The sequence below is a fragment of the Lactuca serriola genome, chromosome 6 (genome assembly GCF_051521515.1).
Source record: "Lactuca serriola cultivar US96UC23 chromosome 6, Lser_US96UC23_V15, whole genome shotgun sequence".
Lineage (NCBI taxonomy): Eukaryota > Viridiplantae > Streptophyta > Magnoliopsida > Asterales > Asteraceae > Lactuca > Lactuca serriola.
Window position 1 is genome coordinate 35,174,240 of NC_136413.1, and position 72,089 is coordinate 35,246,328.

Here is a 72,089-nt window from a genome sequence, read left to right on the forward strand (position 1 = left end):
TATACCAACAGTCTCCCACTTGGATAAGTCTAGTAACTATACAAGTACAATTCGGTTTGCAATCGTAGCTCTCAAAGACGCTGTCAACTCTGATCTAATCAATCTTGTCCTTTAGATAAGGGAACGTACAGTCCTCTGTTAGATATCATGCTGACAATCCTATGGAATGGTTAGTCAAGCATTTAGGTTTCTCGATCTCTGATTTATTTGACATAGAACTTAATCGAACACATCAATTGAGTTCTGACCGGGCCCGGCACATAAGTCAAATCAAATCATCGAGCGGCCGAGATATCGCTTTTACCTTCTTAGATAAAAGTTACAGATAAACTTCGACTTATATGCATTTACTTATTCATTAACCAACTATACACAACAATACGTTTTATAACACCAAGTTACTGATGCGTTTTCGTATTATCAATGTACAATCAATTAACAAATAATAAACCATATATCTAGGTTTTAAGACTATATGATATTATCGTTTTGCGATCACCTTTTATATCGTATTCCATAAGGTGATTCCAGCAAGCGCGGGTTTATTCCAATGCTCAAAACTAGTTCATAAGCACTCATGAACGTTGTAGCAATCCTTTGCTATGTCTAACACCATTTAGACATTCTACACACCAATTCATGACAACCTTCATTCATATCTACTCCCAACATATGAACGATTGTGGACCATTTGAATAATTCGATTATTCCTAATTAACTAAATTATTCTGGAAGTCAAAACATGCAAAGTGAAACAATAGCTAAACAATTAACATAAGATAGTAACATTACTCATAAATAAAACTCCTTTATTTAATCATCAAATGTCAATTACATTTATCTATTACACGTTTCTAATACTATTTAATCTATACTAATATCATCCTTCAGCCCAATACTCCTAGCATGCTGTAAGTGCTTAACCCTACTCATTCCCTTCGTAAGCGGATCTGCTGGGTTATCTTCTGATGATATCCTCTTCACTACGAGTTGTCCTTCTTTTACACGATGTCTGATGAAGTGATATTTTCTGTCGATATGTCTTGATCTACCATGATCCCTTGGTTCCTTGGTCAAGGCAACCGCTCCTTCGTTATCACAGAAAATTTCCATGGGCTCCTTTATGGCAGGTACGACTCCAAGATCACCGATGAAGTTCTTTAGCCAAATTGCCTCCTTCGACGCTTCGCTCGCTGCAATGTACTCTGATTCGCACGTTGAATCAGCTACGGTTTCCTGCTTGGAACTTTTCCATGTCAATGCTCCTCCATTTAGGGTAAAGACCCAGCCCGACTGCGAACGGTAGTTGTCCCTGTCGGTCTGAAAACTGGCGTCACTATACCCTCGCACCTTCAAGTCATCACTCCCTCCGAGGACTAAGAACCATTCCTTCGTCCTCCGAAGGTACTTAAGGATATTCTTCACCGCAATCCAATGGGCTTTGCCAGGATTCCCTTGATATCTGCTAACCATGCTCAAAGAGAAGGCTACATCAGGGCGAGTACAAGTCATAGCGTACATGATTGAGCCAACTGCGGAAGCGTATGGTACTCGGCTCATTTCTGCTATCTCAGCTTCGGTACTCGGACTTTGAGTCTTACTCAATTTGGCATTACTTTGTATCGGTAGTTCTCCCTTCTTTGAGTTTTCCATACTAAAACGTTTTAGTACCTTTTCTAAGTAAGTATTCTGACTAAGTCCAATTAGTCTCTTACTTCTTTCTCTTACTATCCTTATTCCCAAAATGTAAGAAGCCTCTCCGAGGTCCTTCATAGCGAAGCACTCCCCGAGCCAGGATTTTACCTCCTGCAGAGTCGGGATGTCGTTTCCTATGAGTAATATGTCATCGACATATAGAACGAGGAAGCTTACTATACTCCCACTGGCTTTGACATATACACAAGATTCGTCTTCGCTTCGTACAAAACCAAACTCTTTGACTTTCTCATCGAAACAAAGATTCCATCTGCGAGATGCTTGCTTAAGTCCATAAATGGACCTCTCAAGCTTACACACTCTATTCGGATGCTTCGGATCCACAAACCCCTCTGGCTGAGCCATGTAAACATCCTCAGCCAACTTTCCGTTAAGGAAAGCGGTCTTGACATCCATTTGCCAAATCTCATAATCATGAAATGCGGCAATTGCTAACATCACTCTAATAGATTTAATCTTCGCAACTGGTGAGAAGGTCTCATCATAGTCAACTCCGGGAGTTTGAGTAAAGCCCTTCGTGACCAATCACGCTTTATATGTGTGTACGTTCCCATCCACGTCGGTCTTCTTCTTGAAGATCCATTTGCACCCAACGGTCTTACGTCCGGGCACGTAATCAACCAAATTCCAAACTTGGTTATCATACATGGATTGGATCTCGCTATCTATTGCCTCTTTCCATTTTACAGACTCCGGGCCTGCCATGGCTTCCTTATAGCTATTAGGTTCATCAAGATTTACTAGTGTACCATCACTAATATACGTGTCCCCTTCGGTAGTAATATGAAGGCCATAAAACTGGGGATGAACTCTAACTCTATCGGAACGTCTAAGAGGTAAGGATTCGTCAATTGGTTCAACCGGAGTTTCCTCCTCGGGTTGAGTGCCAGCGGTAGAGGTTCCTTCATCTATCGATTCTTGTATCTCTTCAAGTTCGATTTGCCTCCCACTGTCTCCTTGGCTTATGAGTTCTCGCTCTCGGAAAACTCCTCTCCTTGCAACGAAGACAACATTGTCCTTCGGTCTATAGAAGAGATATCCAAAGGATGTCTGCGGGTAGCCGATGAAAATACATCGCTCACTTCGAGGTTCAAGCTTGTCGTGAGTATCTCGTCTTACGAAAGCCTCGCAACCCCAAACCTTGATATGTGCCAACGAGGGAGCTTTCCCTGTCCACATCTCGTGAGGTGTTTTGGCAACCTTCTTAGTAGGGACTCGGTTAAGGATATGGGCGGCAGTCTCTAAGGCATACCCCCAAAAAGAGATTGGTAGTGAAGCACGACTCATCATAGAGCGAACCATATCCAATAAGGTTCGATTACGCCTTTCTGCCACACCATTCAACTGCGGTGTCCTAGGAGGCGTCAATTGCGAAACTATTCCACACTCCTTGAGATAATCGTGGAATTCAAGACTTAGGTACTCTCCTCCTCGATCGGATCGAAGCATCTTGATTTTCCTGCCCAATTGATTCTCCACTTCATTCTTGAACTCTTTGAACTTTTCAAAGGTGTCTGACTTTTGCTTGATTAAGTAGATATACCCATATCTACTATAGTCATCGGTAAAAGTCACATAGAAGCGGTTCCCATCCTTCGTGGTTGATCTAAACGGTCCACATACATCGGTATGTATTAGGTCCAACAGACCCTCGCCCCTTTCACAAGTGCTCGTGAAGGGCGACTTAGTCATCTTTCCAAGCAAACAAGACTCGCATGTGTCATCTTCCCTAAGGTCGAATGACTCCAACACTCCATCCTTTTGGAGTTGGGCTATGCGTTTCTTGTTGACATGTCCAAGACGACAATGCCACAAGGATGCTTTATCCATACTAGTGGAAGAATCAATATTTAAAACATCATTTCCTAAGTTATCAACAATCATAACGGTTTCATATATTCCATTACATGGTATAGCTTCAAAGTAAAAGACACCATTTAGATGAGCCAAAATAGAACCATTCTCATTATTAAAAGAAAATCTAAATCCTTGTCTATATAAACCATGAAATGAAATGATGTTTCTTGCCATTTCTGGCGAATAGCAACAATTGTTCAAATCTAAAACTAAACTATTCCTAAGCACTAAGGAATACACTCCAATCTTGGTCACATGCGACGATCTTCTGTTCCCCATGATTAGATTGATCCTTCCTTGCTCCACATCCCTACTTCTTCTTAGTCCCTGCACATTAGAACAAATGTGATAACCACAACCGGTATCAAGAACCCAAGAAATAGCATGATTAGAATCGTTAGATTTGATTGTATATATACCTGCGAAAGATGGCTTGATCTTTCCTTCTTTGATTGCTTGCAGGTAATCCGGGCAGCTTCTCTTCCAATGTCCTATCTTGTGGCAGTGGTGGCACTCTGCCTCCTTTGGGTTGGAGCAGGGCTTAGCAGGATCAACTTTGGTCCCACTAGAAGAGGCACCATCTCGGGCTTTCACCTTGCGATAGTTCTTCGATGAAGCTTTCCTCTTCTTTCCTTTCCTTTGTCCAATAGCCAAGACAGGAGCAGCGGGCGGATTGGGAGTTGGTGCAACAGACTTGTCCTTGAAGTTGCTCTCAGCAACCCTCAAGAGACGTTGGAGCTTGCTTAGGGTGACCTCTTCTTTGTTCATGTGGTAGGTCATCCTAAATTGGTTGTACATCGGAGGTAAAGAGTGAAGCACCATGTCGATCGCCAAGTCCTCACCGAAGTCAACATTTAACTTGCGAAGGCGGTCGACATACCTTTGCATCTTTTGCAAGTGCACGGTAAGAGATTCTCCATGACCCATCTTCGCGGAAATCATGTTAGTGAAAATCTCGTACCTCTCTTGTCTCGCGTTTTGGTGGTACCTCTCCAATAAGTCTTGGTGCATCTCGTACGGGTACATGTCCTCGTAGGACTTTTGGAATTCGGAGTTCATGGTGGCGATCATGATGCAATGTACCTTTGTTGCATCTCGCTCATGAGTTTCAAAGGCGGTGATTTCGGCCGGAGTAGCGATTTCGGTGTTGATTTTCTCGAGCTTCTCATCAAGGACATACTCTTTGTCCTCATAGCGAGCAATGGTGCGAATGTATCTTATCCATTCGCTAAAGTTCGTTCCATCGAAGGTGACCTTTTGGCAAAGGCTCATCAATGTGAAAGAACTAGCAGCAGCGTTGTTTGCGTTCGACATCTACAATTAGAAAAGGACAAAGATAGATTAGAATAAGAATCCCTAATTATCACCCAATAAGAAAATTAGGGCTAGGATCCAACAATAACATTTACATACTAGAAAAGGGATGCCGTAATCTAACATGCAAATAAATTGAAGGTAAGTGAATGACGATTCACTAATTCTCCATCACGAAACTTAAACTATTAGTCCTAAGTGTTTTTGAGAATTCCTAGGTTCGGATGAGATTCATTGAAACTATTCAATGGCATGTTTAAATCTCGATATGCCCCTCTTGTTTGTGACTGGGATGCCGAGGATCACAAAGCGGGTGTGAATTACCATGCAAATTCACATGACACCTTCATTGTAACAATCACCTATTCAATGTGCCGGTAAACCACACACGCTCCATCGAACTATGATAAACAACGAATCACCCTTTGCCACCTTCGCTTAGAACCAATTAGCGTGCCGGTAAACCACACGCGCTCCACTAACATCTTAGCAAGGTGCAAAGTGTAATTTCATGGGATTGCATCAATTCACTTTTCCTAAAGTAACTAGGATTGGGATTTTTTTTTTTTTAAATGTGTAGTTACTTTATATTTCCTATTATACTTTTAATGAGAGGATGAGGTTGCCCTATCCTACCCGTTCGGCTAACGACCCTCCACCAATCAAGCAAGCGGTAGGTGAGAGTGTACACCCATTAAGCGCCATTTTATAGGCCGCAACCTTATACCCACCTTATAGATCGACTTCGTGAATGAGGCCTACTAACGGTAAGACTAGCATTTAGTTATATATATATTATTCTAGTAATATCATATTAGTATAGGGTTGTATTTTAAACTTTTAAAATCTAGGGTTTTGAAATTTAAGTTGTCTAAATTAAAACTTTTAATCACAAAAGTAAATTTCAAAACAAGAGGGTAGGTTTTAAACATTTAAAACATGCAGGATCAAATAACAAATAATTCCAATTAACAATTAATATCCTAATTATCTATATTTGATTTATTCAAGATTTATTTTTACGATAATTACCAAAATAATCAAAATAATTAATTAATTATCATATAAGGAAATCAAATATTTAATTAGTTGATAATTACCTTTAACTAGATCAAGATAATAGTTATATTTATCAGAAAAACGAATTAATATTGATCTAATTAGTTTATGGTAAGTTAAGATAAGATAAACACAAAGAAATCCCGAATCTGGCCATTCCTGACGCCTGGACTCGCCGAGTGCACAAAGGGACTCGCCGAGTCAGGCCTACTCGCCGAGTCCACTTTGAGACTCGCTGAGTCCATGACTCAGAAACCAAAAATCGAATTTTGCAGGTTTGATTTAGTTAATCAAGCAACAATTTACAGAAAACCAAGCTAGGCTCTGATACCACTGATGGGTTTTAGCCATAAGAACTTTCCTATGTGCGCATGCAAAACCCTAATGCTTGGATCTAGGCTTTCTAATAAACATGCTTTGAATCCAAGACTTCTAATTACTAATTAGGTTAAATAAGAACATTGAAACAGATCTAGAATCATACCTTTGAGTTCCTTGTTGATCTTGAGGTCTTGGAGCTTCTAGAGTCACAAATGTCACTCCTCTAATGGCTTACAAACACCAAAGCAAAGAGGATGATTTGGGAGAGAGGAGAGGGGAGGAATTTCGACCAGAGGTTCCTTACTTTAGGTCAAGTGTCGAATTCCATCAGCCATAGGGTCTATTTATACTTGTAGACTCCTTAAGGGTTACAACCTAAACCCTAATTGGATAATCTTCTCTCAAGGCTATCCAAATCCATCCCTAGATAAGCATATGGACGATTTTAGCTATCCTAAACCTCTTAGAATTCGTCCATACCATATCCAAATGGATTTACAGTCTAAAGCTTAACTATCAAACAATTGACCGTTTATACCCCTTTATTTAATCAATCTCTTTAAGTCACCAAATTAATTCTAATTAATTCTATGACTTATATTAATCAAATAACAAATATATTATTCATTATATTATTCTCATAATATATTAATAATATTTATTCTCTCTTAATAAATCATCCTATCAAGTTGCTATGGTGAAGGCAACCCAAAAGGACCATGCACAACCGGATATAGTTACAGCCTTAGACACTATACCAACATATTTCTCCTTCCCAGGCTTCTTAGATTCTTTGAGACTTTCCCCAATTCGAGTATGGATCCTGTACTTTCAGTAGTATAGGCCCAATACTACCTTCCACACCTATCCATACTTTCCTTTAGAATCATCCTGAATCCTCTAAGTCACCTACTCCCCTGATGTACTAAATGTATGCTAAACATCAACACAATATCCACCAATGCACCTCCTAGGTCCCCCCTAGGTTCCCAACCCTCCCAGTCCTCAGCTGCTGAAAGATTCCCAGTAATGTCAACTAACTACCTTATGAATATAGTGTTGGATTAGTGTCAAAGTCCATAACTATTTTGGTATGTACTTGACCCGATTATGAACATGGTCACTTTGGGTTGCCTTCACCATAGCAATATGTCGGATGAATTAAGGAGAGAAAGGTTTAATTATGATTTATTAATATATTATAAGAATAACATATTAAAGGAGAAATCATATTGTTTAATTAATATTAGTCAAGAATTAATTTTGTGGCTAAAAGAGATTAATTAAACTTAAGGGACTTATTGTGTAATTATAAAATAATTACATAGATGGGCTTATGGACTCCATAGAAGGAGGAGTGGACGAATTCTATGGGGAAACCCATTAGAAATTGTCAAAGGCTTCTAAAGAAGGAGTCCATGGGCTGCTTAGGGTTTAAGCAGTCAAATTAGGGTTTCCTAGCTTGATAACCCTAATAGCCTAAGTATATAAGGAGCCCTTAGGCACCAAAAATGGGGCTAACACTTCTTGTAGGGTTTCCAACTGTTTTTTGGTGCCTCCCTTGTCTTCCCTCTTCATCCAAGTTGCTTAGTGGTGTTTGTGACTCCATTAGAGGTGCAACACTTGAGGCACTAAGCTTTCTGAAGCCAAGGATTGATTGTCATTGCTATATAACAATCAAAGTTTAGATCTAAACCCTATTTTATGTTAATATGATTAATTGTATGCTAGATCTAGGGTTTATAGCTTTGGATATTAAATTGCATGTTCATTAGACAAACTAGATCCAAAAGCTATTAGGGTTTGCATGTACACCATATGAATGATGTATTGCTCGAAACCCATCAGTGGTATCAGAGCCTAGGGTTGTTTGTTAGTGAATTTGATGCTCATTTGAATGAAAAATCGAAATTATTGACTTTTTGGGGTTGGACTCGCCGAGTCCACTGGGTACTTGACGAGTCCAGTGCTGACTCGATGAGTCAGCGAGTCAGACAACTATATTTTGCGATTTTCTTGCCTTTTTGCTGTGGGATAGTTACCAAAACGTTTTTGATTCATAAAAATCAGATTTTTATGATATTGGGTGATTATCCTTGCCAAAATAAAAGATATCTTCATATTAGTTGAATAATTACTTCCTTATATGATTAAATTTAAATATTTGAATTATTTGGTGAATTATCTTGCAAGAAATTGGACTAGGTCAAAATTAGATAACCACCAATTAATTGTTAATTGTCTTATTTGAATTTTTGATCTAGAATGTTCTTAATAAAGTTTGAAAAAGTTTCAAATTACTCCCTTTAGGTTTTATAGTTTAAATTTGAACTTAAAAGTTTTATTTTTGAAATTTAAATAAGTTAAACCCTAATGTTTTGAAAAGTTTCAAAACTTGCCCTCAAGTTTTGGATTTTAATATTTAATTAAAAGTCTTAATTTGAAAATTTTAAATTCTAAAACCCAAGTATTTTGAAAAGTTCAAATTACACCCTTATGGTTTTATTAATTAATTAAGGTGTATAATTAAAAGAGATTTAATAAACCCATAAAGTGTTGGTTTACATTTAATTAAATTAAAAGTATAATTTATTAAATTTGACCACCTAGTATTTTAAAAAGTGTAAAAATGCACCATATACTATATATAACATTAAAAGTCTAATATTATATATATATATATATATATATATATATATATATATATATATATATATATATATACTATATATAACATTAAAATATATATATATATATATATATATATATATATATATATGTATGTATGTATGAGTAAAAAAGTCAGTCTTACCATTAGTAGGCCTTATTCACGAAGCTAGTTGTAAGTCCCTTATATACAAGGGGAACATGGGTCGGAGAACATGGGCTGTAAATGGGTTTACGGTCGTAAACCTGTTTACGGCCGTAAACACAGCCGTAAACACGTATATGGTCGTAAACACCAAGTTGTTTATGGTCCAAAACACAAAAATACATTTTTCTTGAAAAGTAAAGTATAAACCATATTTTTGAACCAACACTGGTCTATAAGGGGTGTTTAAGGAAATTGCCTATAAAATGGCGATTGAATGGGTATCCACTCTTACCCACCGCACTCTTGACTAGTGGATGGTCGTTAGCCGAACGGGTAGGATAGGACGAAACCTTCCATTATAAGTATAATGAAGTACAAAGTAACTAAATGTTTTTCAAATTCCCAAATCATAGTTACTTTAGGAAAAATGTGAAATTGTATGCTAATCCATGGAATGACACTTTGCACCCTTGCCGAGACGTTAGTGGAGCGTGTGTGGTTAACCGGCGCACTAATTTGGGTTTGGCAATGGTAGCGAAGGGTGAATCAATGTTTGTCATAGATCAATGGAGCGTGTGTGGCTAACCGACACATTGATTAAGTGATAGTAACATTGAGTGCACCACGTAGATTCGTATGGTTATTCACACCTTATTTGTAATCCTCGGCATCCCAGTCACAAATAGAAGGGCATAATCGAGATTAAACATGCCATTGAAAAGTTCAATGGATCTCAAAAGATCTAGGAGTTTCAATTCATTTAAAACTTAAACTTCATTTTCGTTTTTCATGGTGGAAATTGGTAAATCATCATTTACCTACCTTCAAATATTATGCAACTAGATTACAACATCCCTCTTCTAGGTTGTAGAGTATTGTGATGGATCCTAGCCTTGATGTTTCATTTTGGGTGTTACATCAAGGATTCTTATCAACTGACTTGAATTTTCTCCTGTTTTGTAGATGTCTGAATCTTACAATGGTCTTCCCAAATCCTTTGGAACAAGCTTTCCAAATGAAGATGACGTTCCGAGATACGATCAAGGAAATGAGAGGCATGCTTCACTTCCTCCACCTCCTCCAATTGTTCTCCCTGACCCACAAGTTCAAAGTCTTGAAAAGTTCAAGATCACTCAAGCCCTTTTGGCAAGTAAACACGAAGATGGGAAACCTGTGTGTGCACACGTCTTAGAGATGAAGTCACACATTTATAGGTTAAGGATGTTGGGTGTCGATATCTCAGAGATGTTGGTTGTTGACTGGGTTCTTCAGTCACTTCCTGATTCGTATAGTGAGTTCATAAGAGAGTACTATATGATGGTTCACGGCGTGACCCTCATTGATTTGACCTATTTGCTTATTGTTGCTGAATCAACGATGATTTGGCTCAATGGTCAAGCAAACTTGATTGGTCGATCAAACTCTCATACTTCATTGGACACTGGCAACATTGAAAGTCCAAAAAGGACTGAGTTCCCGTTTGTTTACCTCTTAATTGCAAAATTAAGAGGTAATGTCTTAAAATTTCAGATTCAGAGTGTTTGTTTGAGTATTATTTTTTACCTCTTAAACTAAAAGATGCCTCTTATTTTTTCAGATATTAAATGAAGTCTGAAAAATATAAAAAAAAGGGACGCGTCCTAATTTACCCTAAACACATCGACTCATCGACCGTCTATTCTTCTTTCTTCACTTCGAATATGCGCCTCCCTCCATTCTTCCCATCTGTTTCGAAGAATCGTTGACACATACTCCCTCTAACGCAATCGTCGACGATTGCCCAGCGTCGCTACTCCCGGCGGTGGTTATCTCTTCCGTCTCCATTGACTCATCGACCGCAACAGGTATGTTTACCTCCTCTTCTTTCTGTTATATGCTCAATTTTGTTGGCTGAGAACTCGATTAGGGTTTATGGAATGGGTGTTCTTCCTCTTCTCTATGATCGGTGGCTTTGAATTTGATTATGGTTTTTGGAATAATGCTCTCTTTGTTCATCGTGAATTTATAAGATGGTTCTGAAAATGGTTTTTGATTCAAGGAATTCTTGGTGTGCCTTTGAATGTTAAGTTTTGGAACTGAATATATATATGATGAATCATATCTAAATAATTTTTTTATACGATATAGAGAAGTGTTGAAGCACTTCTTGGTGGGTTGAATGTGTTTAAATAAATCCTAATTATGGGACAAAACAATCCAAATTCACATATAAGAAGGTATTTTCATTGGTGGCAGTTTGAGTGATTCAACAACAACCGGTTTTATATACCAATTTCTAAACTGTTTTTATAGTTGAGTATTATGTGTTAACAAACTTTTTTTCAAAAATAATTGCACCAAAGGTGTAAACCTATAGAATACGTTTTTAACGAATTATTGAAACAAAAATAGATTGATGTGAATTTTAATGTTGGTTTTAGTATAAACATATCAAAGCAAAGTGCATGAACCATGCATTTATAACTTCTATCATAAGACTCGATCATGCCCCACGCCATATGATACCTAATCCCTATAATTATTAACAATTTGGACTCTTATATATGCTTTCTTATTTGAGTATTATGTTGAAATGTTGTAGTTGTTGAAAATATGCATTATTTTTGTTGTTGTTATCAGGAAATATTTATATTTATGTTTGATGTTATAGTTGTTTATACTCTTGTTTATATCATGAAATATCCATTAGTTTTATTGAATTGTACACTTGTTTTGTTGAAATATTTGTTGACAATGTGCATTAGTTTTGTTGCTGTTATAAAGAAATATCCATATTTGTGTTTGATGTTATAGCGAAATCATATATATTCTTGCTTATATCATGACATTATACACTTGTTTTGTTGAAATAGTTGTTGATAAGGTGCCTTTATGTTGATTAATTTATTGTTGAAAATGTGTTTTTAAAATGCTTAACTTGTTATTAAAACATGTATTTTTTTGTTGAATTGATCAAAGAAATGGGAGAAAAGAAGGATAGGATTAGTTGGAAGGTTGAAGGAGTAGAAAAAACGTTTCTAGAAGCTTGTTTACGTGAAGTTACGGTGAATGGGCGGGAAGGGAGTAGTTTGAAAGCATTATCTTGGAGGAATGTAGCTGAAACATTAAAAATTGAACACAACTTTATTGCGGAACAAAAACAAATGAAGAACCGCTATGACTACCTAAAGTCAAAGTTTGGTGCTTTTTTGAAGTTAAAAAACAAAACCGGCAACGTGTACAATTCAACAACCAATACCTTCAACCTTTCCAAAGAAGAATGGGAATTAGAATCAAAGGTATTTTGTTTAGTTATAAAAAACATATTATCATGTTTAAGTAATAAAATATTTTTTTCAAACAGTTAAACAAACATGTGGATTCTTTGAGACGTACGCCATTACCCTACCCCGACCTTTGCACACAGTTGTTTGAAGGCGCAATTGCGACAGACATAAATAGTTGGGGACCAACTTCTACCCTTCCCCGTCCTACTCAAGAGTCAAGCCACTATAGTTTGCATGACTTTGATGACATCGATTGCACTCAACAAGAAACTGTAGGTCTCAGTGACGAGTCATCCGCTCAATCAAAAAAACAAAAGACTAGAGATACGGCAAAGAGTCAAAATAAAAGTAAAGACAAGGGTAAAGATAAGGGTAAAGATGCATCCAACTCAAGATTGCTTGAAATCGGTGAAGATATTGCCACAGTTGCTAAAATATTTGTGGAAAAGCATTCTTCTTCAAATTTGGATGCGTGTATGGAAAAATTGGAGAAGTTAGGATGGGGAATATTTGATCCAAGATACACTACTACTGTTGCTCTTTTTGGTGAAAGTGCGGATAAGAGGCACGTGTGGTTAACCATTGATCCAGCTATTTGTGAGAATTGGGTCAAGACTGTTGGAGCACATTATTGAATGTTTCGCTAAGTAGATTTTTTTGAATGTTTTGATGGTTTTTTTTGGATAACTAGATGTTTGGTCTGAACTAGATGGTTTTTTTTGGATTACCTGATGTTTGGTTTGAACTAGATGGTTTTTTTTGGATTACTTAACATTAATGACTTGATGTTTTGGATTACTTGATGTTTTGGATTATTTGATATTAATGACTTGATGAATTTTTATGTTATATGTTGTTAATATAATTGTCATGTATTTTCAAAATAACAGATTGCTTATGGATTCGGATGAAGAAATTGCATTTTTCATGTTACTATGTTGCTATTGGTTGAATCTAGCATTCAACAGAATTGGAAGGGCAATTGATAATGATTCGGAAATGAGTGGTCATACACATACACAAGAATTATTACATGGAACTTCTACACAATGTCATGACTTGATGCGTCTTTCACGTGAAGCATATGTATTTTTATGCAATCATTTTAGATGAAACAATTGGTTGCAAAGTAGTAGGCATATAAGCGTTGAAGAAAAGATGGCTATGTTCTTGACAACTATAGCACATAATAAACGGTTCAGCATTATCAAACGAAGGTTTCAACACTCCACAGAAACAGTTCATAGATGCTTTCATGAGGTGCTAAATGCAATGATGATTTTTGCAAAAGAAGTTATAGTGCCAACAAATTCTAATGCAACCGTGAATTCCTCAGAGAAGCATCGTAAGCTAAAAGAAATCTTTCCTGGAGCAATAGGTGCGCTAGATGGAACTCTTGTACATGCAGTCGTGCCTGCTGATCAACAAACTCGCTATAGGGGAAGAGGAAAAGGTGAATGCTTTCAAAATGTTTTAGGAATTTGTGATTTTGATATGATGTTCACATTCGTATGGGCCGGTTGGGAGGGTATAACACATGATTCGAGAGTTTTGAAAGAAGTTGCATGTAACCCGACTTCAGGCTTTCCGTTCCCTCCTCCAGGTTTTTAATTCTTTTTAAATTTATTCTAAAATACAATATTAAATTTCTATATATAATACTTCCTTCACTCATGTGTATAGATAAATATTACCTTTGCGATGCTGCATACACCAACACTCGTGGATTTATGACTCCTTACCGCAAGACGAGGTATTGGTTAGCCGACTATCGACGGCGACGCCCATTAACCAAGGAAGAAAAATTCAATCATGCACATGCGCAACTCAGAAATGTTATTGAACGTGCTTACGGTGTTTTGAAGGCGAGATTCCCAATCCTAAAGTGAATGGCTCCTTTTCCTTTTTCAGTGCAAAGAGATATAGTCGTTGCTTGTTTTGCAGTCCACAATTTCATAAGGAAATGTGATATTCATGATGAGTTATTTATGGCGTTCGAGGAGAACAATGCTCAAGCACAAGGGGGGCAAAATGATGGCGAAAACATACACGATATGGAATGAGGTTCACAAGGAAATGAATACATGGATAATTTACGTGACCAGATTGCGAATCAATTGGGGTGAATTTAAATTTGTAGGATTTTATTTGGATTTTAGTATGTTTTTGTGGATTTAAAAATATTTATGTTTGATTTGGATTTGTGTTTAATTTTGATTTATGCTAAATTTGGATTTTATATGGTGTTTATATATTTTTTAATACATAATTAAAAAATTTTATTAGGTTATTTTCTAAATAAACAGTTGAATTTAATAAAAAATAAAATAGAAGAGTAAAATGGTCATTTTAATAATTCAACAGAACAATTCAGAGGTCCCAACCAAACAGCATGTTAAACATTCAGCTCTTAAAATTTCAGACCCTCTTAGAAATTCAGACCTCTTAAAAATTCAGATCTTAAAAATTTAGATCCTGCTAAACAGCCCCTGAGCATGAGATTATCCCATGTAATGTGCCAAGGGAGTCCATTTGCTTTTATTTCCAAGAGAAGGGACATTGGAGATGAAGCTGCCTTGTTTACCTGAGAGATCTAAGAGATGAGAGAGTCAAGACGTATGGCTCTACTTCAGGTAAAATCCATTAACTAACTCTATAAGTTCCTATTTTTGATTCTTAATACATGATGTGATAAGATTACATTTTGATGTTTTTCAGGATCAAAGAAAAGAAAGGAAGCTTAAGGAAGAAGCGTGCTGAATCTGATCACGAAGAAATGGATTTCGATCGCATGGATTCAAAGATCGGATTTTTGAGCTGCTACTTTAGAGTTAGGGTAGATTGCTAAGAAATATGTAATAGCATAGTTTTTCAGTTGAATTGCATTGTAAGGACAAGTTTTTCCGCAATAAAATAAATTTTGATTTTATCTTATTTATTTATCCTTGCAATGGCATGTATGAAAAATTGATGTTTGAAGGTTTCTATTATTAGCAATAATGGATTTGATTCTTAATTATGTTATTAGTGGAAATGTCGAGAATTTGCCAAATAGGGAGAGTTTCTCATTGCCTAAGTTTCAATTGGATAGAAACTTGGAATCATACAACTTGGTTGTGTGATGAGCGAGAAACTTTATAATTGGAAATAAAAGACTCATTCATTGACAAATAGTCAAGTGAAGGACTAGGAGATCGAGTTCACAATGTTGTTCATCAATCAAGTCCACCACAAGAGTGATAAAGATATTCATCATGATTTACTAAAGTTTAGTGAATATTATTATACTTATAAGATTAAGTGTAACTCTGAGTTAATTGAAAAGGTTTCAATGAATGGCAGAACGAATAAGAAGAATCAAGAAGGCAAAAAGATAAAATTTTCTCTGTTTTAAGAAGAAGGGAGAGCACCTTTTATTGTGTTTTATGATAAAGTCTTAATGATTAAGAATCATATCTCAATTGGTCCTCTAAGTGAGTCTTAGTACATTTGTATGTCTAAGAAGAGGAATCAGGAATTGTGGAAATGGTTAAATCAAGAAGTCAATCATACTTCGTTCCAATATCGAATCTTAGAGTCATACTCCAAGATTGCAAATTGAGTGACACGTCTTTAGTAGGTTTATAACACTCAACAAATGTGGAATTTGGAAAAGTTTTCTTATTCTTGCACATTTGAAATTGGTAATCTGTGCTGACTTGGATAAGACAAAGACCAACTAGGACCAATTATGTGAAGTGTTTTGTCTTGATAAGAACTACACTAACTCTTGAATATTTGTTTTGTCTAGGAAAGTTTCTTGACAAGAGAATCATATATGTCAAGAGGTCAGTGGGAGTTTTAATGATCTTGAAAAAGGTTTCAAGAACAAATCAAGAATAAACATTATCGATCATCACTAGCACACGACTTGAGGTTTACAACCTATCGTGTTGACATTATTTTGTTTCTGTGCCATTCCAATTGAGTTAATTATGTATGTGAGTTCTATGAGTTCTCATTTGAATGCATAAAGACAAAGGGCCTTAATCGATGGAAAGTACATTGATATGTAAGGATAAGTTGCTAAACTACTTGGAAGACATAGTGGGCACTCGTGTTACCATAAGGCTAGAAATCAAGAAAGTTCAATCCATATGAGTTTGGATTTGTCGCAAACTTGGTTTTGGCAAATTCACATGGACAGGAACTCATACACCATAAAATCTAAGTTTCATAAGATTCCCTCCTTCATGAAAATGACTGTGAGGAAATGCTTTCACTAAGAGAGATTTTAAGAAGATAGCAATTATGAAAATTATATTCTCAAATTCGATTATGGTTACGACATCCCTTTCCATAGTTCGAATTGTGAGATTTGGAAATTAGTCTAACATTTGGGACTTATTGATATAAGTTCTAAATTGTTTAGACACACATATGAGCTATCTAAGGCTAAGGTGTATAAGTTTAAGAAGCTTAGATAAAGGCTTATCGAAGCATCTGGTATTAGAAATGTGAACTTTAGAAATTCAATAGGCATTGTTTTCTGGAAGTTCAGATGTTTTCTGAATACATGTCAATGCTAGTGGGAGCATAAGTGTTATGCTTATATGATAATAATCATCATGATAGTGAGAGCATAAGTGTTATGTTTGTATGATTATTATGGAAAATATTTCAAGTTAGCAATATTAATTATAGAAAAACAAAGATTCAATTTGCAAAGTTGCATGGGTTGAAAAGTTGTTTTTACTATAATTAAGGGAGAGACTATTATACTTCGTTTCAATATCTAAAGCTTAGATTGAGAAATTTTAATAAATTTAGTCAAAGGATAAATAGCGTGTTCTTAAATTTCGTTTATGATTACGGTATCCCTCTTCATAGTTCGAATTGTGAGGACGTGGCACATAAAATATTATGGCAGAAGATTGATAAAGTATCATATCTTTATGTAAGACATTATGCATCGTGTCCCATACGCTTCGGGTATAGGATCGTTTGCAAATGCTATAATATTTGACCATTCTAAAATTTTCCAGATGTCTGGCGCATTAAGAGGGAAAAATGACTAGAATCAGTTTTGACTAAAGTAATTAAACAACTATCAAAGGACGATCCAAAGTTTGCTGAGGATTGGTCGCTTGTGAGTAGTTGGAAGTATGGTATTGGATGGACCATATCGACATTATTATGAATAGATAAGATTCTATCAAGAATGAGTTGTCATATGGAAAATATGGAAATGTTTCCATATTGGGAGTTGGATATTGAAAGTCTATGTCTAGATTAGAATATTTTATGCAAGAAGGATGTTCAAAGGAATGTAGTTTGAATGTGAGACTTCACGTCTATGGAATTGTCTTGTAACAATTTCCGATAGAGTACTTTGTAATTTCATTGGCCAAGTCTTGGTGACTTTTGTGCTATGATTTTGCGAAAGGATTGTTGCATGAAATGTTAGAATCTAGCATATTCTAGTAGTGGCAAGAACCTTGTGTTTTAACACTAATGATAATGATTGGGAATTGTGAAATGAGCATCATTGGAAAAGTTTTTCAATTGATCTATTTCACAAAGTAAGGACCATAGGAAACATAGTGTGCATGCTTTGTGCATGAGATAGCTATTGTTGTAATTTGAGTAATAAGTTGATTTTCTGAAACAGTAAACGATGAATAATGAGTAATCAATATGGTGTTTAAACAAAAGTGTTTTATTTACTCCCACAAGTTTGGGGCCATATAGGATTAAGTATTATTGTTGTGTTTCAATTTGCATGTTTTAACTTCCAGAATAACTGGTTTATTCGAACCTCCACAGTCAGTCATACGTTGGAAGTAGGTATGAAGGAAGACTATCATGAAGAGTCCGTAGATTGTCTAAAGAGTTTAGACATAGCACAAGTTTGTTGCAGAGTTCATGAGTGCTTTAAAAAGATTAGAGTACTGGATTAAACCCACGCTCACAAGAATCACTTCATGAATTTCACCAAGAGTGATTGTGATTCGATAATATTGTATATTCTTGAAACCAAGACATGTGAGTTGTTATTTGCTGGTCGGTTGCACATTGATGATAAGTAAACGCACCAGTAACTTGGTGTTATAAAACTTATTGTTGTGTGTGATTCGATGAGTGAGTACAAGCGAGCATTTGAGTCAAAGTTTATCCATTCCTTTTACCCAAAGTAGGATAAAAGCGATATATGTGGGCCCCTAGATGATTTAGTGATGACACCTAAGCGCTTGTCCAAGCCGGGACTAAGTTGATGTGTTCAATTGTGGTCTGTTGTCAGTCGTCATAAATCGGAAGTCGGGAAACAGTATAGAGAGAATGATCGATATTCATGTCTTGTGTCTGTACGATATTTTGAGAATGGAGGAATATATGATCCCTTATCTAAAGGACACACGTATCTGATAAGATCAGAGTTGACAGCGGCTTATGAAAGCTATGATTGTTGATCAGGTTCTGAAGTCATATGGAAAATAGCTATTAGACTTATCCAAGTGGGAAACTATTGGATTAGTGTCTAAGTCCATAACTATTTTGGTATATACTTGACCCGATTATGAGCATGGTCCTTTTGGGTTGCCTTCACCATAGTAATATGTAGGATGAATTAAGGAGAGAAAGGTTTAATTATGATTTATTAATATATTATAAGAATAATATATTAAAGGAGAAATCATATTGTTTAATTAATATTAGTCAAGAATTAATTTTGTGGCTAAAGGAGATTAATTAAACTTAAGGGATTTATTGTGTAATTATTAGATAATTACATAGATGGGCTCATGGACTCCATAGAAGGAGGAGTAGACGAATTCTATGGGGAAACCCATTAGAAATCGTCCAAGGCTTCTAAAGAAGGAGTCCATGGGCTGCTTAGGGTTTAAGCTGTCAAATTAGAGTTTCCTAGCTTGATAACCCTAATAGCCTAAGTATATAAGGAGCCCTTAGGCACCAAAAACGGGGCTAACACTTCCTTTAGGGTTTCCAGCCATTTTTTGGTGCCTCCCTTCTCTTCCCTCTTCATCCAAGTTGCTTAGTGGTGTTTGTGACTCCATTATAGGTGCAACACTTGAGGCACTAAGCTTTCTGAAGCCAAGGATTGATTGTCATTGCTATATAACAATCAAAGGTTAGATCTAAACCCTATTTTATGTTAATATGATTAATTGTATGCTAGATCTAGGGTTTATAGCTTTGGATATTTAATTGCATGTTCATTAGACAAACTAGATCCAAAAGCTATTAGGGTTTGCATGTACACCATAGGAATGATGTATTCCTCGAAACCCATTATATAGCCACATGCAACAGAGATCAGATAATCCTTCGAGTAACAGACTCAATCCTAGAACGGTTAGATTCAAACAAGAGCTGCGTAATAGGGCCAAACCCATCACTCTGGGACTATCCAGCCTGTGCCACATATGACCTAGCATATTTACTTAGTAGCTAGCCCACATTGCTAAAAGTCCCACAAAGCACAAAGCAATCAACATTCGGACAACGGCAAAACTAACCAACATATTCCAATCAAACAATTCTAGCTACACATATAATTCACAATTAGGTGACTCCTGTCACTAATCTTATCCTAGGCTCACCTTAGGGTAATCTCCGACCCACAAGCTATCATAGAACATCTGGCCCACATACCACAACCCATGTTGTTGGCTGCCTTATGCATGCAAATTGTACAAAGAACAGGAAACGAGCCAAACCAATTATTCTAAGGCCATGAGATCCTAACCGTATATAATTTTAAAAACATACACGTAGCAGTTACCAATACCAATAACCATTCACATTCTAGCATGGCATACCACGTAAGGCCAACCTATTAATGACTACTTAGCACTAGCATGCAAGTCTAAAAGCTCATATAGCATACAAAGGCATCTCTCCTAGCCCTAACTAGCATGCGATATTTAGATTCATAATCAAATCATAATAGATAACAATTGTGGGTATCCTAGGGAAACTTAATTGACTCGGCTGATTGCATGCACCACACCCTTTCTTGTCTTATAAGTTCTTTCCTTAAAACATTTTCCTTTTTGAAAACTTAACAGATCCTCAGTTTGAGTTTGGACACACCCGAAAGTATGTCTGAATCCCTCAAACCAAGGCTCTGATACCAACTTGTAACGACCCAAAAAAATCAAGGGTAAAAATTTCATTTTTAATATAACCCAAACATAGATATCATTTATTCCAATCATTCCAAAACATTATTAATTAAAAACGTTTATCAAAGTTCATCCCAAAATCATTCTTTATGGAAAACATGGGTGTGTGTGTGTGCTGCGATCAAGCTGAGCCCTTCCTTTCCAAAACAGAGATACCTGAAACCATAAATAAAACTGTAAGCACGAAGCTTAGCGAGTTCCCCAGAGGATACCCCGCATAATCCACATAATCACATAATCCATATCAGCTGTAACAACTATATAAACCTTATCAATCACACAAGCCATGCATACAAAAATATAAGGATGTCCTGGAAACCCTCCAGGGTCTTACATCGGGTGCCATGGGAACCCCCACATGGTCTTAGCCCACTTTCATACCAACCATACATATAAGGACGCCCTGGAAACCTTCCAGGGTCTTACTCTGGGTGCCATGGGAACCCCCACATGGTCGTGACTAAGGATGCCATGGAAACCCTCCAAGGTCTTACACCCTAGTGCCTCGGGAACCCCTCGAGGTCTTCCATGTAAGTATCACAAAGACAACTAGCATATCACATAACATATAATCAACTAGCATACCACATAACACGAAATCAACTAGCATATCACATAATGCATAATGGGCCGGCCTTGGTGCCTTAGACCCATTGGTATGGTGAGGAGACTCACCTCGAATGCAGAAGCTTCCCAAAAGAACTCTTTAGTTGCTGCCCTGCCAGCTTCCCAAGCTGTCACTACCAATCAATATACCTAATTAGCAGTTGGGTCCATAGAATAATCCTTAATCCATGCATGGGGGTAAAATGACCATTCTACCACTGGCCTTGTATGATTCAAACTAAGGCCCAAAACCCATACCAAAAGCCCAACACTATAATGTCCATAAATCCATCAATGGCCCAATTTTCCAAATTAGGCACAAGACCATAGTGGGCCTCCACAAATAAAATATCAACCCAAAATTTGATGGCCCAATAGCACCCAGAACAACAAAGACAAGAAGATGGCCCAAACTGAAGCCCAAAAACCAAAATCCCATTATGCTGAGTACGCGGGGCGTACTCAGCTTATACGTTAAGCGTACTAGCTTAAGGGCTTATACGCTCTGCATACAGGCTTGTACGCTCAGCATACTCCTCCTGTTGACCAACTCTCAATCCTAGCTCTTAATCCATTAAGCCAAGACGTCCAGAACCTCAAAATGGCTAAATATAAGTTACTTGATCCATAAAGTCGAATGCTTTAAGCCTTTGCATGGCTTAATGAATCCCAAACACCAAAGATGAATTCCAAAAGGTCAAAATCACTCCCAAAATGTCTTAAAACTTCTTAATACCTTAAGACCTCAGTCCAAACTTTCAGATCTGATTTCAAGGGACTTCTTAAGTCATAAAGTTTCCAACTTGATGACTTAGCATAACTCAATGGGGTCTAAATCTAAACCTTAAGTGCCAAACTTCCATCAAATAACTAGCAAATCATGCATGGAAGGTTTACACTCCTCAAGATCCAAACTTTATGACTCCATAACCTCGGTAAGGACCAAATAAGAGGCTCAAAGGTTCTAGAGTAACTTCTACTCATAAGAACCACCTCAAAGGGACCAAAATCATAACAATGTACCACTTATGTAACGACCCAATTTTCACGACCAAAAATTTTGTTTTAAAAACATTACTTTAGCAAATATTAATAACTAAAAAAACATTGTCTGATCAAATCATAACACAAAGTGAACCATGTCTAGAAGCCAATTCATACATTCAATCAAAATATCAGAGTACAAATCCCAGTGAAGCTCGTAAATGCGGAAACCGGAGAGTGTGTGTGTGACATGCTGCTACCGCGCCGGCTCCTTTCCCCTAGCTGAGGAGGTACCTGAAACCAAAACTGAAAAGTGTAAGCACAAAGCTTAGTGAGTTCCCCCATCGTACCACATACCATACAAACACGTAACATACATACTGCCAGGCTATTCTGGGGTGCCTGACTACCCGGTACGGCCGTTCTGGGGTGCCGTCCTACCCGTGTCAAGCCATTCTGGGGTGCTGACTACCCATGTCAAGCCATTCTGGGGTGCTGACTACCCATGTCAAGCCATTCTGGGGTGCTGACTACCCGTCGGTCCTAACAACCGACCACAGGGACTGGTCCCCTCATACTACCTCTATCGCATATAACATAACAAGCCAGCATGCAAACATATCATCATGTACTGTCAGACGTATCTGGGGTGTCTGACTACCCTTCGGTCCTAACAACCGAACTCGACTACTATCACATACAACATATCATGCTAGCATATAACATATCAGGTAGTAGTAAATCTAGATGATATCACAAAGACAATCATCTATCATACGTCTCCTACTGGTGGGTCGGCGTTGTGGCCTTAGACCCACCGCTACTGGAAGGTAACTCACCTCGAAGTAGCTGCTGATCTGATCGGGAACTCACTGCCTACTGCTACTGCTGCTGCTGCTCCGGAAATCCTCCGGCTGCAATTCCCACAACATACTCAATCAAACACTGTTCACTGACCTTTGGGTAAAATGACCATTTTACCCCTGACCATGCCCTAAGCCAAAGTCAGAGTCAACTTTCAGTTGACCCGACTCGCCAAGTTGGCTTTCCAACTCGCCGAGTCCCTACCCAAACGACTGCCCTGAATCCCGATCCTACCCGTCGAGTTAGGCGACGACTCGACGGGTTCACCTTCTTAACCAATATTCAAGTCCTTCATCCTACTCGCCGAGTTGTATGAACAACTCGTCGAGTTCACCTTCATCCGATGAACACTTATGCTAAGACTCGCCGAGTTGCATGAACAACTCGTCGAGTCCAACTTCATCCGAAGAACACTTATGCTGCGACTCGCCGAGTTGTATGAACAACTCGCCGAGTCTGTTCTTGATCTAAGGAGATTGCCCTGAACTCACCGAGTCAGGGCATTGACTCGCCGAGTACCTCCATAGATGAGTTAAGCTTCCGACTCACTGAGTCACACCCCGTGACTCACTGCTCACTCGACACTACGGAAAGGGGACAAACTCGGAGACTCGCGAACAGACTCACCGAGTCATATGAACGACTCGCCGAGTCGTTGCCATGCACCCACTAAATACACAGATTTGCTCGATTCCAGTCCATGCCATTCACAGATCTGGACTTCTAGGACACGAATCACACGTAAAGTTTCCAACTTTACGCGTGGATATTCACCAATATGGATTTTAGGGTTCAAAATGTCTCAAAAGGGTAGATCTAGGGTGAACAAGCAACATGGGGCCATAAAGCTAACAGATCTGAGCTCCTGGAGCTCAATCTTGCCTAGATCTAAGGGCCAATCAGCCTATTACGAAATAATTTGCACATACAAACTTGGGGTTTGGCTCAAGAATGACTTACATGGAGTAATAAGCATAGAAACAAGGGAAAAACGGATTATACCTCAAAGGAACTGCTGAAAGAGTGCAAAGATGCCTGGATTCCTTTCCTTCCTCTTGATCTACTTCCCCTTTTTCCTCAAAACCTTCAAGAACACACACAGTAGCCTCAAACTCTCAAGGAACAAGCTTAGGACGTGGGTTGGGAGCTCTGGGGAGAGAATGGGGGCTGGCCTGGGCGGATAAGTCCTTTAAATAGGGTGCAAACCCCTGAAACTTAGGGTTTCATCCAACAGCTGTGACTCGCCGAGTCCAGGATATGGACTCGCCGAGTCGCCAACTTAAACGTGTCCCGGGTCCCGCATCCACTCGGCGAGTCGGACCTATGACTCGCCGAGTCCAAGGCTAAAAGAAAGGAAATACTCAAATAACATTTACGTACCAGGAACCGGGTGCTACAACTTAGCTAGATCTATATGAAAGAGTTGTAAATGTTGAGACTTTATACCTCCAGAAGATAGATCTAGGTGTACAAAGCTTGGATCCAAAAGCTCCAAGTCAAACAATGACTTTTCAAGAAGCTCCCTCTTCCTCTTCTAGCACTAAAACACACCAAAAATCACTTTGAAGCTTTATAATCACTCAAATGGGGGCTAAGGGTCGATTTCTAGGGTTTGGAGAGATGGAGGCTAAAGATCTTAGGGTTAGGTTATGAGATAAGGAGCTTAAATAGGGTCCAAGACCCTAAAATATGGTTCTAATCTGACTGGAGTACGCCCAACATACATATGGTACGCCCAGCGTACTCCGGGGAACATTCGCGACCATTCTAGTCAGTATGCCCAACATACTCCAAGGTACGCCCATCGTAGTCCCTTCTTCCCTAGTACACCCCGCGTACTCTTTGTGTACTCGGCTAAGCCTGAAAAACCACGAAACTTCTGAAGGCCATAACTTCTTCGTTATAAGTCTGATTCCGATGATCTTTATATCCACGGAAAGGTGATGAGAAGCTCTACACTTCTAACAACTCAAACCTATCTTAAGACCTTCTGAACAAAAATCCATTTTCCACAAAAGCCCGAACTGCCACTTTACCAAAATACCCCTAGGCTCTTAAACACGAACCGAACACTCGGATCACTTCTATTACATCACCCGCACCCAAATGGGTCTAGGTATTCCTTCCCAAAATCCATAATCCTTGTAATGACCAACCTCGAGCCACAGCCTCAGACTAGAAGTCAATTCGGATCAGAGCATTACATTGCTGCCATTTTTTTTTTCAATTTTCCTTACCACTATATATACAAACATAAACAAAAACCTATTCAATCAAACCTATATTATTTCTTTTATACATTTACATACCTTTTCTAAAAAATCCTCTCATAAAAATGGCAAATCCATTAGAAAATTGTAAGTTGTTGCTAATCGTTGGTCAGGCTGTTGTGAAATCATAGGAAGTGATTATGGATATGATTCAAGAAGAAGAAAAAGAAGAAGAAGAAGAATAAGAACAAGAACAAGAACAAGAACAAGAACAAGAACAAGAACCAGAACAAGAACAAGAGGAAATCCAACCTAGGACACGAAAGATGCTTCTCAGAGATCGTTGGGATGCAAACAACCGCCTAATGGCACACTACTTCAATGAAAACTTTGTTTACGAGGAACATCAGTTTCGACGTCGATTTCGAATGGTGAAACATTATTTCTTCGTATAGTTGGTGACATTACTAACATTTCCAAATATATTAGACAACATCGAGATGCAAGAGGTGAGGATGGGTTTTCAGAAATACAAAAATGTGCAGTTGTGGTTCGTTAATTAGCTTACGGTTTTGTTTTTGATTCATGAGACAGATATTTTCAAATGTCTAAGCGAGTAGCTGGGGACAGTTTGGATGAGTTTTGCAGATGCGTTGTCACTATTTACGGTCCAATGTATTTGTGTAAACCCACTTTTAATGACATCCAATCATTATATGCACATCATGCTAGTGTTCATGGCTTTCCTGGTATGCTTGGAAGTTTGGATTGTCTTCATTGGGCTTGGGGTAGTAGTCCTAATGCATGGAAATGACAATTTACATGGGATGATAAGGGTCACCCCACAATCATACTTGAAGCTATTGCGTCACAGGATCATTGGATTTGGCATTTTTTTTTGGTGCTCCCGGATCAAACAGCGATATTAATGTTTTAGACATGTAGTCCATATTCAATGGGTTTTGTGATGGGTTCGCACTTAACTGTCCATTTCAAGTGAATGGAACGATGTACAATTATAGGTATTAACTTGCTGATGGTATATACCATGAATTTGTTGTGTTTGTAAGAATGCTAACATGTCCAGGTGATCCAAAACACAAAGTATAAAGCGTACCAAGAAAATGCTAGGAATGATGTCGAACAAGCATTTAGAGTCCTCAAGAAGCGTTGGCGCATACTAGAACATTCGGCTCGTCTTCAAGGTGTGGAAAAGCTCGCTTTGATTATGTATGTGTGTATCATTTTACATAATATGATTTTGGAAAACGAGCACAAAATAATTTGACAGTTTCAACAAAATGACAATGCATCCTCTAGTGTGCCAATACCGCCTGGTTTCATCCCATGGCCTGCAAGAAGAAAGACGATACGTGGCAATCAAAAACACCACGAGCTTCACAACGATTTGGCGGAACACATGTATCAGGTTAATGAAATTGATTTAAATGAGCCAACTGACAATGATATCGGTGAATATTCGGACTGAAATATTTTATTAAGTTAGTTAATTTAAATTTTGTTTTATGATTGTTAAATCAAATGTAACATTTTCAATTTATGAAATATTATGTTATTTTAATTAGTATTTATTTTTATGTTTATGTAATTATTTAGATTTTTGAATTAAAAAAAATGAAATTTTGGTAGGTAAAACATCACCACATCCTACCTCCCCTACCTCGTAGGTAAAAAATGTAAAAATTGCAACAACTTAGGTGACGTTTATGTAACATCTTTTTATTTACCATCAGCAAAAATTATACTACACCCCTTAGCCTTATAAAATGTTTAGTGTTTTTCTACACAAAAAAGGATTTTGTTTATTAAGGGGGTGTTTGGATAGGGAAAAAATAGGTTGCTTATTGCATATTGTTTAATCCCACCGCAATAAGCAAATTTAAGTGTTTGGATAGTAGTCTTTAAGAATCAGCTTATTGCAGTAGAAATAAACAAAATAAGCTGATTTTAATAAGCAAAGTGAAGAATGCTTATTGCTTATTGGTCATTTTACACATATAAGCTGGTTTGTTTGCCAAACACTTAACATGTTTATTGTTTATTGCTTATTCTCACCGCAATAAGCTAAACCATACACATTTTTAAAAAAAAAATGTTTATTCTCACTGCAATAAGCAAATAAGCAATAAGCTAAAAACTTTTTATCCAAACACCCCCAAAAAATAGAAACAGACAAGATGATTTCATTGATCGCAACATATTCATATATAATTAACCTATTTAAATTATCTTAATACTTATAAAGTAGGGAACTTAGTAATTTAATCAATTTTTAATATTTATTTGAAAAAAATAACTAAAAAAAACTTTTTGACATTTTGGACTAAGAAAAAACACTTTTTTTGACTAATTCTGGAACAGTATTCCGGACTAAAATTCCGGATTTCAAAAAAAAAAACTCTAGAATTTCAAAACAAGTCCGAAATCCAAAGTACAATTCTAGAATTTTGAGAAAAAAATCATTTTTTACTTAAATTTAACAAAATGATAAACAAACATATTAATATATTAATGTTAACTATATAAGATATTAATACATAAAATTAAACATTTTATTGAAAAACATTGACATTAAACATTTCAAAATGTGGTATTCGGAATCCCAAAAAATATAAAAATATCTTCGATAAAATAAATAAATAAAAACTCCGGAATGAAGAAATTCCGGATTATTTTTCAAAAATAGAAAAAACAAATTATATGATTTCCCATTGAAATATGATATTGAGTTTTGATTTATTCACTAATATCCAACGACGACTTTTCGTCGTTTCATGTGTCAGCTTGCAAGTTGAGTTTTATAAATATGTCTTCAGTCCATATATTATTATGGAGAAATTAAATATCCTCCTACCATTTGTTCCTATTTTTCCTCCTACCATATCAAATGTTGACATGTGTCACATTTAATTAGACATTTAATGAAATTAATAATCATTTAATCCACTTGTCAACATTTGATTGTCAACATTTGATATGGTAGGAGGAAAAGTAGGAACAAATGGTAGGAGGATATTTAATTTCTCATTATTATGATACTTGCCTATAATTTATGGATTAGATTCCAAACAGCCGGAATGCATTAATTGAATTATACATGTAATTAAAGAAACCATGGCTATATATGCTATGAAAAACTACATGTGGTTAATATCATCAATCCCCTTCCTTGAATTTTTCTCTTTGTTAAAATGACGATGATACGCAGCCTCATAAGATTTGGTAGAAGGCAGTTTCACACAATCGTATCCAGAGAAATCATCAAACCCTCTTCTCCGACCCCTTCGCACCTCAAAACTTCCAACCTTTCATTGATTGATCAACTCGTTCCCGATACATTTTTGCCGATGGTTACATTCTACGCAAACAGAATCCATGGTAGAAGTAGATGTAGATCCCATGATAAAACACTTGATCTGAAGCATTCATTATCTCAAACATTAACCAAGTACTACCCTTTTGCTGGTAGGCATGCTAAAGTCGCACCAGCTTGTATAGATTGCAACGACAATGGAGCTGAGTTCCTTGAAGCATCGACTGATACCACACTCTCAGATTTCCTTCAATCCTCGCACCATGAAGATCTCGACCAGTTATTTCCACATGGTATATTAAATTACAACTCCAATCATGGAGATGGAGATCATGATCTTCACAACGACGAAGTGATTCCACTTGCAGTTCAGCTTAATCATTTTGAATGTGGAGGAGTAGCAGTTGCAGTGTCGTTGTCCCACAAGGTAGCAGATGGAAGCAGTTTGGTTCATTTTTTAAACGACTGGGCTATGATGACACGACTTTGCTCCAAAGAGCAGAAGAAGCATGAATTTTCAATTGATCATGACCCAAAGTTTATTCCTTTTCAACACATGAACGTAAACTTTACGTCACTTTTGCTTGAGAGATCAAAGGATTGTGTAACAAGGAGTTTCATATTCCCTAACTCAAAGATAAACGATCTTAAACTCAAAGTCAAAGCCATGACCGAAGAATCTGGACACCCCATCACCAACCCTACTCGTGTTGAAGTTTTGAATTGGATACTTTATAAGTGTGCAGTGGCTGCAGCTACCAAAAACAATTCAGGGGTTTTCAAACCCAGTGGGGTTAATCATCTAATAAACATTAGAGGAAAAATGATCGAGTCATTGCCTCAAAAGAGCATAGGAAATTATGTCATGGCAATGGAGATTGCAACAGAGGAGGAAAGTGAACTGAAGCCCGAGTCATTTATCAACAAGCTCAAGAAAGAAAAGATACAAATCCAAGGCCTAAGAAATATGGAAACTGTCTTTGGTCTTTTTTCTCAACCCGTTGTAGAAGAAGGGCAAAGAAAACTTGATGTTTTTTATATTTGTTCAAGCTTTTGTGGGTATCCTACATATGAGATTGGTTTTGGGTGGGGAAAGCCTGTAAAAGCAACCCTTGCTGGAGATCTAAAGAAGAATAGCTTTATTTTGATGGATGCTCCAAATGGTATTGAAGCACTTGTGTGTCTAGGAAAGCAAGACATGGCCATTATGCAAAATGACCCTGAGCTTCTTGCCTTTCTCTAGTTTTACTCATGGCTTTTATAGCAAAATTTCTAGAATCTAATTAGCTTTGTTAAAAAATAATTACAAGTGTGTTTTTTTACATGTTTCGGTTTGTGACTCATTTGTAAGTGTAGATACCTAATCATATATATGGCATTGATGTTATCAGTAAGATCTAGTTTCCTCTTATTTTTAATAGTTGATTAATAAATGATTCTTAGTAATCATGTGAGTTTGGGACTAAAGGAGATTTTTATATGAATCTTTGTTGGGTAATTGAAACTCATGTGTGTCTAATTTGAACTAGCTGAAAAAAATAAAAGGGTCAAAAAAATTTGTTATTGTGTCTAATTTGATAGTTGGTGTCTAAGAGGCTAACTGAGTATGAAGTTAAACTATCTCTCATTGAAATCATATTTGTTTGTTTCTCACTGAAATCATATTTATTTGATTACGTCTCTACTGAGTATGTTAAATATTGAATATGACTATTTTACCTTTTTATTTTGTTTTGTGTTGAATAAAATATTTTAAGTTGATAAAATATATGAATAACGTTGCTAAATAATTATAAAAAAACAAAATGATACACAAAATCCAAAGTAAACATAAATCATTCAAAGCCAAATTCAAGCAAATCATAATAAATCATACATGCGTTACATAACTCCAAGTTCTCGATTTAATTATTTGGAGTTTCATAACTCTATACCAATAACAATTTAATTTAGTTCTTTCAATCCATAAAATAAAAGTAATCTAATAGAATACAATGGAGAACCAGGTGGTAAATCTATAATTTTAAAGATTATCGTGGAGTTTAATATGTGGTTTACCTTACCCATATGAGTTATATATTCACTATAATTCACAAAAAAGGCTTCAACTTTGTATTTTTTTCTCCAAGTGATGTTCATTCTCCCGTATTTAATGAAAAAGAACAAAATATCAAACACCTAGTAGCATTCATAAACTTGAATGAAAAGAAAATTTTGTAAGGGTTCACAAGAACCAAAACAATGCTAAAGAATGTTGATCCCAACATAAATGGTTGGCAAAAAAAAGAACTTGAAATTAATGGTGGTAACCACTATGATAACCTAAAATGTTTAGAACCAAAAGGAGTTTGAGAAGCTATGTATTACAACAAAACTATGAAGAATGCAAAATCAGAACAAGGCTCTTTCAAATATATTCTGAGTCCGGAGTGAAAGAGAAAAAAAGTCCCTTAATATACACGAATTTCATCAACTTTTTTTTATAATAAGTCAATAAATGAAAAAAAAAAATTGTACTAGCATCTAAATATAACATATTCGATTACAAAAAATTTATACATACATGATTCCTAAATAATATATACATATATATATAATAAAATCCATATAAAATTTGGACCTCTTTAAAAGATGGATCCTGAATGGTTATCCCTATCGCTCACCCTCTAGGACGGACCTGAATCAGAACTAGAAATTAACAAATCGTGAAACATGTCCACTGCATGATAATCAAAATTATGCACACAATTTTATCAATGAGCTCACCAGATAGAAAAGGAAAAATAAGGGCAAATGATTTTCTTTTCTTAGTTACCTTCTTTTCTTAATGGACCGAATCACACTTTAAGGAATAAATAAGAATCTTCAATTAACTGTATCAAATGCATTAATCTGACCGAATCAGATCCTACTTCTTACCGAATCAGTACGAAGCAAAACAAACAACCCCTAACTTTAATATGGAATATCAAATATAATTTAGAAAAATATTTATAATGTCTTACAATTGTAAATAACGAGTTTTCATATTTTGAAAACAACCTACAAGTTATGATATGTTTTTTCAATGGGATAAAGAACTGTTTCTCTCTATTATATTTTACAATTTTAAAAAATCAAATATAAATCATGATATCTATAGAAAAAAACTTTTATTTGTTAGCCACCTCCTAAAATACAAGTATATGTTAATGTATAAATTTTCTTCAACGCCATTCGAATAATTTTTTTTGTTGGGTTGGTCTTGCTCACAAGTCATATGTGTCCATAACTTTTTTTTACAATATAATCTATAAAAAGAAATCCTAAAGGTGTTTATGGACACCTTAAGATGTATGTGGGCTTCGCCCTTGAATCCTTGCGGAGTTAAAGACATGCCATTGTGACTTTGTATAATTTCAAATGCAGTTTTAAAAGGCAATTTGCACAAAAATCTAACAAAAATTATGATCCATTTTTAATTTTTTTCAAAGATAATAACACGGATCCAGTATAGAATCCGGGTGCTCCGAATTTTGTAAAATCATTGGTAAGTTTTCCTAGCACAAAAAACAACCTATACGAGAATATGAGATACAGCCCTTACACTTTAAAGGTATGCCATAAACCACCCCTCACCAGTCACCACCACCCGATAAACAAAATACTAAGCTTTTAAGGATTTACTGGCAATTTGCGATTGCTGAATTTGCCGGAATGTCGAATGCTGCCGACGTAGACGCGTTGGACTTTGAGCCTGATGACGACGATCTAATGGACGAAGAGGCTGCCGTCGACGTCGATGCCTCTTCTCCTGGTGCTGCTGCTACTATCCCTAAACTTAAATCCGCTATCACTGGTGGATCTGCCGCCGCCGCTGCCGCACCGAAGAAAACTAAAGGCCGTGGTTTCCGTGAAGAAACAGACACCGGGCGAGGTAACCGTATGTCTGGTCGTTTCGATTCCCTCGATTCCGATGGCGGACCCGGTCCTGAACGATGTTAGTTATTTATCTACTCTTTCTCATCTTGTTTGTTTGCGATAGCTGTTTATACACCTCGAGTTGATGTTCGTGTTATTGTCTAACCTTTGTTTAGGTTTAGTTTTGCTCTATAAAATCATTTCTATCTTCAAGTCTTAGGTTATTAGCTAATAGATCTGATATTTTACTCTGAAAGCCAATAAACATAGCTATTTCAAGGTGGACGTTAGTTAATTGTTCAAGGTTTGGTGCAATTGGATTAGGGCAAAGTAGTCTGTGACACTCATGCTTAAGAAACTGTCTGAATTGGAGAATGATTTGTAAGGAACAGAGTTTAGTGCTTAAATTTCATGATACAGTGGTAGCTCAATGTGCTAAAATGTGGAAAACTATGATGAGTTATACTGAAATACTAAACAAGATGAAACTTTTGTAGCAATTGAAGGATGGATTATTCTAGTTACTGGAGTTCATGAAGAAGCACAAGAAGATGACCTACAAAATGCATTTGGAGAATTTGGGGAGATCAAGAATCTGCATCTTAATCTTGATCGAAGAACTGGATTTGTTAAGGTAAAGTAAAGCTATCTTATCTTTATTAAAACTCCTATTCTATGCAAGAAATATGACAAGTGATTATTGTTTTCAAGGGCTATGCACTCATTGAATATGAAAGTTTTGAAGAAGCAGAGAAAGCCATAGCTTCAATGGATGGAGGTGAGCTTCTCACTCAAACAGTCAATGTTGACTGGGCATTCAGCAGAGGCCCTTTTAGAAGGAAAAACAACAGAAGGAGGTATGATTCATAATTTCATATCCATCAAAATACTAAACTATCAATAAATATTCTTTTTTTAAAAAGGGTATTCGTTTAAAAAGATATAAAAATGTGTTAACAAATGATATCATTTGTCTGTAGATCGCCACATGGGCATCGTTCAAGAAGCCCTAGAAGAAGATTTTGATTTGTATGCTTTTTAAGCAACAAATTAGGGTTTCAATTGTACTAGTAAACTCCATATGCAAGAGAGGATTCTTTTCTTGTTTTTACTTTTTTGATATTTCTGTAATCTGAAGCTTTTTAGACCATTTAAAATCAATTTTTACAAAATGCGTATGTTCTCCATGTATAATTTTTACAATAGAAGCTTTTATTTTTACAAGATGCTTATTGTTTTATGTTTTAAGCCTGCTACGTGGTCTTTTAACTGTTATATATACAAAAACTAGACTCTCTAAGTTTGAGTAAATTACATTTTTGGTCCATGTCTATGTTCTTTTTTTGAGATTCTTATAACGTTTTTGGTCACTGTTCCAAGTAAAATAACTATTTTTGGTCCTCGAGTATAGTTGATTTATGCTATTTTAGCCCCTCATATGTTATCATTTTACTTGGAGCAGTGACCAAAACGTTACAAAAACCTCTGATAAGGACTAAAATCGCAAGAGAATTTTTTTGGGTCCAAAATGGAAAAATTCAGCTGTACTCAGGGACCAAAAATGTAATTAACTCTTTAGGTTTTGACCAGTCAACTATCTTCATGCTGCCACAGCCGTCCAGTAGACAACATTGCAACGGCTCACCGGAGTTCCTATGGTCTGCCACCACACCCAATGCAAATCCTCGGTTCTTTGCATTTCTGCCAACTGCATGCATCAATAAACAAAATCTCAAAAACCAAAAACATTAGGTTTATGTTGAAATTACGAAATTACCCTTCCATCTCTTAGCTCAAATATCACCGAGTTTTCCATGAACTGAATCGGTCGTGTGCTCGACACCTTTGAATCACAATTATCAGTTTCATTTTTCAATTCTTGATTTGGAAACCCGCAATCGCTCCATTTCCATGTTTCTTGATCTAAATCCAAGTATCTTATGTAAACATTCCCATTTGAACCGATCAAAAACAAGTGGGTCCCACCTACACAGGGTCCGGTTGATCCAACCAGTGTCACCCCGAGCCATGGTGCACCGTGTTCCACCCAACCCCAACCATCTATTTGATTCCAATGATACTCAATGAGCCTACCGTCTTCCGATATCATGAACAGAGACCCAGTCAATGATTTTGACCATGGTCTCATTGCGGTCCCGGGCTGTCTCGATAGCACCATGTGTTGTGATTGATGGTGTCCGTGCCATAGCCCGGTCACCTTGTTGTATTGGTACAATCGTCCGTCTTTTCCAACCACAAAAACTATGTTTTCTCTAAATGTTTCTTGGTCGAGTATACCCTCGATCTTTACGTTCCAAGGGTTTCGACAATCTTTCCATTTCAACTTCCTTAGCGCAACCTAAAAACACCATTAATTCATTAAATTTTGGTCATTTTATAAAGGGGAATCTCCGAAAAAGTCTCAATATTTTAGGTCGGTTTACGGTTTAATCCCAACATTTATTTTGTAAATAGAAAAATCCTGATTATCTAATTTTCTTCGATAATCTGTAGTTTTCTGTTGAAAAAAATAAGGATTGATTCGTTAATTTGAGCAAAATATAAAATAATCTCGATTTTTTTGTTTAAAAAATAAAAGTTGAGATTAAACCGTAAACAGAATCAAAATATTAAGACTTTATCGGAGATTTCGTTCTTAAAACATATAAAACTAGTGCATTGTTGTATCAATTGTGTAAATAAAATGATCAATTGTGTAAATAAAATGACTAAATAAATGATGATGTGTGTGTCATAACCCGATAAGGCGTTTATACATAAGATTTATGTTTTTCTTGCTAGACCAAATAAATTGTCTTAATTTTAAAGTAAATGACTATTTTACGCTCATATGAGACGGGTTGGGAAGGAAAAATGATAAATAGGTAAATGGTTAGTGTCTTAACCCAATAAGCTCATTATGTATAGTTTAACCGAAAAATAAACAATCATATATAATTGTCCAGATTAAATGATTAAACCATTAAAGCTCATCAAGTAAAAAAAAAAAAGCATCCACTTACTGTTAATTGTAGCAACCCCCCGGTTTTGCTAATGAAGAACAACGAGTCCTCGGGTTTAACTTTTCCAGGAGATAGATTCCATGGCGGACCTCCGGTGACCTGTCGTCCTTTCTTAATCGCAGTGCAATTTATCCACGTCAGCTCATTCCCAAATCTTTCTCTAATAAGTAGATTGCTATTTTCATCCACCAAAAACAAACTTCCATTGTAATTTCCAACCACACCTTTCATACCCATAGGATACACATGGTGAAGCCAAAACCACACATTTTCAACATTCAAATACTCATATACCAACCCGCTTTCCGAAACAAGAAAAAACGATCTAGCCTCGTGCATCACTCGTAAACGGAAGTTTCTTTCGAGGGGTAAATACGTCACATCTTTCGATTTTCCAGGGGGCGTTAGGTAATATTGATCTTGTGGTTTGCTTCCGGCTCGCTTTCTCAACCATTTATCATCTTTCACCCCGGAAATACAATTCAACGGGCCACGATCCTCCGTGCAGTATTCAGCGTTCCACCCTTCGCTCTCGGGGGCGTCTATTATCGACCATGTGTACTTATTATTATACGCTCGTCTCCGTGTGCTTACAACCCCGGTGGGGCCCGCCACATCACCACCGGTTTTTGATTGGTGGAGCTCCGCGAGCCGACCATCGTCTAAAGGGAATACAAGCCGACCCGCTTGATAATTTAGCCCGGAAACGTCTTTTGCAACTTTGGTTTGTGGTGGGTGCATGTGATTTACCCATTCTTTATCAACATCTGTCTTTTACATATGCTTTTTTAACTATGAAATTGGATACTTTTTGGGAGGTTAAAAATGAAAATGATTGAAAGATGTTTTGAAAGTACCTTGTTGTTTTGAAATGTTGTATTCGAAGACGGATCCTGAGGCGGATGTTAGAAATAAGGAGAACGGGTTTGTGTGTGTTTCGTCGGGTGTAACGAGTGTTATTGATGTGAGGTGTTGATCTTTCGGGCTTCCATGAAGTAGCCATTTCCATTTTCTTCGATGTAACTTTCTCTCAACCAAGTTCCCACCCTGTAAATATTAGATTTTAATAACTAGAAAAAAAAAAAAAAAAAACTATGAATTTCAATATTGGAAATTGGAATTTGATTGAATTAGAATGTGACGCGACAGAAAAATAATAAAGGTTCTATATTGATTTTGGTTATTGGAATATTAAACAAGGACCAAAATCGATACAAAACATTAAAATAAGAATCAAATTTTTTTAGTATAAAATCTTGTCATGATAGACCAAAAATTTATAAGTGGGCAGTGGGACCTTTTCTGTTTTGCATTATACTCTAATTTTTTTTCAATTATTGTGATCACGTATATTTAATTTTATATTTCAATATAGTGAGGTATTTCGTCTTTTTAAGATTATATGCATGTAATCCAATTCCGTCCCATTTGGCAAACAAATACACTACGGAATGGAATCCATCCGTTTCTTGATTCCGTACTTTGGTCAATAGAAAGAGCGAATCCGAATGAGGCCCGGTTCTTCGGTGTACACTACCACCACTCGATGGTGTCAAAGCAATGTCTTGACCCGATTCTTTACTCCATATGTGTTTCTTCCATAATGGCTTTGAATTCCTATCAAATTCGTACAAATCCCCCGACAAACTGCATTTTATAATAAAAAAAAAAAAGTACAAAAATTATGTTCTAACTTCAAATCACATTAAAAAAACAGAGAAAAAAAATGTAACCTTATGGTGAATACGACTTGTGCCCTAATTCCAGGTGCATTTACTATGGCTGCAACATCTGCACCAGGAGGCTTCCCATGGTTTATCCATCTACCCATGATTGTGAAAAGACATAAGTACCCTTTACCCATGTTTATGCATAGACATAAATACCCTTTTCAGAATTTAAAAGAAATAATAATAACCTTGGAGGATCAGCCTCAGTAAGCTCCAATAGCAGCCCATTTTTCGTGCAGAAATAGATACTCCTGTATTCATATTTTATAATATGAATTTGATCTAATTAATTTATTGGTTTGAAAATAATATTATTTGATCTTACTCACTCCGTAATATGTGATATAACACCAGATTTGATGAACATGGTTGTGCTAGAATCTTGAATTGGTGTGTACTCGATCCATATCGGCTGTGAATTTTCACTTAGTTGCATCTGCAAATTAGCAAATTAGTAAATAAAAATGTATTTTTTTAATATAATATCAGTTTAATGATTAAAAACATAACAAGACAAGAATCAAGATTCCATGGAAGAACCTGGTATAAGATTCCTGCTTCAGAAAGAGCAAGAACTGTGTGATTGATCAAGAACACAGAAACTGCATAACCAGCTTGTACAGGGAGTTCATGAGGTGCAATCACCCACTGCACACCATTCCAGAATCTCTCATAGATCGAACCACTAACTCCAGTCACCCAAATCGAATCTTCCGACATTTTTATCAATGAAATTCTCTTCCTCGATGCCAAACCCCCAATCTTTTTATCATCTTTTTTAATCTTCTTCTTTTGTTGATCACCATCCTTTTTTGACTTTTGTTCTTGATCCAATTCAATCGGGTCAATGACGCCGACTTTGGTACAGATGGTGTCGTTGACACATGACACAAGATCATAAGGTGAATTCACTTGAACCCAAGTTTTGGATTCCTCTTCGAATTCCCAGAAAAAGGTTGTTTTTTGTTGGAATTTGTGATTGGTGTCGTGATCATGAGTGTGGTGGTGTTGGCATGGTGATGAAGAAGAAGGTAGAATCTTGGATTGGATTATGATGATGATGATGATGATGGCCCATAGAAGTGATCTGGGAGAGAATCTGATCATGGTGGTTTACTGGTTTATGTGCATGAACAGGGTACAACCACACGAATTAGATACAGGAACATGTATCTATATATACATATTTGTATGTATGTGAGAGTTGAGAGAAGAAGGATTACAATTGTACCTTTGTTAGTGATGATCCCATAGATGGGCCATAGCTCATAGATGTTTAGATATATTGTAGACTGAATCTTTTTCCAAATAACCAGGCGAAAACTAAATGTGTGCGTGAGAGAGAGAGATTAGGTGGGGCTTAATTCATGGCCATTGGAAGAATATTAAAAGCTTATAAACAATAATGTAGATTATTGTATTAGTTTAAATAAAGGCATAATACATTTCACTTTTCATATTAAAATAATATTTTATAAAATTAAATCTAATTTTTCTTATTTCTTTTGGACTTTGGAGAACCACTTTTAAGGTTACCAGGTTACCAACTTGTTGCGTCCCACGTTTTGTCCTCGATACATGTGGGTTGTAGATCGATTAATCTGGACTGTGAGACCGGAATGCATACACAATTCGAAAGTCGATGACCGGGAGATTGACCCGTCCGATGCCTAAGTCAAAAAACCCGTTTAAAGAACAAGTTGAAATCCGTATGTAGAATTGTCTAAGAATAACGTACCTTATGGATTATGTGAGTGTAACACCCAAAGTTTTGAAGACCAAGAAAGGACAGAAAACCCTAAGTTTAGGGGTCGACTCGGCGAGTCCAAGGAGGGACTCGGCGAGTCCGAGCGGGATCCGGGTTGAGGTGTAAGTGACCAACTCGGCGAGTCGGCCAAGTGGACTCGGCGAGTCTGGTCTGTGCAAGGAAGACCCTAAATTCGGGACTTGGAGCCTATTTAAGCACCTCATTCTCTCCCCTGGGGTTCCTTTACTGCCTCGTTCACCCAGAACATTAAACCCTAGCCGCCATATCCTCTATTTGAGCCATTTGTTGCCTTGGAAGGTGCATTAAAGCTTGGAGGAGCAAGAAGGGACTATAGATCTGGGATTGTGAGTTCATTCTGAGCATTTGGAGGTAATAAACTAGTTCCTTGACCCTTTTTGCACCTATATCTATGTGTGGTTGTTGGGGCTTTTTAGCCATAATGTTATTATTTTGAGTTAGAAGCCAGATCTGAAGTTGCTACTTCAGATCTAAGCATATTATGGTCTTGAGAAGCATAAAGTAGCAGCCCTTGAGTTGATTATGGAGCCTCCTTGCCTTAAACCCTAGTTTGTGGTGTATTTTGCCTAGATCTCCTTCTTTACACGTAAAGTTTGCAACTTTACGTGAGGAATGGGTTTGGGAAGGGTAGATCTACAGTTTGGAGTCCATGCATGACTCAAAAGTCCTCTGCATGAATGGAGATCTGAATGGACTCGGCGAGTCCTTTGAGTGGACTCGGCGAGTAGCATGAAGATTTGGAGAAACTCGACGAGTGGGATGAACAGCTCGTCAAGTTAGATGAAGATGGGCAGGAACTCGGCGAGTTGGAAGAACAACTCGGCGAGTCTGTTCTTGGACTCGGCGAGTTAGGTCACGAAACCCCAAACTCTTCGAGTTGAGACTCGAATCAGTGAGTCGAATGGAGACTTGGTGAGTTGGACAGGTCAGGACTTGGAAATCGGTAGACTCGACGAGTCATGGACTGACTCGGCGAGTCGAGTCGCGAATAGAAGGACTCTGAACATATGAACTCGGCGAGTCAATATGGTGACTCGGCGAGTAGGGTTGACCTGGGAGGTTGACTTTGACCAGGACTTTGACTTTGACCAGAGTTGACTTGGTTGTCTTTCGGGGGTCAGTTAGACTCAGTGTTGCTTTGACATTGGTAGCTCGGGGAGCGAGTGGAGCAGGAGTTCAGAGAGTTGTCGGGCAGCAGCTAGTGGGTTCATCAGCCAGTTCAACCAGTGTAGGTGAGTTTTCCCTTTATGTGAATGGGTCTACGGCCACAATGCCGGCCCATGTAGTTATGAGTAGAAGACCCGGGGGTTAGCCCTAGGCACAGTATGCTAGTATGATATTCGGGACGAGGTCCAATGATAGAGGGCGGGTGCCCAAGGTATGGTTTATGTGATAGTTTATACTTGTTGTCTGTGTGATACTTGTATGTGCCTGGTAGGGAGGTCAGTGTGGGCGAGGTCCCGTATCTCACCAATAGCAGAGCGTGGATGGTGTTCCACATCTCAATAGCATCAGAGTAGGGGCGAGGCCCAAGTTAGGGAAGGAGTGAGGGCGGGCTGGGCCCGTACCTCACTATCAGCAGGAGTATGGACAGGGTTCCATGACTCATCAGTAGCAGGACAAGGGCGGGGCCCAGAGATAGGCGAGGCCTTAGGACAGGATCTGTTAGTATTGTTTAGATTATGTGATGTGATGTGATATGCTTACGTGTTATTATATGTTAGTGGGCGAGGACCTGTGACAGGCGAGGCCTAAGTGAAACAGATCTGTATCTGAGCGGGGCTCGAAGCCAGGAGGGGCCTGGAGCGGCGGGGCCGTTGTAGCGGGCGAGGCCCGAGGTAGGGGGCGAGGCCCAGGATAGCGGGTGTGGCCCAGTATGTGCAGTATGTGGGTTTGCATGGTATATGGTAGGGTGGGGAACTCACTAAGCTTCGTGCTTACGGTTTTCAATTTTGGTTTCGGGTACTTCCGGTAGCGGAGGGAAGAGCTCGGGGTGATCGTATGGCACACACCATAGTTTAAGACAGCCTGGGAATGTTTACTCTGATAATGAACATGTATTTTGGAAACTAATACTCTGTTTATGTTTTAAAATGATGAATTTTCTTAAAGTAATGTTTTATTAAAAGAAATTTTTAGTCTTGAATTTTGGGACGTTACAAGTTGGTATCAGAGCCTTGGTTTGAGGGATTCGGACATGCTCTCGGGTGTGTCTGAACTCAAACCGAGGAATTGGTATAGAAGTTTTCAAAATGAAAAGACAATTTTGTAAAAAGAGAGTTTTGGGAAAGAAAACAGTTTTAGAAAAGCAAAAATAATTCAGAAAGAAAAGAACTTTGAAAAGAGAAAAAGGGGTGTGGTGCATGCAATCAACCGAGCTCAAGTAAGCACCCCAAAATACCCATACAAGTTTATGTTTTGATTATCAGTTAATAGAACAGCATGCTAGAATAAGACTAAGGATCTAGGGATGATGCCTTATGTGCCTGTTATTTGTGCTTTTGAGCTGCATAGTAGTGCTGATTAGACAGTAGTAGGATAGCCTGTTTTGGTTATGCCTGAGTTATGAGTTTGTGTTGCATGCTAGTTCAGATTTTTGCTATGTGTGTATGATTGATTGAGTATGTTGTGGTTAGATTTTCCCCTTGTCTGAATGCTGCTTGCTTTGTGCATTGTGGGATTTTAAGTGATGGGAGTTAGCCATTAAGTGGATACGCCACGTCACATGTGATCAGGGTTGAATAATCTCAGAGTGTTGGATTTGGCCCTATTGCGCAGCTCTCGTTTAAGTCTAACCGTTGCAGGGACGAGTCTTTTACTTGAAAGATTATCTGAGCCTCGTCGCTTGTGATGGTATCCAGGTGATGGCTAATTGGCATCATAAGGAGACCTTCAGCAGCTGAGGACTGGTTTGAGTTGAGTCTGAGGTTTCCCTAGGGTAAGCCTAGGATGAGATAGTGCTGGGAGCAGTGGTAGTGGTTAAGGGACCTGGTGGAGTCAAAGCAATTCCTGAGGAAAGTACGGATAGATGTGGAAGGTAGTATGGGCCCATACTACTGAAAGCAGAGGATCCGTACTCGATTCGGGAAAGGCCGAGACAAGATCGGGAACCTGGTAGGGTGTGTTGGTCTCGCATCAGTGTTGAGTATTCTGATAGTGGTTGTGGTATATTTTCAGCATGGTGACGTTGCGAGAGAGACCAGCGGGCGGATCAGGCGCCGGAGAGGCATTAGGCTCGGGTTCAGGGGCCGAGCAGCTCGAGGAGCGAATGAGGGAGTTGATATCCGCCGAGGTTACGCGCAGTATTTTGAATCAGACTCCTGTGATCTTTGGCACGGTCAAGGAGGGTATATTGGAGATTTTGGATGAGAGGCTGGGAGCCTTCCGTACTGAGATGATGGCATTGATGGGAGCGCGTACCTTGACATTTCGAGAGTTCAGGGCTTGCGAGCACCAGATTATCATGGGGCTAGGGACCCCATCGCTAGCAGCAGATGGTTGGCTGATGTTGCCAACGCATTCCGTACGAGCCGGTGTCCTGAGGGGGACAAGGTCAGACTCGCTTCCTGTCTTCTGAAGGACAGAGCGAGGGATTGGTGGGAGGAGATTGGTCATGCCTTGGGGGATGATGCCGCGTTGGACGCGATGACTTGGAGCGATTTCTCGGCCAGGTTCAGGGCGGAGTTTTCGCCGATTATTGAGGTGCAGCAGTTGGCACGGGAGTTTCAGGATTTGACGTAGACCACTGAGCTGTGGCGGAGATCACCGCCAAGTTCAGGGAGAGGGCTCTTCTTGTACCACAATATGTCGCGGATGAGGAGATGAAGAAGGCCCGATACCATGAGATGTTGAGGGATGACATCAGGGAGTTCATGAGCAGATCCAGCTGTAAGATGCTGGAAGATATGATTTCTCGGGCTAGAGAGAGGGAAATTGATTTGGAGCAGATCCGGAAGAGGAAGCCGGATGAGGTTCAGGTAGCGGCAGGTTCGGGCAAAAGGCCCAAGGGATCGGATTCGAGGTCGAGGGATTATCAGGACCGCAGCCGGTGCGGGAAGTGTGGCAGGGCGCACGGGGGTGCGTGTAGGAGTGGTAGAGGTGGTGAGTCTGGCTGTTTTAAGTGCGGTCGGACTGGTCATTTCAGCAGGAATTGTACTGTTACCACCTCACAGGGATCAAACCTGTTATGTTTTCACTGCAACCAGCGGGGCCACAAGAAGGCCCAGTGCCCCAGTTTGTTTTCAGCAGGACGGGTGATGGCACCTGCCCCTGCAACTTTGAGGATCACAGACGGCCGTCAGGGCCGTGCAGAGGCGCCTGCGGTAGGAGGCAGAGCTCTTCAGATAACTACCTTAGAGGCGCGATCAGCACCGGACGTTGCAGGTATGCGATTTCTGTTTTCAGTTCTTTTATTTGTGCATGATTATATTGTTATGGTTCTGCATCATTATCGGTATGAGTATTTTATTTTTGAGCGGTTGATTGTGATCGAGTTATATGCTATCTGCATACCTTGGATATTCGAATGGTAGTGAGGGGGTGTGCCCTATTGGAGAAGGTTACATAGGATGCAGTAACTATAGCATGCTTGGGAGGGACTTGGTATGTCTCGCTAGATCGGAGTCGTATAGTGTTAGAAATGGGTTGGTTAGATCCCTAGCTATGGTAAGCATGGGTCCCTCAACAGATTGATTATGGAATGGTAGCAATGAATTCTTTTGAGTATTGAGCAACAAGGGGTAAGCAGGATCGAAGTGGGGGAGAATCCTCCGAGTGTGCAAAGGTAAGAGCACGCAGATCCAGAGTGAGTGTCCGATCTCCGAGAAGGAAAAGAAGTGGTTCAGTGTTTGATGGATCGAGGATTTCAGGGTTGGGAGTTTGAGAAACTCCCCATCAACTAGTGCGTGTGATGGTACTGGTTAGTACGTGGTTGGGAATACAGGTTGTGGATCGCCGTAGGACTTGAGGGAGTCGGAATGAGGATCTTGAGAGCTAATGGCACATGGGTGCCCTCGTAGAAGCAGTCAGTGGTAGAAAGTGATGTAAGACTACGGGGCAGCCGTAGCATTCACTAGCAGTCAACAATGGATGGTGATGTAAGACTACGGGTAAGCCGTAGCATTCCTTAGTAACTTCGTTAGCGGAGTTGGGGCGAGGCCCTTATCTCCTAGTGATCAGATAAGGATCAGGAATGGGTAATGGATGAGAATGATAGGGAGTTTGCCTGTATAGCCCTAGAAAGGTGAGACCTTGGGAGAGGCCGCTCCAGGATATAGTTGGGTGAGACCCGTGGGCGAGGCCCGTATGAGATTAGTGGTGTAGATGAGACCTGATAGCAGGGTTGCTCAGTAGTATGGTTGGGTAAGACCCGTGGGCGAGGCTCGAGCGAGAGTGATTAGACTAGTGGGACTAGAAGGGTAGAGGCGGGTGGGACCCGTGGGCGAGGCCCGTGGGTTTTAGCAGCGCAGGTGGGACTTGGTAGGGACCTTAGTGTCAAGTTAGGGGATCGGGGATCCCAGGATTGTAGTGCCTGAGTGGCAGAATAGATTGAGTAGTTATAGGTGGTCGAAGTTTCTTCGGAAGTCGCTGGGAGCGACTAGTGATGGAGTTGGGACTAGCTACCGGTGGGAGCCGGTAATCCAGACATTGATAGGTTGGTAGGGACCAGGATGGTCTCAGTTCATCCGGAAGGCAGACAAGGAATAGCAGAATTTTCAGTCAGTGGTATTGCGGGTAAGCAGTGTATGGTGGAATTCAGTTAGTTGAATCGAGGGGTGCTCGGCACCAAGTTTTGGCAGAGAGGAGTGTCAGTGGTTACTGACGGTAATGACTCGTACTGGATTTAGCGGGTATAATGGATTGGTGAAGATAGGATCTTCGCAGCGGCAGGGGAGAGAGTTGTTTTGGGGCATCGCCTTGGGAAGGCAAGGGAATCGCGTGAGGAAAGAGGGGGTGAATCCCTATGGGTTCAGTTGCAGTACTCGGAGAGTACCAGAAGGTTGTCGGCTGAGTAAGTTGTGTTTCCAGAATGATCAGGGTCAGAGTTAACCCGAAATGATTATCCGCAAGGAGTGATGCTAGTCAGAATGACCGGGTGGAAGACCAGCGAAGGTAGGCAGCTGGTGTTGAAATAATTGGTGGGGTATTGGAGGCAGATCGCAGGCGGTGGGCCATGGCAAACTTCGAGGACGAAGTCTAGTTTAAGTGGGGGAGAGTTGTAACACCCAAAGTTTTGAAGACCAAGAAAGGAAAGAAAACCCTAAGTTTAGGGGTCGACTCGGCGAGTCCAAGGAGGGACTCGGCGAGTCGGCCAAGTGGACTCGGCGAGTCTGGTCTGTGCAAGGAAGACCCTAAATTCGGTACTTGGAGCCTATTTAAGCGCCTCATTCTCTCCCCTGGGGTTCCTTTACTGCCTCTTTCACCCAGAACATTAAACCCTAGTCGCCATATCCTCTATTTGAGCCATTTGTTGCCTTGGAAGGTGCATTAAAGCTTGGAGGAGCAAGAAGGGACTATAGATCTGGGATTGTGAGTTCATTCTGAGCATTTGGAGGTAATAAACTAGTTCCTTGACCCTTTTTGCACCTATATCTATGTGTGGTTGTTGGGGCTTTTTAGCCATAATGTTATTATTTTGAGTTAGAAGCCACATCTGAAGTTGCTACTTCATATCTAAGCATATTATGGTCTTGAGAAGCATAAAGTAGCAGCCCTTGAGTTGATTATGGAGCCTCCTTGCCTTAAACCCTAGTTTGTGGTGTATTTTGCCTAGATCTCCTTCTCTACACGTAAAGTTTGCAACTTTACGTGAGGAATGGGTTTGGGAAGGGTAGATCTACAGTTTGGAGTCCATGCATGACTCAAAAGTCCTCTGCATGAATGGAGATCTGAATGGACTCGGCGAGTAGCATGAAGATTTGGAGAAACTCGACGAGTGGGATGAACAGCTCGTCGAGTCAGATGAAGATGGGCAGGAACTCGGCGAGTTAGAAGAACAACTCGGCGAGTCTGTTGAAGGTTGTCCTGGACTCGGCGAGTCTGTTCTTGGACTCGGCGAGTCAGGTCGCGAAACCCCAAATTCTTCGAGTTGAGACTCGAATCAGTGAGTCGAATGGAGACTCGGTGAGTTGGACAGGTCAGGACTCGGAAATCGGTAGACTCGGCGAGTCATAGACTGACTCGGCGAGTCGAGTCGCGAATAGAAGGACTCTGAACATATGAACTCGGCGAGTCAATAGGGTGACTCGGCGAGTAGGGTTGACCTGGGAAGTAGACTTTGACCAGGACTTTGACTTTGACCAGAGTTGACTTGGTTGTCTTTCGGGGGTCAGTTAGACTCAGTGTTGCTTTGACATTGGTAGCTCGGGGAGCGAGTGGAGCAGGAGTTCAGAGAGTTGCCGGGCAGCAGCTAGTGGGTTCATCAGCCAGTTCAGCCAGTGTAGGTGAGTTTTCCCTTTGTGTGAATGGGTCTACGACCACAATGCTGGCCCATGTAGTTATGAGTAGAAGACCCGGGGGTTAGCCCTAGGCACAGTTTGCTAGTATGATATTCGGGACGAGGTCCAATGATAGAGGGCGGGTGCCCAAGGTATGGTTTATGTGATAGTTTATACTTGTTGTCTGTGTGATACTTGTATGTGCCTGGTAGGGAGGTGAGTGTGGGCGAGGTCCCGTATCTCACCAATAACAGAGTGTGGATGGTGTTCCACATCTCAGTAGCAGCAGAGCAGGGGCGAGGCCCAAGTTAGGGAAGGAGTGAAGGTGGGCTGGGCCTGTACCTCACTATCAGTAGGAGTATGGATGTGGTTATGCATGGTATGTGGTAGGGTGGGGAACTCACTAAGCTTCGTGCTTACGGTTTTCAGTTTTGGTTTCAGGTACTTCCGGTAGCGGAGGGAAGAGCTCCGGGTGATCGCATGGCACACACCATAGTTTAAGACAGCTTGGGAATGTTTACTCTGATAACGAACATGTATTTTGGAAACTAATACTCTGTTTATGTTTTAAAATGATGAATTTTCTTAAAGTAATGTTTTATTAAAAGAAATTTTTAGTCTTGAATTTTGAGACGTTACAGTGAGCGTCATATTTATACCCGGAATATTGGATCCTCGTCCCTTGTCGAACATGTGTGAGGTCTTGTCGCATTAATGGTTCCTTACCTAAAGGTACGTAAATATGTCATTTCTAGACGTTTAACAACTAGCTCTTGGAAGTCCAAGGATATATCAGCTGTTAAATGTGATGCGAACAGTATTGAGTGCTAGTTCCAACGTGAATTTGGTACTTTACCATAACTAAATATTGTGATTATGAGATATGACAAATATATTTATTGAAATATCACTTTTCTTAATAGACACCTATTTGTAACTTACTCGATTGATGTAATCCACACGATTGCAATCGTAACTTCGACACTTACTTCCCTTATAAGTATCCTTCTAAAACTTCCAGCACTTCGGTGGTGATACTTCAGAACAAGAAGTCAAATCACGAGGGATCGAAATCTCGAGAGGGAGAGAGATTTTCGAGAACAAAGGGGTGAGGAAATGAAGAGAGAAACAAAATTTCCATGAGAAACGTGAGAAATGAACCATTTGCATGTTTTTTTGATGAAACAACTAATTGAATCATTAGATGATACAAAAATAACACGAATAAGAAAAAATTTCCCAAAAAACGTCTGGATGATTAATTGTTTAGTGACTCATGCTATGATTTTTTTTCGGATAATTTTAGTGAATAATCTTAAAAAAATGAAACGTCTCGATGATTCAATTTTTAATGACTCAAACTATGATTTTTTTTTCGTATAATTTTGGTGAATAATCTTAAAAAAATAAATCTTTGAACTGTTTTTTTTTTCGGAAGAATTTTTGTAAATCATCTTACCATTGTATCATCTAATGATTCATGTTTTTTGTTTGTCAAAAAACATGCATTGATTTATTTCTTATGGAAGTTTTGTTTCTCAAAGGATCCAAACTATATATATATATATATATATATATATATATATATATATATATATATATATATATATATATATATATATATATATATATATATATATATATATTTCATAGTGCTAAAATTTCATATTCTATGCTAATTTTCATGAGCTTTTTTAGCTAAAATAACTAAAAATTACCAAAAACATATTATGCAGGGGACATGAACATTTCTTAAAAGAAATTGAGAAACAATTATTTAAGACTTTTTTTTTGTTGGCAGGGAATGAATGAAATTCGAACGAAGAGAATTCAATTCCCTCGAATTCATGCATTTGGGTGGACATCAGGGAGAAGAAAATGATTCTTAAATGAAATAAATTTTCCACCATAAATTGGATAAAAAACATTCATTTTCATCAAGGATTGTGATTGATTACAAAAATACTCTTATACTTATCAGAAAACCACACACCCACCATTATTGTTACGAAGTACTGACCACCAACTGACATTGTCACTACTACCTACCACCACTAGCGCTACCACCACCACCACCACCACCCGTCACCATCGACACCACCACCACTGCCACCGACGCAACCACATACCACCATTGTCACCACCACCGCCACTACCAACACCCACCACCACTACCAATCTACCATCACCCACCACCACTATCACGACCACCGCCGCCGCCACTACCACTAACACAGCCACAACTGACGCCGCCACCACTACTATCATTGTTGCTACCACCACCACCATCCCAACAACAACATCACCACCACCACTACCGCCACCACAATCGCCGCCACCACCACTACTCATATTTTATTATTTTTATAATTTATATAATGTATTTTTATATATATTTTAGAAAATAAAGTAAAATTAAACAAACCAGACAAAAAAAGTAATTCTATCAATTTATATGTATTCCAATTTCATAAACCAAGTAGAATATGAAATTAATTCTAATATTATTTCTTTTCAACCAAACATGATATAGAATTAGATTCAAATTTACGACAAGTTTCTTTTCCAATTCCGATTGAAATCATTTCAAAAACATTCGAAGAAACAAACAATACCTTAGAAAAACAATTATATTTTGTGATGTCAAAATATCATATTCTATGTTAACTTATATGCACAAGAAATTTCAAACAAATAAACCTGAAATGGCTAAGTACATATTTTACAGGGGTCAAAAAACATTTCTCAGAGTACCCTGAGAAATGTTTTTGCATCTTGAAAGTTTTTATATATTCAAACTAGCATATAATAATTAAACGACATAATATAACTGTTTTTCAAAATAATTGTTCCTCGTAATGCCACGAAATTTTTTAACAACGTTTCATACGGCAAAAAGGACGTCTTATTTCACGGGTCCTCTCCCATTTTGCAAATTGATGGTTAGTGGGAAAATTTTCTTTTGAAAAAGTTTAAAAGAAATGAGTATTTTGTCTTTTTCAATTATTTCTTGTATTTGGTACTTCTAATGTTTTTCTTAGCAGAGAAGGAGTTCCTTTATAGGTTTTCTAACCTTACGTTACATCCACTTTTAAAAGCTAATTTATTTGTAAAAAAAGAAGGTAATTTAAATAGGAGTTTGAGTTTCTTATACAAATTACATAATAACTAATAAGGTATTCATTTTATAGATATTACTTTTTACCGGATAAGATCATTTCCAATCCATTTTTTTGATTTTTTTTTCCAAAAAAATGGTGTAAAAAATAAGATAAATAGTGTTTCATCTCCGACCCTATTTCATTATTTACCCCATTTTTTATCCCAAAAACTATATTCCTAGTATATTTTATTCTTCCAACTTACATAGATTGTCAAACACACTTCTATTAATTTGGTTTTAACATATATATATATATATATATATATATATATATATATATATTATATATATATATATATATATATATATATATATTCATTGCAATAATATTATATTTATAACACACGATAAGCTTTAGTAAAATACATTATCGTTTTTTAAAATTTCAATATGTATTTAACGTTTTATATGAATTTGATGAACAAAAAACAAACTTTATATTTATAATTAATTAATATAATTTAATATATAACAAAATATTATAAGTGAAACATTCCAAAAATTAAGACCAAAAATTTCATTTTAATTATAATAAAACCATCAACCCAAATGTGCTTTATAAAACCATGTAAGAAAATCAAAGTATGTCAAACGACCAATCCAATACATTAGAGTTATATAAAGCGGAAACATAGTGTGTGTGCAATGCGGTCATCCTGAGGTCTTTCCTTTCGAACCAGAAGTACCTGAAACATAAACTAAAAACCATAAGCATGAAGCTTAGTGACTTCCCCAAAACACCACATACCATACATATCAAACATATAATAGGCCACACCCGGCATCGAGCCCCGCTTGGAACAGATCTTCGGTAATATGCGATGGGCCCCGCCTCATCGCATTCATCAGGCGCCGCCCGGTATACATATAAACACATAAACACATGCAAGAACCACAAAGATAAATAACATATAATACACACATTAGGCCTCGCCTAACATCAGGCCCCGTCCGGTATACATATCAGATAACATACATGTAAGAGTCACGTATACAACTAGGATCCTAGTCATAATACACCATGGGTCGACATTGGTGCCTTCGACCCGACAAGCACAGTGAGGAAACACACCTCAAGCTTCTGAATGTCTCAGATAAAAGCTTGGGTTGCTGATCCTGAAAATCCCTTAGCTAAACAATCAAACAATAATACCCAATTAATAATTAGGTCGAAATTCATAACCAGGGTCTCCGACCTAATGCCCTCAACCTCTAGGGTACATTACTAATCTACCTTTTCCCTTTGGGCCCAACTAGCCTAGCCCAACAACCTTATAGTGGAACAAGGCCCAAAGTCAATGGTCCAAGCTCCAACAACTGACCCTCACATCGTGACCAGCTCATGGTCACGTCGTGATCACCTCATGGTCATGCCGTGAGTATCAACTCGACCCAGTCCCAACTCAGCGGGTCAACTCAGCCCATCAATATCATTCTAATCATTGTCACGTCGTGACCTCTCCCTGAGTTACGTCGTGACCTAATCCGGACAAAATAATCGGGATGGCAAGCCTCCTCATGACGTAACAGGCTAACCCTCATGTCGTGAGAGTTGCACTGACCAGCTTTGAGCATTAAGCTCTTATTCCATACAACCATAACTTGGGACTTTCCAGAGGGTCTTCCTTCACCCAAAGGATGATAAAAATCATAGCTTTTTAGTCATGCATGTCCAATGCATGACTCAAACTCTCACTATGTCAAAAATGGGAAAAATGAAATCTAGACTAATGCTTGGAGTCTCAAACTATACCAAAACTCAGATCCAAAGACTATATCATAGAGAATGACTCAATGATCCATAAAGTTGCCAACTTTATGGATCCCATGCATGCAATCCATCATAATCATGCAAAAAGGAGCTTAGAACTTAGATCTAGCTTGCAAGAGGTAAAAAGGTCCGAGCTTTATGACTTACAATGGCCCAAAAGCTCAAGAAAAGGTAAGGTAGAAGTTGAAATGCCAAGAGGTTGTTCCACCAAGGTCTTCTTCCACTTCAATGAGTCAAAAACCACCAAAGAATGCTTCAAAGATCACAAAAATGACTAAGGACTTCAAGTGGGTCAAGATTAGGGTTTCCAGGAGGCAAGAGAGTGAGGGAGGCTAAGGATGGGCAACCCTAACCCTCTCATTCCATTAAATACCCGAAATATTAGGTTTTTGGTCGACATGTCGTTCTCAAGTCATGAGCATTCCAAGTCTCACGTTGTGAGACTCAAAAACACAGTTCAAATAGTCAATGGTCACTCACGTCATGACCTTCTTCCAAATCTAAAAATTTAAGAAATTAAGTACCTCCATGATCCGGGTGTTACAATTCTCCCCCACTAGAATTAGACTTCGTCCTCGAAGTCCGTTGCCGCAAATAACTTGGGATAATGCTCCCTCATCTCCTCCTTAGGCTCCTATATCCATTCTGAACTCTTGCGGTGCTGCCGCTACACCTTTACCAGATCCACTAACTTGTTCCGCAGAGCATTCGTCTTCCTATCAAGGATGGAAATTGGTCTCTCAATATAATTCAAACGATCATCTACCTGAATTTCCTCCAATGGAACCACCACAGAATCATCAACCAAACATTTTTGTAGCTGAGAGACATGAAACGTGTTATGGATCTGACTAAATGTCACAACTAGGAATTCTAAGGTTTTTGTAAACATTAACAAGAGTAACATTTGTGGCTAAAACTTAAAAGTATGCATGATGTTTATTCAGTGACAACAAAATTCCATCAAACACTCTATGTAAACACTTCAAATGGTCAACAAAAGATTGGAAACCCTAAAAATCTCAGTTTAAGTCCATTATGGACTATGATTTCCTTATTGGGCCTAATGGACCAATAAGCCTCCAATCTGACTATTTTGGGCTTAGGATCCTTAAATAGGCCCTAATTGGACCCACTTTTATGAAACTTAACATTTTGGGCCATAATGGACCCCAAATGAATTGGTTTACCTTAATGGGCCTTGTTGGGCCATAACAAATCCAATTTATCCTAATGGGCCACAAATCTATTCTTTTATGCAAGATTGGGCCGTAAACCCACCTAAGGGCCTAATGGGTTGAAAACCATCAATTTGGGCTTCATATTATCGAACTCAAGCACTAAAGGCCCAAACCACTTCTCTCCTTTCCCCCTCTCGGCCCAACTATACATATATATATATATATATATATATATATATATATATATATATATATATATATATAAAGAGATTAAGAGAGTTGACTTATATTGCCACCTCTTTATTACACAACAAATAATCGTGCATTTCTCATGCATCCATACACCCATCATTTCAACTCTCTTCCCCCCCCCCCTCTCTTTTTCTTCTTCGGCCGAGAGTAAGAGGAAAACACACACACACCTTCAAACTTGCTCCAAAACTCCCTCAAGTTTTCAAGAGCAACTCCTTCTTCATTTCCTCAAAATTTCGAGATTTAGAGTGTTTCCAAGGGGATTTTTCACCACAATTACTATTATTGGTAAGTTATTATCAAAAACCAACACCTTATTTCATTTTAACACCAAGAAATCCTCCTTACATAGTTTTATTCCATGATCACACCTTAGAAGCTCCATAAGCTCGAGATCCACATCAAGGTGTTGCTAGTACCAAAAATCTTCTTCACGTCTTCTTCAAAACCGAAACAACTAAGCAAGGTGAGCTCATACCCCCTTGTTTTCGGTTTTTACTTATTTTTGGGGGAGAATACAAGTATTATGTGATGATCTATGTGTGTTTGCATGTTATGTGTGATTTCTTTAGTTTTTTGTTGTGATAATATGAAATATTTGAGATATTTCGAGATCTATAGCAAAAAGGGTGAAAGAATCATAAAAAAAAACATAATAAACAACATACATCATAGATCTAAGGGTCCTTAAGTTTAAAAAGTGAAAAACAAAGCCAAAGAACCTTACAAGTGTCATTTTTGCAAAAATAACAAAGATTGGGTGTAAATTGTAAATTATCAGTTTTATGGGGGTTATAAGGTGTTTATTTGTTTGAAAGCTGATTTTTATGAAAAAAAAATAATTTTTAAAGGGTCAAAAACATAAATTTTAGCTTATTGGGCCTTAAATTGGGCCTCACGAGTTTTTGGGCCCAAGGTTGCAAAAAAATGAAGTTTTGAGGGGCTGAAATGTAAAAATTAACAAACCATGAGTCTAAAACGTAAATAAACTTTTTCAGGGGTTGAAAACGATTTTATTACCAAATTGGACTAAAAATGCAAAGTTTTTGATTGTGGGGTCAAAATTGTAAAACTTATGGAAATTGGGCCTAAAATGTAAACTTTTTACAAATAAAGGCTGGAAATGACAAATGCAATAGTTTTGGACTGAAATTACTATTAAACTAAAGTTTGGGTGGAAAATGTCAAGAAAAATTGTGTAAGGACCAAAAATGTTAATTTTCATAAAAAGGGACTAAAAGTGCCATTTTTAAAGAAAAGGGGCCAAAATGGTCAACCTAGATGTTTTTGGGCCAAATAAACAATTATGAATGTTTGGGTTTAAAATATCAAGCTTATAACACATGATTTTAAATATATATATATATATATATATATATATATATATATATATATGTGTGTGTGTGTGTGTGTGTGTGTGTGTGTATATATATATATATATATATATATATATATATATATATATATATATATATAAAGCTTCGTTATAATTCAAACGTTAAGATATTTTTTTAAACATTGTGAATAAACATTTAGCATACAACAAATACCAACAATACGAACTTAAACTCGATAAAACATAAGCGATTCAATGGTTAGGCTCAAATACGTTCTATTTGTGTTATTGGGCCTTTGTGGCCTAATATCATGATTTTTGGGCCCAATATAATTGCCCATGTTTATTGGGCCTCAGGTGGCCCAATTACATGCCTAATGGACCCTCAATGGCTTTTACATGCTATTGGGCCGTAGTGGCCCATTTGCATTGCTAGTAAGGTCCAAATCAATCATATGCGTGATGGGCTAATGTGTCCGTCACATACTCGACAGCCTATAATAACATACGTGATTAGTGGGCCCCCGTATTCCTCTTCTTTTCGTCTGTTAGACTTACCTTTTATTCAAGTAAACATAAATCATGTCGTTAAACAAGGTTATTCAATTACATTTGGATTTAGTGAGTAATAAACGGGCGACACCAATAAGTTTCGGTCATAGTCTGTGGTTATAATCAAAGTCTCCTGGAGGGAGAGCGAAAGTTTGTGTATAGATCTATACGAAGGTGACTCCCCCACACCTAAGTCGTTCGATACAGTTAGGCTCGGCCAGTCTAGGGTGACAAAATCTTAATTCAATACCGGCATTCGCAAGAATGCCAAGACAGACGAATTATTCATTATTATGCATGGTTATAGCGACTCACATAGAGTTCCAATACCATCTAAGTAATCATGGGGAATCATATTCATTCGATTGTGACGATACAATAATAGAAAAAGATCAGACTACTGATATCGAAAAACATCGGGTTTTCCCGGGGAACAACATTATTCACTTTTACTTTCAATAACTATAATACAAGAATTTATTATGAGAAATATATCACTTTTACACGTTTTGAAATCATTCACGCATATACTTATGGATCATCACATCTATTTCGTGAACAATTGTCGTTTCAGAAAATATCGGATTTTCTGGGTTTTACAAACTATACAAAACATTTTCATATCAAACCTGCTTATGAACTCACCAACATTATATATCTTGACCATTTTCAAAATAACTTGTATTGTCAGGTAACGGATAAGCTGAAGAAAATTACCAAGTATGTTAGGATGTTATGTTTTGTGACTCTCAAACAATTTATGCTATGGATATGTAATATTTAGACAATGTACTTGATGCGAACAAGGTCATTAGTAATGTATTAATGCATGGTGATGTTTATGTTATGTTTCATGTATATTCATTGTGATGATATTTCAATGTAAGTCACGCGAGCCCTCGGACGTTTTCGCCGTCTGGTTCGGGGGTGTGACAGGTTGGTATCAGAGCTCTGTTTATAGTGAACCGACATATCTAACCACAGATTGATATGCAACTATAAACCCAAAGAGGGACTAAATAACTCTGAACAAAACAAATAAAACATACTAATAAACACTCTTACTTGTGCGACTTAGAAAAATGAACATAATAACAAATCAAAGAAGATGATTGGGAAAACCTGACATCTCAGTTAAGTCAGGACTGTTTATAGTTGTATTAGGGATGAATGTAGCCTGATCAACTACATTTCTTCAGAATACAACTATCACATGCTCTAGGGAGATCACGATGGTCAGTAAACCTAAGGCATACCCTCTTGTTAAACAAGAGGAGAACATCAACCCAATTTTTTTTCATAACAATTAAAAATATCTTAGGAATAATAATAGTTTATTTATGTACCTCCTTACGTGTTCCTCATCACAGTCACCATGGAAGAGGAGCATCAGGGCATTCAGTTTCACCAGGTCTTGGTGGCCAATGGAATGATTGAAGACGACCTCGAGGAAGGACAAGGGGCAGCACACGACATTGGGCCCGTCGAGTACACGGACACGGACTACGAGTTTGATGGGACCGATGGCGATATGGAGGAGCAAGGAGAATGCTGACCATGGATCAAGGAGAAGCGGTTCAGGATCCCGCTGTTGTCACTGGTAAGTTTCTCCTTAACCACACATATGCATGCATCTTGTTTGATACCGGGGCAAAGCGAATCTTTGTGAGTAATAAATTCAAACATTTGCTAAAACAACAACCCTAGAAGCTTAATGAAACCTTTACGGTGGAAATGAATAATGGGAAAACAGAATCAACTGGGGAAATCTACGTAGGATGTACCCTAACCTTAAATCACCACGCCTTTCAAAAACATGATGCTTGTAACTATTAGGAGTTTTGATGTGATTATCGGCATGGACTGGTTGAGCCCCCATCATGCTGAAATTATGTGTCGCGAGAAGGTCGTTCGCCTTCATCTCCCTAACCACGAAACCCTAATTATATACGGAGACAAACCCAGTACGAACATTCGTCTTATCTCGTGCATTAAGGCACAGAAGTATCTACAAAAGAAGGACTTGGCCTTTCTGGCTCACATAGTGGATAAGTCCAAGGAAGAGGTCAATATGTAACACACACGTTCTGAAATTGTGTATTGTTATTATTAAAAGTGAATAAAATTGAGTATTGAGTTCTAACAGATAGTTTTTACTAGAAATGAAGTAAAACAATGTTTAGAATCACTCATAAAATATTGGAAGTCTTATGAGATTCCAATGAATAGCCAAATATTGAAAATTTAGCAAAAATATAAAATTTGAAATAAGTAAAATTTTATTATTTGATGTTGTAAACCTCGTCGAAATCCGAGTTATAACGAAGAAGTTATGACCAATCGAAGATCCGCGACAAAACCGGCACGACACCGAATGACGTAAAAAGTGAGTTTTTGATAAACTACTTTTTAGCCTTAGTAATCTAAATGAAAATCGTAGTATTCGTTAAACCAAGAAGTTCGATAAAAAGAACGCCAAAATCTGACTTCGTATGAGGAAGTTATGATTTTTCGAAGTTTCAGCTTAGCAGTAGACAGCTAAAAACTCGAATTTTAGATCGAGTGATTTTTAGCCGAAACAACCTAAACGAGAATTGAAGGTATCGTCTTTAGTAGTACAACGATAAAAAGTCTGACGAAAACGGATGTCGGATGAAGAAGTTATGAATTTTTAACGGATTTTCTTGTCCCGGTCTGTTAAAAATAATAATATTAAAATTAAAGTCAAATTTAGCCGACGAAGTCTAAACGAAAGTTGTAGATCATAATTTTAGCTACACGTGCATATAAATAACGTCAAAAACGAAGTTCGTATGCGAAAGTTATGGATTTTAGAAGATTTGGGCTCAAATTCCGAGAAATTCGCATGGATAGGAGTCGGCCACATCACCCTCGCGAGATCACGCCTTGTGTCCGACACGCATCGCAGTCTGGTTCGCCCAGAACCTCGGTCCAATGCGTGTCCGACGCACCTCGCCCTGTGTCACACTTCGGAGCCTCGCACTCCTCCCCTCGTATGCGCGCCACCTGCTTCGCTCTGCTGCTGCCACGTGCCCTTCGCTGCTGATGCCACCTGCCTGCTGACTCGCCCTCCTGATCGGCCGACTCCGGATCTCCTCCCTATAAATACAAGGCTTGCGAGCCTTGCCGAGGAATTTTAGACTTTTGCCATTTTTGACCCCAAAATCAATATTTTTGTTATTTTGACATCCCCCGAAGTCCCGATATCATTTTTAGCACCCGAAACATGCCCCGAAATTCCCAAGAAGCTCGAAAAATTTATCTTTTCGCTTTCGAAGCTCTACCTTCGTAGAGCCCGGTTTTCAACGACGAAAGTCATATTTAGAGCCGAAGTGCTGCCCAAATTATTATTTTGACCCCCGATTAATTCAAGGTGAGTTCAATATATAGGAACAATTGTATGTTATGTGTTATATGTGCTATGTGCTTTCCAGTGTTATTATTATGAGTTATTTTTCCGTGTTATTTTTATTCGTTATTTTTAATAGCAAAGTTATACCTTTGACCATGTGATCAGTAAAAGGACTTAGATTCACGGTGGTACTGGTATGTAGCTGTTGGCCATGTAGAACATGTCTCATAAGAGAATGACTTCAATTCTATGACATTGGCAGAAGGTTAGATAGGACTGGTATGTAGCCTCTGACCATGTAGAGCATGACTCCGTAAGAGAATGACCTCTATTCTATGGTATTGGCAAATGGTTAGACAGGGCTATAAGCCTGAAATCTATCAAAATGTTAATCAGAAATTATATGTCTTCTGTGCCATTTGGGCCAAAGCTTTATTGATGCATATCAAGTATTGAAATCGTTATGTCTCATTGATCGTAAATCTTTGAATCAAATCTTGAGTTGATATTGAAAGCCTGACATATGATATGCATATGCTATTGTTGTTCTTGTTCCCTTTTGCTTTTGTCATATTGGTATATATAAGGCATAAGATTATATTGTATCTATTTATTGAATTCACTAAGCGTTATCGGTTATCCCTCTCAATGTTTAACAATTGCAGGTGATGAGTATCCAATATAGTTTTATACTGCTGAAAGATTTAGAATAGTTAATACTATTTCTCTGTATTTTAATGTTCATGTATGTATATGAATAGTAGATTCCTGGGTAGATATGAAATGTAATAAAACTTAGTCGGTTTGTATCCAATCTTTTGTAATCACTTTATTAATATAAAATATTGTTTTATAAATATGCATGTAGCATGTTTGGAGGAAGTAACTTAAGAATAATGTTGGAATAGTATGAACGTTTGGGTCTTTCATAAATATGAAAGTTGGGGTCTTTCACAATATTCGAGACATCCCAGTGGCTTGCGATTTCTCGGATGTCTTTCTTGAAGATCTTTCGGGGATACCCCCAGAAAGACAAGTCGAGTTCCGAATTGACCTTGTGCCAGGAGCTACACCCATTGCCAAATCACCCTATAGGTTGGCTCCTACGGAGATGCAAGAACTGTCAAGCCAACTCAGCGAACTCTTGAGCAAAGGGTTCATCCGACCTAGCTTCTCACCCTGGGGAGCTCCGGTCCTCTTTGTTAAGAAAAAGGACGGATCCTTTAGGATGTGAATCGATTATATAGAACTGAATAAGCTCACTATCAAAAATCGCTACTCACTTCCGCGAATCGACAATCTATTCGACCAGCTTCAAGGAGCGAACTACTTCTCTAAGATAGATTTGCGATCCGGATACCACCAACTCAAGGTCTGGGAAGAGGATATCCCCAAGACCGCTTTCCGAACTCGCTATGGACATTATGAATTTGTTGTAATGCCCTTCGGTCTAATGAATGCCCCTGCCGTATTCATGGACCATTCCTCAACAGCTTTGTCATCATTTTCATCAACGATATCCTGGTCTATTCTTGAAGCAAAGAGGAGCATAGTCGACATCTCCGACAAATCTTAGAAACCCTACGAACCAAAAAGTTGTACGCAAAACTCTCTGAGTGTGAGTTCTGACTCCGTAGCATAAACTTTTTAGGTCATGTTGTCAGTCAAGAAGGGATACATGTGGACCCTTCTAAGATCAAAGCCATTGAAGGATGGGCAGTCCCAACGACACCCATAGAAATTCATCAATTTTTTGGTCTCGCAGGCTATTAAAGAAGATTCATTCAGAACTTCTCCAAAACATCCAAGCCACTTACCATGCTTACACAAAAGAGTGTACCATTTGAATGGACAGAAAAGTAGGAGGTTGCCTTCCGAACTCTGAAACGAGCTCTCTATAGTGCACCAGTACTATCATTACCAGAGGGAACTGAGGACTTCATATTTTAGTGCGATGCTTCGAATCAGGGTTTAGGTTGTGTACTCATGCAGCGTGGGAAGGTGATAGCTTATGCATCCCGACAACTAAAGACACATGAGGTGAATTATACCACCCATGATCTCGAATTGGTAGCTGTGGTCTTTGCCTTGAAGATTTAGAGTCACTACCTTTATGGTACAAAGTGCACCATTTTCACCGACCACAAGAGCCTCCAACACATTTTAAAACAAAAGGAGTTAAACATGAGGCAGCGAAGATGGGTTGAGCTGCTAAATGATTATGAGTGTGAAATCAAGTACCACCCCGACAAGGCTAATGTGGTAGCTGATGCCCTGAGTCGGAAGGAATACTCAAATCGTCGTGTGAAGACTCTTTTAATAACCATTCAATCCTATATGTCCTCGCAAATCAAAGCAGCCCAGTTTGATGCCATGAAGACAGAAAATAGAACAAGCGAAGCGTTACGTGGAATGGAAAAGAACTTCGAAGTCAAGGAGGATGGAACATATTATTTCATGAACCGAATTTGGGTTCCTAAACTTGAGGGATTCAGAGAGGTGGTCATGAATGAGGCCCATAAAACACGATACTCCATCCATCTGGGTTCAGATAAAATGTACCTGGATATCAAGCAATATTATTGGTGGCCTAACATGAAGGCAGAAATTGCCACTTATGTTAGCAAGTGCCTCACTTGCGCTAAAGTGAAGGTAGAATATCAAAAGCCCTCAGGACTATTACAACAACCGGTAAAACCCAAGTGGAAATGGGAAAGGATTACCATGGACTTTGTGACCAAATTACCCAAGACAACTGATGGATTGGATGCTATATGGGTAATGGTGGATAGGTTGACAAAATCCACTCATTTCCTGCCAATAAAGGAATCATACAAGATGGAACGATTAACAAGAATCTAAATCAAGGAAATTGCGAGACTCCTTGGAGTACCAATATCTATCATCTCAGATCGAGATAGTAGATTCACTTCACGCTTCTGGCAATCGCTTCAGAAAGCTATGGGAACACAACTCGACATGAGCACTGCGTACCACCCACAAACGGATGGTCAAAGTGAACGAACCATTCAAACGCTTGAAGATATGCTTCGCACATGTGTGATAGACTTTGGAAGGTCATGGGATACCCGCTTGCCTTTAATTGAGTTTTCATACAACAACAGTTATCACACAAGCATCAAAGTTGCTCCTTTTGAAGCATTATATGGGGTAAATGTAGATCACCATTGTGTTGGGCTGAGGTAGGTGACACTCAGCTAGCAAGAGGACAGACACCAAACAATGCATTAACAGGACTAGAAATCATATGCGAAACGACAGAGAAGATAGCTCAAATCAGAGCTTGACTTCAAGCATCACGAGACCGACAGAAGAGCTACGTTGATAAACGACGAAAGCCCTTGGAATTTCAAGTCGGGTATCGGGTGTTGTTAAAAGTCTCTCCTTGGAAAGGGGTGATTCGTTTCGGGAAACGGGGAAAACTAAACCCACGGCACATTGGACCATTCGAGATTCTTGCCCGAATCGGTCCAGTGGCTTATAGAATGCAGCTACCTACCGAGCTCAGCAGTGTACACCCTATGTTCCATGTTTCCAATTTGAAGAAGTGCTTATCCGAAGAAACTCTCGTCATCCCATTGGAAGAAATCGAAATCAACGAGAATCTCATGTTCATCGAGGAACTAGTTGAAATCATGGACATGGAAGTGAAGCGTACTAAGCAAAGTCGCATTCCGATTGTGAAAGTTTGGTGGAACGCAAAACGTGGACCGGAATTCACATGGGAGCACAAAGACAATATGAAGCAAAAGCACCCTCACCTATTCTTGCATTCTTAAATCTAGCTTCAAAAATAATTTCGGGACGAAATTCCCTCTACGGGGAGATGATGTCACACTAGGAATTCTAAGGTTTTTGTAAACATTAACAAGAGTAACATTTGTGGCTAAAACTTGAAAGTATGCATGATGTTTATTCAGTGACAAAAAAATTCCATCAAACACTCTATACAAACACTTCAAATGGTCAACAAAAGATTGGAAACCCTAAAAATCCCGGGTTAAGTCCATTATGGACTAGGATTTCCTTATTGGTCCTAATGGACCAATAAGCCTCCAATCTGACTATTTTGGGATTAGAATCCTTAAATGGGCCCTAATTGGACCCACTTTTATGAAATTTAACATTTTGGGCCATAATGGACTCCAAATGAATTGGTTTACCTTAATGGGCCTTGTTGGGCCATAACAAATCCAATTTATCCTAATGGGCCACAAATCCATTCTTTGATGCAAGATTGGGCCGTAAACCCACCTAAGGTCCCAATGGGCCAAAAACCATCAATTTGGGCTTCATATTATCGGACTCAAGCACTAAAGGCCCAAACCACTTCTCTTATTTCTCCCTATCGGCCCAACTTGTAACGACCCAATTTTCACGTCCAAAATTTTATTTTTGATTAAGTAATTTGCAAAAAAATTGTAACAAAATATCATCCGATCATATCATTTAATAAAAACATGTCTCGTATCTGAAAACCGAATCGTAAAAACATAATAATGTCAGAGTACAAATCCCATAATAACTCATAGTGTGGAAAACAAAGAGTGTGTGTATGATATGCCGCTACCGTGCCAGCTCCTTCCCTTTCCCTGAAGAGGTACTTGAAACCAAAACTATAACTGTAAGCACGAAGCTTAGTGAGATCCCCCATCGTACCACATAACATACAATCACATAGCATACATACTTTCGGGCAATTCTGGGGTGCCCAAACTACCCAGTACGGCCATTCCGGGGTGCCGACCTACCCATGCGGCCATTCTGGGGTGCCGTCCTGCCCATGTCAAGCCATTCTGGGGTGCTGACCTACCTATCGGTCCTAACAACCGACCCTCAGGGACTATTCCACCCCAACTGCTATTATAACATATAACATAAACATACTATCATACATATCTAAGGTGTCCGAACTACCCTTCGGTCCTAACAACCGAAATTGGGGACTATTCCCCTCCTACTACCACTATCACATATAACATCTCATGCCAACATATAACACATCAGGTAGTAGCAAACCTAGATGATATCACAAAGACAATCATCTAACATACAACTCCTACTGGTGGGCCGGCATTGTGGCCGTAGACCCACCGCTACTGGAAGGTAACTCACCTCGTAGTAGCTGCTGATCTGTGCAGGAATCCTCTGACTGCTGCCGCTGCTGCTCCGGAAATCCTCTGTCTATAATTCCCACAAAACACTTAGTCATACACTGCTAACTGTTCTTAGGGTAAAATGACCATTTTCCCCCTGGCCAAATCAAAGCCAAATTCAACTTCCAGTTGACCTAACTCGCCGAGTTGGCTCGCCAACTCGCCGAGTCCCTATCCTTTCATTTGTACTTATACCCGTCCCTACTCGTCGAGTTAGGCGATGACTCGACGAGTTTTCCTTCTAAATGTACATCGACTGAATCCTCATCCGACTGGCCGAGTTGTATGAACACCTCGTCGAGTTCATCTTCAACTGATACACAGGTCCTGTCCTTGACTCGCCCAGTCTGCTCATGCACTCGCCGAGTCCCATGAACTTCTAGAACAATGGCTTAGTCCAGAACATTGGGTCATTCCCCGGGACCCCTAAGCCTTTCCACACTCAATTGGGTCCTTATGTCCCTCAACTGATATAGGACATAAGCCTAGGACTCGCTGATTCCAAGAATGGACTCGTCGAGTTGGCCACATCCACTCACTAAATCCTCGATTTCTGATGTACAACCCTTGATCAAAAGATAGATCTATGCTTCCACAATCGATCTAGCACGTAAAGTTACAACCTTTACGTGTTTGCATGGGACTTTGAGCTCAAAAGGTCCTTAAACAAACTCTTTCAAAGAAAGGGGCCTTCTTTGAGTGCAAGAGCCACTCCTTTTCGCCTTGTAACCCCTCTAAGGACCTAGATCTGAAACATCAACTCCAAACCATGCTTGCAATCATGGTTGGTGACCAAAATGGCTTAGAAAAGCTTTAAAACTCCACAAAATGGGATCTAACAAATGAACTAACAAGGTATAGACTTTATACCTTCTAAAGACTGCAAATGATGCCCAAAATCAGATCCTTCTAGCCTTTTCTTGATCCTTCAAGCTTTTCCTTCCTTCCTTGGGTCACAAAAGCACCAAAATCACTCCAAATGTCTTAGATTGCTTCAATAACGGCTAGGGTTTGCTATGGTGGTCTTCTGGGAGCAAATGGGATGAAGGAGGCCAAGTTATGGTGTTTAAATAGGGTACAAACCCTCAGATTAGGGTTTTTGTCCAAACAGGGCCTACTCGCCGAGTCCGGGACCTGACTCGTCGAGTCCACAGCTTAAACCCCGCGTCTCATCCTACTTTTACTCGGCGAGTTGATCCTTCAAATCGCCGAGTCCAAGGCCAAAAATTCAAAAATAATAAAAGAATACGTAGCAAGAACCAGTTGCGACAAATCTCCCCCACTTATTTTAGACTTCGTCCTCGAAGTCTGCTCGATCCTGAAACAACTCGGGGTAATGTTCCATCATCTCGTCCACCGGCTCCCAAGCCCACTCCGACCCCTTCCGGTGTTGCCATTGCACCTTCACGAGTTCCACTCTTTTGTTCCTCAAATCCTTCGACTTCCGGTCAAGGATTGTCACTGGTCGCTCAATGTAAATCAGGCTATCATCAACATGAATGTCCTCCAAGGGTACCACTGCTGAGTCGTCCACCGGGCACTTTTGCAACTGAGAAACATGGAAAATGTTGTGTATCTGACTGAGTTCGGATGGCAAATCCAGCCTATACGCGACCTTGCCCACCCGGGCTATAACCCTGAACGGTCCAATGTACCTTGGGCCCAACTTGTCCCGTTTCTTGAATCGGATAGTGCCTTTCCATGGCGACACCTTCAGGAGAACCATATCCCCGACCTAGAACTCCAGGTCTGATCAACGCTTATCGGCATAGCTTTTCTGCCGACTCTGAGCAGTCTGAAGCCTACTCCGGACCTGCTGAATATTCTCTGTCGTTTTGAGCACTACCTCAGTGCTCCCCATCACTCTCTGGCCAACCTCGCCCCAACATATCGAGGTCCTGCACTTCCTCCCATATAGTATCTCGAAGGGAGGACAGTCTATGCTCGCATGATATCTATTGTTATAGGAGAAATCTGCCAATGGGAGGTAGGTATCCCAACTACCCCCGAAGTCTAACATGCATGCTCGCAGCATATTCTCCAGGGTCTGGATGGTCCGCTCGCTCAGACCATCTGTCTGCGGATGAAAGGCGGTGCTAAAATACAAACGAGTACCCAGCTCGTCATGAAATTTCTTCCAAAACTTGGAAGTGAACCACACATCCCTATCCGAAATCACAGAAACTGGCACACCATGCCGCACCACCACCTCCCGGATATAGATGTCGGCCAACTTCTCGGCCGAGATGCTCTCCTGAATCGGGATAAAATGAGAGCTCTTGGTCAATCGATCAACGATGACCCAGATCGAATCCACTCCCCGCGCGGTCCTGGAAAGCTTGGTGATAAAATCCATCGCAATGTCTTCCCATTTCGACAGCGGAATATCCAACGGCTGCATCTTGCCGTGAGGTCTCTGATGCTCAGCCTTGACCTTCCTGCAGGTCAAGCACCGCTCCACAAACCATGCCACATCCCGCTTCATGCAGGGCCACCAATAATCGAGAAGAAGATCTCTATACATCTTCGTCGTCTGGGATGAATGGAGAACCGAGATTTGTGCGCCTCCTCCATCAGAACCTAGCGGACACCCCCGTGATATGGCACCCACACCCTACGGTGTAGTGTCAGTTATCCTTGGTTGTCGTAGTCGAAGGAGGAAACCTGCCCCACAATCCACTCGCTCTTCCGATGTTCCTCCTTCATGGCCTCCTGCTGGGCCTCCCGAATCCACTCCAACAATGGAGTCACCACTGTCATCCTCAGGCAAATATCCCTGATCGGAGCTGCCTTGCGGCTAAGCGCATCGGTCACCACATTGGCCTTACCCGGGTGATAAAGGATCTCGCAATCGTAATCATTTACCACGTCCATCCACCGACGCCGCCTCATGTTTAGATTTGGCTGATCCATGAGGTACCTCAAACTCTTATGGTCCGTGTAGATGATACAGCGAACCCCATAGAGGTAATGACGCCAAATCTTGAGGGTGAAAACAACAACCCCCAACTCTAAATCATGCGTCGGGTAGTTCGCCTCGTGAGGCTTCAGCTGCCTCGACGCGTAGGCGATGACATGCCCTCTCTGCATCAATACTGCACCCAAACCTGAGATGGACGCATCGCAGTATACAACAAAATCCTCCATACCCTCTAGCAGAGCTATGATTGGCGCCTCACACAATCTCTGTTTCAGTGTCTCGAACGCGGCCAGCTGCTCAGGACCCCAACGAAAGACCACGACCTTCCTTGTTAGCCTGGTCAGGGGTACGACTATCTTGGAGAAATCATGGATGAATCTCTGATAGTATCCGGGTAATCCTAGGAAACTCCAAATCTCGGATGGAGACTTCGGAACCTCCCATCTCATCACGACCTCCACCTTGGCCGGGTCCACTGAGATCCCATTCTGGTTGATGAGATGCCCAAGGAACTGCACATCACGCAACCAAAACTCACACTTGGAGAACTTAGCATACAAGTTCTCCCTCCTCAAAGTCTCCAGAACCTCTCGCAGATGCTCCTCGTGCTCCTCCTGCATCTTGGAGTAAACCAAGTTATCATCAATAAACACTATCACAGACCGGTCTAACATCGGTCTACAAACGCGGTTCATGAGGTCCATGAACACGGTAAGAGCATTGGTGAGCCCGAAGGGCATCACCACAAACTCGTAGTGACCATAGCGCGTCCGAAACGCAGTCTTCTGCACATCCTCCTCTCTGAACCTCATCTGATGATATCCTGAACGCATATCAATCTTGGAGAACCAAGATGATCCCTGTAGCTGGTCAAAGAGGTCATCAATCATCGGTAGTGGGTAACGGTTCTTCACCATCACCTTGTTCAGCTCCCGGATATCTATACACATCCGATACGACCCGTCCTTCTTCCTCACAAACAGAATCGGGGCTCCCCGGGGAGAGCTACTCGGTCTAATGATTCCCTTGTCTAACATCTCCTGCAGCCGTGTAGACAACTCCTACATCTCAGGAGGGGCCAACCGATACGGTGCCTTGGCTATCGGAGCCGCACCAGGGACTAGGTCGATCCTGAACTCCACCTGCCTCTCTGGAGGTATCCCTGGCAACTCCTCGGGGTATACATCCGTAAACTCTTACACTACGGGCACATTGCCCACTGTCACCTTACCCGCCTCCCGGGTATCCATAACATAAGCGACATATCATGCGCAACCCTGTTGAAGGTAATGCCTAGCTCTCGCTGCTGAACATACCGCTGGTCCTTGTTGTGGCCTCTCGCCCTACACTACCAACTCTCCCTCACTTGGGGTCCTGATCCAAAACAGCTGTTGTGCGCAATCTATCACTGCCCCATTGGGGCTCAACCAATCCATGCCTATAATCACCTTGTTCCCTCTCAACGGAATAGGAACCAGGTCCACCAAATAACACTCCTCGAATAATCTCAGTACACAGTCTCGGAATATCGTCGATGACCACACCGATCGGTCATCTGCAATCTCTACCTCTAAAGGGCAATCCAACATGCCCGAAGGCTCAGGAAACTTCTTGCTAAGCGCAAGAGAGACGAATGATCGGGTAGCCCCCGAATCAAATAGTACCTGAACTGGGATACCGTTCAAATGGAACGATCCTAAACAGAGCACATACATAACATATTAAAATCACAGCAGCGCATCATAAAGCATAAAGATAAGAAATCATACCCGTCACCACATCGGGTGCAGCGCGTGCCTCCTCGGTAGTCAACTGGAATGCCCGACTCCTCACCACTGGAGCCTCTGCCTTGCCCTGCCGGCCATCTGTGATCCGCAGGGTAGCTGGAGCTGGCGCCTTCACTGGCGCTGATGTTGCTGTCAACTTGGGGCAGTTGGCCTTCTTGTGGCCCCTCTGGTTGTAGTGGAAACATAGCTACTCAGACATCTGAATAACCGGTGCAAGGGCAGTACAATCCCTGCTGAAGTGCCCCGTCTTGCCGCACTTGTAGCAGCCCGACGATCCCAGTGTACACGCCCCCTCATGTGGCCTACCACATTTTTTGCAGCGGCCCGGTCCTGACTGGCCTTTCGGCCTACCATCTGATCCCTTGGGCTTCTTCCCCGAAGCCCCAGTCGTCTGACCCTCCTCTATCTTTCTTTTCCTGACATGCTCCAGATCAATCTCCCTCTCCCTTGCCCTGGCAATCATGGAATCCAGGGTAGGGCACGCTGAAAAACTAACATGCTCCCGAATGTCGGCCCGTAGCATGTCGTGGTAGCAGGTCCTCCTCATATCCTCATCTCCCACATACTGGGGCACCAACAATGCCCTTTCCTGGAACATGGCGGTGATCTCCGCCACAGTCTCCGTAGTCTGTCTCATGTCCAAAAACTCATTGGCCAGATGTTGAAGCTCTACAGCTGACGCAAACTCTGCTCGGAACCAGGTCACAAAATCTGACCATGACATAGCCTCAATAGTCGAGGCTCCCAGAGAGTCACCAACCGACTCCCACTAATCCTTGGCCCGGTCTCTCAAACATCCTGCTGCGAATCGTACTTTCGACCCCTCGGGGCAGAAGCTGGTCAGCTATGCGGACTCAATGTCCGCAATCAATCGTCTGGCAGCAATGGGGTCCTTCGACCCGTGGAAATCTGGTGCACCACAGCCCCTAAAGTCCTTAAAGTACAGTGTGCGGGATCCTGACTGGCCAGATGCCATATCACTCCTGAACGCCCTGAGGCGGTCCTCCATCAGCTCGACTATCCCTTCCTTGATCAACCCAAAGATGATGGGGGTCGACGCAAGGATGCCTCTGGTGATCTCTGACGCGATAAACTCGCGTAGCCTCTCATCTACTGGCTCGAAACCTGATCCCGAACCCGATCCCTCTCCTGAACTGCCAACTACTGGCCTCTGTCGTAGTACCACCATTCTGCAAAACATAATACCAACCGTTAGTGATACCGATATATCTCGAGGGATCACATCCACTACAAGTTCCCTGGTCTTGTCTCAGCCTTCCTCAATTTTGGTACGAATCCTCTGCTTTCAGTAGTATGGGCCCATACTACCTTCCACATCTATCCGTACCTTCCTCAAGGACTGCCTTGACTCCACCAAGTCCCTTTCACTGCTACTGATTCTCTGTTGTTCCCGTTCTAGGATTACCCTAAGGAAAATCTCTAACTCCACCCCAAACCGATCCTCAGTTGCTGAAGGCCTCCTTGTAATGCCAATTAGCCATTACCTGAGTACCATCACATGTGAAGAGGCTCAGATAATCCTTCGAGTAAGAGACTCGTCCCTACAACGGTTACACTCAGACAAGAGCTGCGCAATAGGGCCAAATCCAACACTCTAAGATTATTCAACCCTGATCACATGTGACGTTACGTATCCACCTAATGGCTAACTCCCATCACTCGAAGTCCCACAAAGCACAAAGCAAGCAGCATTCGGACGCAGGAAAACTACTCAAGCAAATTTGTCCTCATAATGAGAAGCTGAACTAGCATATAATGCTGAGCACATATTGATGGGTTTTAGCCATAAGAACTTTCCTATGTGCGCATGAAAAACCCTAATGCTTGGATCTAGGCTTTCTAATTAAACATGCTTTGAATCCAAGACTTCTAATGACTATTTAGGTGTAATAACAATATTGAAACAGATCTAGAATCATACCTTTGAATTCCTTGTTGATCTTGTTGTCTTGGAGCTTCTAAAGTCACAATTGTCACTCCTCTAATGGCTTACAAACACCAAATAGCAAGGAGGATGATTTGAGAGAGAGGAGAGGGGAGGAAATCGGCCAGGGTTTCTATACTTTAGACAAGTGTCGAGTTCCCTTTCCCATAGGGTCTATTTATACTTGTAGACTCCTTAAGGGTTACAACCTAAACCCTAATTGGATAATCTTCTCTTAAAGCTATCCAAATCCATTCCTTAGATAACCCTTTGGACGATTTGAAGCAATCCATAGCTTCTAGAATCCGTCCAATACATATCTATATGGATTTACAGTCTAAAGTTTAACTATCAAACAATTGACAGTTTATACCCTCTTATTTAATTAATCTCTTTAAGTCACCAAATTAATTCCAATTAATTCTATGACTTATATTAATCAAATAACAATATATTATTCTTTATATTATTCCCATAATATAATAATAATATTTATTCTCTCTTAATAAATCATCCTATCAAGTTGCTATGGTGAAGGCAACTCAAAAGGACCATGCACAACCGGGTCAAATACTTGCCTAATATAGTTGCAGCCTTAGACACTATTCCAACAGTCTCCCACTTGGATAAGTCTAGTAACTATATGCACAAGTACAATTCGATTTGCAATCGTAGCTCTTAAAGATGCTGTCAAACTCTGATCTAATCAATATTGTCCTTTAGATAAGGGATCGTACAATCCTCTGTTAGATATCATGCTGACAATCCTATTGAATGGTTAGTCAAGCATTTAGGTTTCTCGATCTCTGATTTATTCGACATAGAACTTAATCGAACACATCAATTCAGTTCTGACCGGGCCCGACACATAAGTCAAATCAAATCATCGAGCGACCGAGATATCGCTTTTACCTTCTTAGATAAAAGTTACAGATAAACTTCGACTTATATGCATTTACTTATTCAATAATCAACTATACACAACAATGCGTTTTATAACATTGAGTTACCAATACGTTTTCGCATTATCAATGTACAATCAATTAACAAATAACAAACCATATATCTAGGTTTAAGACTATATGAAATTATCGTCTTGCGATCACCCTTTTATATCATATTCCATAAGGTGATTCCAGCAAGTGCGGGTTTATTCCAATGCTCAAAACCAGTTCATAAGCACTCATGAACGTCGCAGCAACCCTTTGCTATGTCTAATACCATTTAGACAATCTACGCACCAATTCATGACAATCTTCATTCATATCTACTTCCAACATATGAACGATTGTGGACAATTTGAATAATTCGATTATTCCTAATAAACTCAATTATTCTGGAAGTCAAAACATGCAAAGTGAAACAATAGCTAAACAATTAACATAAGATAGTAACATTACTCATAAATAAAACTCATTTATTTAATCATCAAATGTTAATTACATTTATCTATTACACGTTTCTAATACTATCTAATCTATGCTAATATCATCCTTCAGCCCAATACTCCTAGCATGCTGCAAGTGCTTAACCCTACTCAGTCCCTTCGTAAGCGGATCTGCTGGGTTATCTTCTGATGATATCCTCTTCACTACGAGTTGTCCTTCTTCTACACGATCTCTAATGAAGTGATATTTTCAGTCGATATGTCTTGATCTACCATGATCCCTCGGTTCCTTGGTCAAGGCAACCGCTCCTTCGTTATCACAGAAAATCTCCATGGGCTCCATTATGGCGGGTACAACTCCAAGATCACCGATGAAGTTCTTCAGCCATATTGCCTCCTTCGACACTTCGCTCGCTGCAATGTACTCTGATTCGCACGTTGAATCAGCTACGGTTTCCTGCTTGGAACTCTTCCATGTCACTGCTCCTCCATTCAGGGTAAAGACCCAGCCCGACTGCGAAAGGTAGTTGTCCCTGTCGGTCTGAAAACTAGCGTCACTATACCCTCTCACCTTCAAGTCATCACTCCCTCCGAGGACTAAGAACCATTCCTTCGTCCTCCGAAGGTACTTAAGGATATTCTTCACCGCAATCCAATGGGCTCTGCCAGGATTCCCTTGATATCTACTAACCATGCTCAAAGCGAAGGCTACATCAGGGCGAGTACAAGTCATAGTGTACATGATTGAGCCAACTGCGGAAGCGTATGGTACTCGGCTTATTTATGCTATTTCAGCTTCGGTACTCGGACTTTGAGTCTTACTCAACTTGGCATTACT

At 39.4% G+C, this 72,089-nt stretch overlaps 3 protein-coding genes across 3 annotated transcripts; 2 read left to right on the forward strand and 1 right to left on the reverse strand.

The window, feature by feature from the left end:
- Positions 1–28,393: 28,393 nt before the first annotated feature.
- On the forward strand, positions 28,394–29,926 carry LOC145058303 (akuammiline synthase 1-like). Its single transcript, XM_079006226.1, has one exon. It carries the CDS (start codon positions 28,411–28,413, stop codon positions 29,773–29,775), a length of 1,365 nt encoding a protein of 454 aa, XP_078862352.1. The 5' UTR covers positions 28,394–28,410; the 3' UTR covers positions 29,776–29,926.
- A 2,302-nt stretch (positions 29,927–32,228) lies between these two features.
- On the forward strand, positions 32,229–33,604 carry LOC145057827 (RNA-binding protein Y14-like). Its single transcript, XM_079005733.1, has 4 exons — positions 32,229–32,511; positions 32,930–33,066; positions 33,144–33,289; positions 33,413–33,604. The coding sequence occupies exons 1-4, from the start codon at positions 32,229–32,231 to the stop codon at positions 33,456–33,458; spliced, it is 612 nt and encodes a 203-aa protein (XP_078861859.1). The 3' UTR covers positions 33,459–33,604.
- LOC145057826 (uncharacterized) lies at positions 33,594–38,557 on the reverse strand. Its single transcript, XM_079005732.1, has 10 exons — positions 38,417–38,557; positions 37,726–38,301; positions 37,515–37,621; positions 37,374–37,436; positions 37,189–37,278; positions 36,937–37,102; positions 36,313–36,502; positions 35,456–36,222; positions 34,210–34,791; positions 33,594–34,140 (listed from the first exon to the last, which is right to left on the reverse strand). Exons 2-10 carry the CDS (start codon positions 38,290–38,292, stop codon positions 34,033–34,035), a joined length of 2,640 nt encoding a protein of 879 aa, XP_078861858.1. The 5' UTR covers positions 38,293–38,301; positions 38,417–38,557; the 3' UTR covers positions 33,594–34,032.
- Positions 38,558–72,089: the final 33,532 nt, after the last annotated feature.

Coding starts and splice junctions, on each gene's coding strand:
- LOC145058303 (XM_079006226.1), top strand. CDS start 28,411: ATGACGATGATACGCAGCCTCATAAGATTTGGTAGAAGGCAGTTTCAC.
- LOC145057827 (XM_079005733.1), top strand. CDS start 32,229: ATGTCGAATGCTGCCGACGTAGACGCGTTGGACTTTGAGCCTGATGAC. Junction 32,512..32,929: donor CGGACCCGGTCCTGAACGAT/GTTAGTTATTTA, acceptor AAACTTTTGTAG/CAATTGAAGGATGGATTATT. Junction 33,067..33,143: donor GAAGAACTGGATTTGTTAAG/GTAAAGTAAAGC, acceptor ATTGTTTTCAAG/GGCTATGCACTCATTGAATA.
- LOC145057826 (XM_079005732.1), bottom strand. CDS start 38,292: ATGATCAGATTCTCTCCCAGATCACTTCTATGGGCCATCATCATCATC. Junction 36,503..36,936: donor CGCTCTTTCTATTGACCAAA/GTACGGAATCAA, acceptor TAATATTTACAG/GGTGGGAACTTGGTTGAGAG. Junction 34,141..34,209: donor TTGAGCTAAGAGATGGAAGG/GTAATTTCGTAA, acceptor TGATGCATGCAG/TTGGCAGAAATGCAAAGAAC.